Source organism: Engystomops pustulosus, chromosome 7 (genome assembly GCF_040894005.1).
Source record: "Engystomops pustulosus chromosome 7, aEngPut4.maternal, whole genome shotgun sequence".
Classification (NCBI taxonomy): Eukaryota; Metazoa; Chordata; class Amphibia; order Anura; family Leptodactylidae; genus Engystomops; species Engystomops pustulosus.
The window spans coordinates 19,875,110-19,947,198 of NC_092417.1; the positions used below are offsets into that span (position 1 = coordinate 19,875,110).

The 72,089-nt window shown below is 43.7% G+C and overlaps 3 protein-coding genes across 12 annotated transcripts; 2 read left to right on the plus strand and 1 right to left on the minus strand.

Annotated features, from left to right (window-relative positions):
• Positions 1–7,951: 7,951 nt before the first annotated feature.
• On the minus strand, positions 7,952–30,086 carry LOC140069372 (uncharacterized). 10 transcript variants are annotated; one of them, XM_072115006.1, is made up of 13 exons: positions 29,949–30,086; positions 22,296–22,583; positions 21,131–21,175; positions 18,588–18,719; positions 16,787–16,876; positions 15,012–15,044; positions 14,769–14,824; positions 14,599–14,679; positions 11,660–12,699; positions 11,526–11,564; positions 11,264–11,460; positions 10,517–10,622; positions 7,952–10,158 (listed from the first exon to the last, which is right to left on the minus strand). In XM_072115006.1, the coding sequence occupies exons 1-9, from the start codon at positions 29,992–29,994 to the stop codon at positions 12,634–12,636; spliced, it is 837 nt and encodes a 278-aa protein (XP_071971107.1). In that variant the 5' UTR covers positions 29,995–30,086; the 3' UTR covers positions 7,952–10,158; positions 10,517–10,622; positions 11,264–11,460; positions 11,526–11,564; positions 11,660–12,633. The 10 variants fall into 10 exon arrangements, with proteins under 10 accessions (XP_071971107.1, XP_071971106.1, XP_071971105.1 ...); XM_072115005.1 differs by having other exon boundaries at positions 11,264–11,480; XM_072115004.1 differs by lacking the exon at positions 11,264–11,460.
• A 5,894-nt stretch (positions 30,087–35,980) lies between these two features.
• On the plus strand, positions 35,981–45,511 carry LOC140068685 (SLAM family member 5-like). The gene is made up of 5 exons (XM_072114070.1): positions 35,981–36,053; positions 38,927–39,244; positions 41,119–41,433; positions 43,321–43,416; positions 45,205–45,511. Exons 1-4 carry the CDS (start codon positions 35,993–35,995, stop codon positions 43,407–43,409), a joined length of 783 nt encoding a protein of 260 aa, XP_071970171.1. The 5' UTR covers positions 35,981–35,992; the 3' UTR covers positions 43,410–43,416; positions 45,205–45,511.
• A 6,202-nt stretch (positions 45,512–51,713) lies between these two features.
• Positions 51,714–59,591, plus strand: LOC140068686 (uncharacterized). The gene is made up of 6 exons (XM_072114071.1): positions 51,714–51,771; positions 54,028–54,336; positions 55,163–55,465; positions 56,682–56,807; positions 57,645–57,679; positions 59,359–59,591. Exons 1-6 carry the CDS (start codon positions 51,738–51,740, stop codon positions 59,413–59,415), a joined length of 864 nt encoding a protein of 287 aa, XP_071970172.1. The 5' UTR covers positions 51,714–51,737; the 3' UTR covers positions 59,416–59,591.
• Positions 59,592–72,089: the final 12,498 nt, after the last annotated feature.

Sequence of the window (72,089 nt, forward strand, 5' to 3'; positions counted from 1 at the left end):
CTGGAATAAATTCTTTGAACGCGAGGGTCACGGGATAGGCAGCCTAGCATGAAATCTGCCATATGCGCCAGAGTACCAACGCGTAAGAATTCACTCCCCTCACTGGCCTGACTGTCCATTTCCTCCTCCTCCAACTCCTCCAACTCCTCTTCTTCTGCCCATACACGCTGAACAGTGAAGGACTCAACAATGGTCCCCTCTTGTGTCTCGCCAACATTCTCCTCCTCTTCCTCCTCATCCTCCTCCACCTCCACCTCCTCCGATATGCGCTGAGAAACAGACCTCAGGGTGCTTTGGCTATCAACAAGGGAATATTCTTCCCCCGTCTCTTGTGACGAGCGCAAAGCTTCCGACTTCATGCTGACCAGAGAGTTTTTCAACAGGCCAAGCAGCGGGATGGTGAGGCTGATGATGGCGGCATCGCCACTGACCATCTGTGTTGACTCCTCAAAGTTACTCAGCACCTGACAGATATCAGACATCCACGTCCACTCCTCATTGTAGACTTGAGGAAGCTGACTGACCTGACTACCAGTTCTGGTGGAAGTTGACATCTGGCAGTCTACAATCGCTCTGCGCTGCTGGTAAACTCTGGATAACATGGTCAGTGTTGAATTCCACCTCGTGGGCACGTCGCACAACAGTCGGTGAGCGGGCAGTTGGAGGCGGCGCTGCGCTGCCCTGAGAGTGGCAGCATCTGGGCTGGACTTCCTGAAATGCGCACAGATGCGGCGCACCTTCGTGAGCAAATCAGACAGATTGGGGTATGTCTTGAGGAAACGCTGCACTATCAGATTTAACACATGGGCCAGGCATGGCACATGTGTCAGTCTGCCGAGTTGCAGAGCCGCCACCAGGTTACGGCCGTTGTCACACACAACCATTCCCGGCTTGAGGTTCAGCGGTGCCAGCCACAGATCAGTCTGCGCCGTGATGCCCTGTAATAGCTCTTGGGCGGTGTGCCTTTTGTCGCCTAGGCTCAGCAGTTTGAGCACCGCCTGCTGTCGCTTAGCGACGGCACTGCTGCTGTGCCTAGAGCTACCGACTGATGGCGCCGTGCCCACGGATGGTAGTTCGGAGGAGGAGGTGGAGGAGGGGTGGGAGGAGGAGGAGGCATAGTAGGCCTGAAACACCTGGACCGAGGTAGGCCCCGCAATCCTCGGCGTCGGCAGTATATGAGCAGCCCCAGGGTCAGACTCGGTCCCAGCCTCCACCAAGTTAACCCAATGTGCCGTCAGCGATATATAGTGGCCCTGCCCGGCAGCACTCGTCCACGTGTCCGTGGTCAGGTGGACCTTGTCAGAAACGGCGTTGGTCAGGGCACGGATGATGTTGTCTGACACGTGCTGGTGCAGGGCTGGGACGGCACATCGGGAAAAGTAGTGGCGGCTGGGGACCGAATACCGAGGGGCGGCCGCCGCCATGAGGTTGCGAAAGGCCTCGGTCTCTACTAGCCTATAGGGCAGCATCTCCAGGCTAAGCAATCTGGAGATGTGCACATTAAGGGCTTGGGCGTGCGGGTGGGTTGCACTATATTTGCGTTTCCGCTCCAGCGTCTGGGGTATGGAGAGCTGAACGCTGGTGGATGCTGTGGAGGATCGTGGAGGCGACGATGGGGTTTTTGTGGCAGGGTCCTGGGCAGGGGGCTGACTAGCAGCTGACACAGGGGAAGGAGCAGTGGTGTGCACGGCCGGAGGTGAACGGGCTTGTTGCCACTGAGTGGGGTGCTTAGCATTCATATGCCTGCGCATACTGGTGGTAGTTAAGCTAGTAGTGGTGGAACCCCTGCTGAGCCTGGTTTGGCAAATGTTGCACACCACAGTCCGTCGGTCATCCGGTGTTTCCTTAAAGAACCTCCACACTTCTGAAGATCTAGCCCTCGCCGCAAGAGCCCTCACCACGGGAGCTTCACTAGTTGACAGTGGCGCTGATGCACCAGCTCTGGCCCTGCCTCTCCGTCTGGCCCCACCACTGCCTCTTCCAACCTGTTCAGGTCGAGGACTCTCCTCCGTCTCAGAAGCACTGTGTTCACCCGGCCTCTCAACCCAGCTTGGGTCTGTCACCTCATCATCCTCCGATCCCTCAGTCTGCTCCCCCCTCGGACTTCCTGCCCTGACAACAACTTCCCCACTGTCTGACAACCGTGTCTCCTCATCGTCGGACACCTCTTTACACACTTCCACTACGTCAAGAAGGTCATCATCACCCACAGACTGTGACTGGTGGAAAACCTGGGCATCGGAAAATTGCTCAGCAGCAACCGGACAAGTGGTTTGTGACTGTGGGAAGGGTCCAGAAAACAGTTCCTCAGAGTATGCCGGTTCAAATGCCAAATTTTCCTGGGAGGGGGCAGACTGGGGGGGAGGAGGCTGAGGTGCAGGAGCTGGAGGAGTGGCGATTTCGGTGACATGGGTGGACTGCGTGGAAGACTGACTGGTGGTGGACAAATTGCTCGAAGCATTGTCAGCAATCCACGACATCACCTGTTCGCACTGTTCTGGCCTCAACAGTGCTCTACCACGAGTCCCAGTAACTTCAGACATGAACCTAGGGAGTGTAGCTCTGCGGCGTTCCCCTGCTCCCTCATCAGCAGGTGGTGTCTCACCCCGCCCAGGACCACGGCCTCTGACCCCTGCAGTAGTTGGACGCCCACGTCCCCGCCCTCGTCCTCTACCCCTAGCCCTCGGGTTAAACATTTTTAAAATGAGAGTTATAACTTTATTTTTTTTTTTACATTTTTTTGTTTTTTTTTGTGTTTTTTGTTTTTTTTTGAGTTTTTAAAACCAAACAATGCTATCCTATTGCTATGGCTATTTTCTAGCCAAGTATCAAAGGAAGCACAGTACTATGCCAGATGAGATGACACTGAGTTATTGCCTAATAGAAATCCAACCCCTACTGAATTTTGCCACTTCGGCCTTTGCTATGGATATGTGCGCCACTAAGCGCAGAACACAGCGGTCGCAAGTCCCACTACAAATTGCTCAGAATTGGCAAGTACATGCACTGCAGAAACTACAGCCACCAGCAGATCAACCAGAAATCAAATATATAGAACGCTACTGTAGGCTTCAAGATCAAGAAGCTGTTTGTATTCTCCTATGGCTATTTTCTAGCCAAGTATCAAAGGAAGCACAGTACTATGCCGGATGAGATGACACTGAGTTATTGCCTAATAGAAATCCAACCCCTACTGAATTTTGCCACTTCGGCCTTTGCTATGGATATGTGCGCCACTAAGCGCAGAACACAGCGGTCGCAAGTCTCACTACAAATTGCTCAGAATTGGCAAGTACATGCACTGCAGAAACTACAGCCACCAGCAGATCAACCAGAAATCAAATATATAGAACGCTACTGTAGGCTTCAAGATCAAGAAGCTGTTTGTATTCTCCTATGGCTATTTTCTAGCCAAGTATCAAAGGAAGCACAGTACTATGCCGGATGAGATGACACTGAGTTATTGCCTAATAGAAATCCAACCCCTACTGAATTTTGCCACTTCGGCCTTTGCTATGGATATGTGCGCCACTAAGCGCAGAACACAGCGGTCGCAAGTCCCACTACAAATTGCTCAGAATTGGCAAGTACATGCACTGCAGAAACTACAGCCACCAGCAGATCAACCAGAAATCAAATATATAGAACGCTACTGTAGGCTTCAAGAAGCTGTTTGTATTCTCCTATGGCTATTTTCTAGCCAAGTATCAAAGGAAGCACAGTACTATGCCAGATGAGATGACACTGAGTTATTGCCTAATAGAAATCCAACCCCTACTGAATTTTGCCACTTCGGCCTTTGCTATGGATATGTGCGCCACTAAGCGCAGAACACAGCGGTCGCAAGTCTCACTACAAATTGCTCAGAATTGGCAAGTACATGCACTGCAGAAACTACAGCCACCAGCAGATCAACCAGAAATCAAATATATAGAACGCTACTGTAGGCTTCAAGAAGCTGTTTGTATTCTCCTATGGCTATTTTCTAGCCAAGTATCAAAGGAAGCACAGTACTATGCCAGATGAGATGACACTGAGTTATTGCCTAATAGAAATCCAACCCCTACTGAATTTTGCCACTTCAGCCTTTGCTATGGATATGTGCGCCACTAAGCGCAGAACACAGCGGTCGCAAGTCTCACTACAAATTGCTCAGAATTGGCAAGTACATGCACTGCAGAAACTACAGCCACCAGCAGATCAACCAGAAATCAAATATATAGAACGCTACTGTAGGCTTCAAGAAGCTGTTTGTATTCTCCTATGGCTATTTTCTAGCCAAGTATCAAAGGAAGCACAGTACTATGCCAGATGAGATGACACTGAGTTATTGCCTAATAGAAATCCAACCCCTACTTAATTTTGCCACTTCAGCCTTTGCTATGGATATGTGCGCCACTAAGCGCAGAACACAGCGGTCGCAAGTCTCACTACAAATTGCTCAGAATTGGCAAGTACATGCACTGCAGAAACTACAGCCACCAGCAGATCAACCAGAAATCAAATATATAGAACGCTACTGTAGGCTTCAAGATCAAGAAGCTGTTTGTATTCTCCTATGGCTATTTTCTAGCCAAGTATCAAAGGAAGCACAGTACTATGCCGGATGAGATGACACTGAGTTATTGCCTAATAGAAATCCAACCCCTACTGAATTTTGCCACTTCGGCCTTTGCTATGGATATGTGCGCCACTAAGCGCAGAACACAGCGGTCGCAAGTCCCACTACAAATTGCTCAGAATTGGCAAGTACATGCACTGCAGAAACTACAGCCACCAGCAGATCAACCAGAAATCAAATATATAGAACGCTACTGTAGGCTTCAAGAAGCTGTTTGTATTCTCCTATGGCTATTTTCTAGCCAAGTATCAAAGGAAGCACAGTACTATGCCGGATGAGATGACACTGAGTTATTGCCTAATAGAAATCCAACCCCTACTGAATTTTGCCACTTCGGCCTTTGCTATGGATATGTGCGCCACTAAGCGCAGAACACAGCGGTCGCAAGTCCCACTACAAATTGCTCAGAATTGGCAAGTACATGCACTGCAGAAACTACAGCCACCAGCAGATCAACCAGAAATCAAATATATAGAACGCTACTGTAGGCTTCAAGAAGCTGTTTGTATTCTCCTATGGCTATTTTCTAGCCAAGTATCAAAGGAAGCACAGTACTATGCCGGATGAGATGACACTGAGTTATTGCCTAATAGAAATCCAACCCCTACTGAATTTTGCCACTTCGGCCTTTGCTATGGATATGTGCGCCACTAAGCGCAGAACACAGCGGTCGCAAGTCTCACTACAAATTGCTCAGAATTGGCAAGTACATGCACTGCAGAAACTACAGCCACCAGCAGATCAACCAGAAATCAAATATATAGAACGCTACTGTAGGCTTCAAGAAGCTGTTTGTATTCTCCTATGGCTATTTTCTAGCCAAGTATCAAAGGAAGCACAGTACTATGCCAGATGAGATGACACTGAGTTATTGCCTAATAGAAATCCAACCCCTACTGAATTTTGCCACTTCAGCCTTTGCTATGGATATGTGCGCCACTAAGCGCAGAACACAGCGGTCGCAAGTCTCACTACAAATTGCTCAGAATTGGCAAGTACATGCACTGCAGAAACTACAGCCACCAGCAGATCAACCAGAAATCAAATATATAGAACGCTACTGTAGGCTTCAAGAAGCTGTTTGTATTCTCCTATGGCTATTTTCTAGCCAAGTATCAAAGGAAGCACACTACTATGCCAGATGAGATGACACTGAGTTATTGCCTAATAGAAATCCAACCCCTACTGAATTTTCCCACTTCGGTCTTTGCTATGGATATGTGTGCCACTAAGAGCTAAACACAACGGTAGCAAGTCCCCCTGCTAATTCCTCACAAAATGGTAAAAGATGCAAATTAAAATAAAAAAAGTAGAACGTTATTGTAGCCCTAAGAAGGGCTGTTGGGTTCTTTGAGAATCACTCCTGCCTAACAGTAAGCTAATAGAACACCCTAACGCTTTCCCTGAGCAGCAGCAGCTCTCTCCCTAGCGGCATCCAGAGACAGAATGATCCGAGCAGCGCGGCCAGCGGCTAGTCTATCCCAGGGTCACCTGATCTGGCCAGCCAACCACTGCTATCGACGTGTAAGGGTACCACGTCATGCTGGGTGGAGTGCAGAGTCTCCTGGCTTGTGATTGGCTCTGTTTCTGGCCGCCAAAAAGCAAAACGGCGGGAGCTGCCATTTTCTCGAGCGGGCGAAGTATTCGTCCGAGTAACGAGCAGTTTCGAGTACCCTAATGCTCGACCGAGCATCAAGCTCGGACGAGCATGTTCGCTCATCTCTAATGATTACATATACTACAATACAAAATAAATACAAATTAAAACATAATCAGAAGATAGAGTCCATGTATTTATAGGAATGGTGAAAAACTCAGTTTTTCATTCAGGCCAGAAGGGGACATAAAAAATAAATATCAATTGTCCAGGCAATTACATAAGAAACAAGGACTGCTACCAAGAAACTATATACCTATATACAGGCCTCGTATACACTATTCAAAAAACTGTAAACAGCAGTTTGTGCAAGATTCAATATATTTTATTCATGATACAAACAGATAACACATGTTTAATCACCACAATTAAAATCAACCCATAAAACAATCCTTGGTGGACAAAAAAGTGCATAGCCAATCCTGTAAACATAATGTCACATACAATAGTAGATGGATACAGAGTATAAGTAAACAGTACTACATATATATCCTGGGCGTATGAAATGGATCTTGGAATGAGGGCATATGGAAGTCAAAGACCATAGTATAAAGTGCATTGTGCAAAACAATTCATATCAATTCATATATACTGACCAGGTTGCATTGTAAACAGGAGATATGGCGATGGACCACTGAACCCCGACTCAATTAGGCACATTTACTTACCCGTCTCGTCGCAATCCCCGATCCGGAATGTCCGACGAGGATTCGGAGCTGCCACGATTCACTAAGATTGTCCGTGCAATTACCTGCATGTGTCGCTTCCCCCGCTGAGGTCCCTTCTTCTTCCCGGTGCATGTGTGTGCTGATCTTGCAACACAATTTCATTTTTAAATTCCGTGGTTTGTCTGAATCAGTTGGGTTGTCCGACGGCCACGCCCTCAATTTGTGTTGCATGTAAGCTGGCGCCGATGCGCCACAATCCGAACGTGTGCGCCAAAAACCCGGGGCAATTCAGCGCAAAATGGAAAAATTTGCGAAACCCGACGGAAATGCGTCCGACGGAAACGTGCCTCAATGCTGCAGTTACCAAGATCACCCCAGGTTCAATGGATAGACCATCAACTCTTTTCAAAATTTTGATTGTATCTTTTATATATGAGAAAGGGTTTAATTTAATGGTTTTAGGTAAAAATCTACAAACTTACAACTTGCATCACACATAGCAATGACATATATGTGCAAAAAAGCACAAAAAATACAGGCGTTTTTAATGGCCATACATCACCACCATCACCACTCTGTGCATCCGTCACAGTCCATTTTTCTCTGCTACGTGAAAAACGGGGCACGCGGGCTGGAAGTAACATGTGTGGCTTCTCCATGAAGCAGAGCAGTGTCATGCGTGTCATGTGACATTTCGGTGCATGGCCCCTATTTACATACCCACCACCATTATATATACAAACCTCCGAAATGTCACATGACACACCAAACCCAGACCCAAACGTCTAATGCAGTTCATGATTGGGGGACCTAAATTTGAAAAGTTCCGTAAGATGCCTTCTGATAATACTTGAAAAAATAAAGCAATGAATCAGTTGAAAAGTCACAACAAATAAATTCATGATAAAATATTACATCGCCGTTAATATATATAAAGTACATATAGAAACATTTTTCATTCTCTTAAGCAGAAAATTAAAAATGTAAGAAAATGATGCCGTGGAGTAAGAAACAATTTTTAATGAATGCTAAAAAACATAAAATTGTAAACATTACGTCCAAGACAATTGCATTAGAATAAAATATAAAACAAATATAAAAAAACAAAAGAGAAAAAATTTTAATGGTAAAGATGTAAAAACTAAAACTTTCTGCTGGGTCTACAGGTAAAGTCAAATAGGTATATCCCACCTTTATAATACAGATTACCTCTCCAAAGAGAAGGTCATTTATATCGGATCGAGGGATAAGTCATCAATAGCCAATCAACATCTTACACAAATTGCATATATTATAAATATGGGGCAGGAAAAAGAGAAATGTGGTCCCATGGCAAAGTACGACCCCTAGTGATCAGAGGTTTGTAAATTTTTTTTGGTTATAAAACCCATTTAAGAGCTCTCACAAACCTGCCAAAAATCCAAGCATGTTTCTGTAACCATGTTGCCTAAAAACGGGATAACTCTCTCTCTTCAACTAGGAAGTTCATCTACTGGTCACCAAGGTTGACATGACCAACCAGCAGCTTTTACCAGATGTTAGAAATCTATACATCTAGAATTATATCTGTATAATCCTTCAGCACTCAGGAGAGGAAAAACCTCCATAGGAGGAAACCTCTAGGGAACCATGGCTGAGGGATTGCCCTTCCCTAGGGCTTAGAAGAATAACACCTACATGAAAGTCATCATAACTCAACAGAATTTCATACAGGCGGTCCCCTACGTACGGACACCTAATTTACAGATGACCCCTACTTAAAGACGGAACCCTCTACCCACTGTGACATCTGGTGAAGCTCTCTGGATGTTACTACAGTCCCAGACTGCAATGATCAGCTGTAAGGTGTCTGTAATGAAGCCTTATTGATAATCATTGGTCCCATTAAAGCAATAAAATTTTGAAACTCCAATTGTCACTGGGGAAAAAAAAATTTTGGTCTGGATCTATAATTATAAAATATACAGTTTCGACTTAAATACAAATTCAACTTTAGAACAAACCTATGGACCCTATCTTATATATAACCCATATATAACCCGGGGACTGCCGGTATTGTGCCGGATAAGAAATAAAAATGTACAACAAACAAATAACATCTATAAAAACACATACATGACCAGACTACGACAACATTATGTACATGGAAATGTCACTTACTTTAGGAAAAGTGAGAAGGAAAAATGTGACAGGAAATGACATCACTTCCTAAAACCTTAGCAAGACACAATCCTTGCGCTGCTTCTTACTTTAAGGTCAGATATTTAAGGTCTATTGTTGCTGAGATTATATTTACTACTTTTTTTCTCATTCGGACTGAATGTGGACTGATGGCAGTGGATTATTACAACTAGACAAAATGATGGTTTCTTAAGATGCAGGAATCTTAAAAAAACTTAATGAAGTGATAGTTGTTATAGGACACATAGGAATAAGTGAATCCCCTTCCATGTGGTCGTATTAGTAATAGAGAGGACTGTAATTTAGTATTTCCTGGGTCACATGCCTGAAGGACTCCTTTTCAGCTGTGTAGGTTGCATATGGTCTGTCCTTCTCTAAAGTTTTTATTAAATATGGAACCAAAAGGTTGGATGTTACACGTGAATGTAAGAAATTGATCATAATAGAATAAATAACCACATAATAAATAAAGTAATAAATAAATACATTTGTAAATGTTTGCTCTAGTGACAGGTAGGACCATTAACCACCCCCCCCCCCCTCATTACTGAAATAGTAGTAATACCTCTATGAGAACCTAATGTTAACAAAATGAGCCTCAAAATTCTTGTAATGGAGCTTAATAGTTTAAAGATCAAACTAAAGTTAACGTGATTATAACAGGAGACTGGCCTGGTAGCACGGACCCCTAGATTTGGCTTGGGTAACCCCTAAGATATCACAGCATGGTTAAGAATGGTTGAGAAATTGTAACATCAGGGTGGGCTTATCGACAACAATTGTAGAACACTTCAAGAACAACATGGTGTCAAATCACTTCAGTATAAAAATGGCCAAAACTCAGGTACATGTTTGGTAGACATCTTGCTCTTGGACATCCTTCATGGTCTTGGTGCTCCAAACGAAACTTTAATTGGCTATGGATACAAAAAAAAAAAATTCTATTCACTGTCCAAAGTGTACCCTTCCTCATTGTTAAAGTAAAAAATGTTATTTCTTTAGTTGCCCAAGAAAAATTCTTGTTGGTCCACCTGGAGAAAAATGTGGAAGTCTCAGATTTATTTTGTTTTTCACTGCATGAACCAATTGTAGTTAATGGAAATCTACCACTATAATACACTAAAATTATCTAGACTTACCTAAAGTCCTCTTCATCTTGACAGATGGTGTGAATAATTGGCAGCCTGGAGCGTCGGACATCTCGTCCCTGTGCTCCAGTCTGCTTTTTATAAATCTATTGTTCAGGTGATCCAAGCTTGCCAAGCTTAAAGACCAGCGTTGGGATCAAGATGAAGTGGATGTTAGGTGAGTATGTTTAGCTTGATTTTAGTGTATTATGCTGGTATATTTTCTTTAAAAGTAGAAGTTAGCAAATTGTACTACATTTACCTGCAGTAAAGCAGCTGAGCAAGTGTACGGTCTGCCGGAAGTCGTCCATGGTAAGCATCCAGATGCAAAATGATTCTTGTTCTCCAGTAAAGTTCTCCAAATAAATCTGAAGATTTGAAACAAAAAGAAAAAAGTCAACAAAATCAAACACAAAGAATATTTAACCTTTTATTTAGCCCCTAGCAATAAAGAAAATGTACACTATGGTACAGATATGATACCAAAGGTAGAAATGGAAAGCAAGTAAATTTCAAATAAAAATTTTAAAAAGTTCAGGCTGAACTAATCCATGAGCATTTATTAGGTTTTTAGATACACCTTCTAATATAAATTTGGTGAAATTACGACTGTCTAGTCCCCCATGGATAGAAGTCAATCCAATGATCCTATGGCTGATATCTGGCTGTTTTCTCTCTCATTTATCTCATACACAGGTTTGATCGGTTCCAATTAAAGTGGATGTATAATAGAATGAATGGAAGAAAACTCTACAGAGCTGCGGAGAGTCGTGGACCCCATTCTGGTCAGTGGGATCCAACACGAGGTCCCGCGGCCACATTTCCGTCAGGTTTTTCGAAGTTTTCAGGGATCGCGCTGGGGATTGCATCGCACGCGATCGTTTTGTGTCGCAAACGCACCAGCTTTCACGCGACACAAATCGGGGGGTTGGGCCGTCGGACGATCCGACGGATTCGGACTATGTGCAGGATTTAACAATTCAAATTGTGTCGCAAGACATGCACTTACATACACCGGGAAGAAGATGGTGAACACTGGCGTGGGGGAAATGACACATGGAGGATCTCAGGCGCACGATCTTGATGAATGGCGGCAGACTTTATCCTCATCGGACAATGCACCTCGGCGATCAAGCAGGGCCCGGGTAAGTAAATGTGCCCCAATGTGCCGGATTAGGCCCATATTCGTTTGATGTGCTTGGTTTCCTTGAATTTACACAGGCTGACTTTAATATAATTTTAGTAAATCTGCTCCATTATCTGTCACTTACCTTTGTAAAATGATTCACTTGGTACATTTGCAGCAAAACCTGATTTTATTAAAATAGAAACACAAACAAATTATTTGTAGATGCTCGAATGATAACACAACCTCGAAGTACTGTACATTGCAAACCTCTGATACCTGCTGGATGTGACCTTATGGCAGGGAGTCTGGGTCCATTATCCTGCATATCGATGATACAGGTTTAAACAATTCAATCGACAGATCTAGTATCCAGGATTTGGATGCCCGGCTGCAACCAATATTTGAGTGTCCTGCAGCTCAAGTTACAGTGGGACACTACAGTATAAATAAGTAGTAAAAATTAAAGGTCCAACCAGCTCACACTTGAGCTTGGTACATGATTTCTGGATATCCTCAATTTCGAAATTCAGAAACATGAATTTGGCCTTATTTACTTATGGACCAGACAAAGTTCCACGCTGTTTGGTCCAACTAGAGGACCAACCAATTGTTGGCCTGACTGTAATGTTATCAGTTTTAGGTACATGGGCATCAGGTGTCACTTTCCAAGACTCATCATTTGCCCCGTCCTTTATTAAAGTAATAAAAGTTACAGCAATAAAAAAAAGATAAATAAACAGTTTAAATAGAATAAAATTATTAAATCAAAAAAGATAACTAAAGAAAAAACAAATAAATATATACATAAATGCATGCAATGTACCTCTGCAGACCTGTCTGTTTTAGTAAACTAGTGCTGTTCCCAAAAATACTAATTTGAGGAGCATTGCACTTCTCACAGTTTACGTACCAAATAGTAGCGCTGCCATCCAAGTGGTGCTGGCTAGACTGGGCTGTGTAGTCTGGTTTTCTCCCTTCAACCTTCATATGGAGATCTTCACCAAAGAGGATCCCCAAACTCACAGGCCCCAGAATTGCCTTGGATTGGCAGCAGTAGCACCATGAGTGGTTAGTGTGGTCGAGTCCAGTTTGTAAAGTGTGTGTACCAATTAATTTCTAGGATGAGCAGCACAAGAATATTACAGAAGGGTTTACTAAAACAGACTAGTCAGGAGAGCATGGGACTTTTGTGTCGTATTGGTGGTGGAGAACATAAACCGTAAATAATTCCACGTATCTTTCTACGGTTTTCACAAAACCTCCAAAGTCATTTCTTCTTCTTCTTCTTCTTGTATTTTTTGAGGCTCTTGCTCTGTCTGCAGAAAGTAACACATAATATTACAGTATGTCTTATTCCAACCATGAAGAAATAAATAACATAGGCTGGCTCAGAAAAAGAAGCGGGGACAACATGGGAGTCAGTGGGGCTCATTTACTAAGGGCTCTGCGGCTGCACTTTCGTCGGGTTTCCCAAATTTTTCCATTTTGGGCCAAATTCCGCTGGGATTTTGGCGCACGCAATCGTATTTTGGCGCAATCGCACCGGCTTTCACACGACAGAAATTGGGGGGCGTGGACTTCGGGCAATCCAACAGATTCGGAAAAAACGCGGAATTTAAAAAACGAAATGTGACGCAAGATCAAGCACTTACATGCACCTAGAAGAAGCAGGTGAACTCCAGCGGACCTCGGTGCAGCAGCGACACCTGCTGGATATCGGGCGCACGGACCTTAGTGAATACCGGCAGAACCCGAATCCACGTCGGACAATGTGATCGCGTCAGGACCGGGTAATTAAATGAGCCCCAATATGGTAGAAGGAGTATAAAGAAGCTTAGAGATGCAGCCGGAGAGACTGAGTAATCAATCCTCTAGATGACCTCGAAATGGATAACAAGGTCTTCATTAGAGCAGTACTTCCCAAATTAAACATTAAACATAATATTATACTGGTGGTTAAAAAATAGTAGCTAGAAATTCAGAAAGTGTTGGCAAAATTGGTAGAATGTGTCTCAAAGGCCAAAGAGTAGACTGTAATCACAAATCTGATAAGCGCTAGCCAAAAAGTTGATCAAAATTTTGACCAATGGTAGAAGGCAATTAATCTAAATCAATATTGATGGTAATCGAACCGTAGCTTGAAATTGAAACCAGTGATACCTGAGTTGTAAATAGCTGTATACAGCAATGGTGATTGTGATTGGCACCCAAATAGAAAGCAACATAAACCTGTTTTGCCAAATGGCATATTATTGTTCAGACTGATGGTGACCAAGAAATATATTGGGGCACATTTACTAAGTTTGTTGCAAACTGCACTAAATGCGGTTTGCCTGTGTATAATGCCCGGTGCGCCACATTCACGATGTCTGGCATCGGTTCTACATGAATCTGGTGCCCTCTTCACTGCTCCGACAGAGAGCACCACTGTGTTTCTGGTCTACCTTCAACATGGGGCGTGCAACACACTTCTGCCAGACTTTGCTTGATAACTCTGTTGCACGGTCCGACTGAGCACCGGAAAGCCCCCTCATTTGTGTTGCATGATAAATAGTGCACGTAGACACAGTTGTGGTGCAGACATATCTGTAACTTTTAGTTCCTGCATTTGCATCACAATGATACTTTTTTGTGCAAAAACAAAGCCCTGAACGTTCTATCACATTTGTTGAATATTGTTCCATTATTTGTCTCAAATGAGAACTACTTGGTAGGGTAAAAATTAGAGAAAATTTGGCGCAAAATTAGGCACTAATGGATCGGACATGCGACAATTCCAAAACGTATTGACTAAGGCAGAACTGGATCATTCATAGATCACAAGCCAAAAAAAAAAGAACAAACCAGGCACAAAAATAGGCGAACCTGAGACCCCCTATGATTAATGTCCCCCAATAGGTCATGATTTACACTACTGTTACGACCTGCAGATTTTTAATGAGATATCACCGGGATGTTCCTCTGTTGGTTTCAACTTAAAAATGAAAATGGTTACTCCTTGTTTCCATAACACATGGACCTGGATCTCAACTACCTGATTTAGTTTTTCTAACTCCCTAAAGTCTAAAGCGTAATGTATTACATTGTAGAGCAAAGAGCGGGGCTAAGTCGTGTATGAACACAAGTGTGAAAGCATTGTGGCTTTTCCCTTCCACTAGAAGTGATTGTCTTTGGTCCTTCAGGAGATAACTTAATATTCAGTAGTCAAAACTTACTTCTTCATCTTCCTTGCCAGCAGGAACATCACATGGTAATGTGTCCGAAGAAACCTGCTCATAGTCACACCTTGGGAATTCCTAGTACACATTGAAAGCCAAACATTACATTTTACCATCAACAATGACAAATCTGCATAATTAAGGCTTAATCATAAAATATTCCTTACTAAAATCTGGTCGGAGGGACCAGGATGAGTTGTCCGGAATAGACACTGTCGAGTTTCTAAGATGAATACATAAAAACAACGTCATCTCAGTTACGTAGAGCCACCAAACCATCTCTTTGAAATTGGTGTCGTTGTTGAGTAAATTTGGCCCCAGAGCCCACATACACTGCCAGCCAAAGACCACCCCCTCAACACTCCCAGCCATACAGCTGGGTACACCGAATTCTGTACAGTACTGCTTACCATCGATCATCTCAAGTGAAGTCGGAGTGGGCTCTGTGAAGAAAAGACTGAATATTATGAACAGAATAAGGCTTCATTGATTCCCTAAGTTACAGAGCTAACGTTTGGAAGGATTAAACAATGTATATAACTCCACAGTTTCAGGTCCCAAAAAAGTTCAAAAGTATAATAGAAGATTAAAAACATCAAAAAGCATCACATGTGGAATGGCAGCCTCCCTACCTACAAGCTTCTGACAACAGTATCATTAGTCATGGCTAGAAACAGAGAGTCCCTGGATGCTGATAGACACATGGCCTTCATATACTGCCAACAACAGTGCCCCATATGCTGCCAGTCAAAAAGTAAACACATGCTGCCAGTCATAGAGCCCCAATAAACTGGCAACCGTAGAGCCCCAAAACATTGCCAGCCATAGATCCCCCACACGCTGGCAGACAAAGAAGCCCCACACATTTCCATTTGCATTGTGAATCAAACATACCTTGAGAATGCTGTAGCTACACTGATGCAGAATTATATCTTGTTTAATCCCTAAACTGAGCGGTTTTGCTGAAAAAACAATTATAAAATTCAGGACTTTGGGAAAGCTGGATGCATGCTGGCTGCCGTTCATAAACACATTACACACGGAGCTTCCTGAACTGTCCAGACAGGACTAATCAACCTGAGCTGGATGACTCATATACAGCAGCTGGGGGATGGTGCAGCAATTGATTACTTCTGCCTGTCAGGGACAATACAGTAATGACATATTGGGGCTCATTTACTTACCCGGTCCATTCGCGTTCCAGCGGCGGCTTCTCCGACGAGCGTTCGGGTCTTCCGGCGATTCACTTAGGTCCTGCGCCCGATGTCCACCAGGTGTCGCTGCTGCGCCGAGGTCCGCCGAGGTGCGCCGGAGTTTACCGATCTCTTCCTGGTGCATGTGAGTATGGCTCGTGCAACAGCCACGCCCCCGATTTCCGTCACATTCAACCCGGCGTGATTGCGCCGAAATCCGATCGTGTGCACCAAAATCATTGCAGAATTCGGCGCAAAACGGAAAAAACCCGTAAACCCGACCAAAAAACCCAAATCGGCCCCTTAATAAATGTGCCCCATTCTCGCTTATGCAGGACAGGAAAACTCTGGAGCAGTGCATAATTAGGGTAAGAGGAGAAGTGCCGAGCCCCAGCACAGGAGCAACAGAACCTCATTATCATAATTTTATAATTGTTTTTTCAGCAAAACTTCTCAGTTCAGGGATTAAACAAGATATGTTTCTGCATCAAGGTATGTTTGGTTCACAATGCACAAAAGCAAATGGTAGATTTCCTTAAAGTGAAGTCATCGTGGGCTCGGTAACAAGACAGAAAAACATTATTGATGAGCAGTATAAGGTTTTTTTTGTTTTCCCCTACTGGATAGCATCCACAATCCTATATTCAATCCTAATACCCTTCTTCTATGACTTCTCTGACCTCTCTGACATGCACAACCCTGGACTAACTTCAACTGCCTATTATTAACCTCTTCCTTAATATGCTTCCAAATTGCTGGACGACCCTTTACCTTGTGGCAAGCCAAGTTTTGAAGGACATGATGATTGCCTTTTAGTGCACGGATATGGTATCTTTGTAGATGCCCGCTATGACAATTTTTACTAAAGCAATTACTTTTGCCCTTGATAATTGTGCCCTAGGCAGCTGCCTGCTCCTTGCCATGGGTCTGTCGTAGACCTATGCATCTAGATTCATGGTTCAAGTGAAGAGCTGCAGTGACTATTGACCTACCTTGTCCACTTGAGTTTGATGACCTCCTACAACAATTCCCCAGAATCTCTCCAGGTATATTTATGATGGTTTGGAGTTTATCATTTACCTCTACCGGAAAGAACAAAATTATTAAAAAAACATATCATATAGGATGAAGCAAAAGTAGGTCATATGGCAGAAGTAGTTGATTGAACCTTAACATCTAGACATTGGGGGTCATTTACTAAGGGCCCGATTCGCGTTTTCCCGACGTGTTACCCGAATATTTCCGATTTGCGCCGCTTGTACATGAATTGCCCCGGGTTTTTGGCGCACGCGATCAGTTTGTGGCGCATCGGGGCCGGCATGCGCGCGACAGAAATCGGGGGGGCGTGGCCGAACGAAAACCCGACGTATTCGGAAAAACCGCCGCATTTAAAAACCGAAAATGTGTCGCTTGGGGAGCGCTCACCTTCACCTTCTATGGGATGGTGCATTCCGGGGCGTTAAGATTATTTTCGGCGCTGCAGCGCCACCTGGTGGACGGCGGAGGAACTACCATCTTAAATCCCAGCCGGACCCGAATCCTGTGCAGAGAACGCGCCGCTGGATCGCGAATGGGCCGGGTAAGTAAATGTGCCCCATTGTATTATACAAAATGTTCACAAAATTTCAGAAATTGTAATGCTGCCCTGCCTTCAGGATAGGTCTCCAATATCTGATTGTTGGGGAGACAACAACAATGAAAACAATGGGGTAAACTTACTTACCCAATCCTGTAGTGATCCCCGATCTGGACGGTCCGATGAAGATGAAGTCTGGCGCGATTCACGTAGCTCGTGCGCCTGATTTCCTGCATCCGTCGCTTCCCATCGAGGTCCTCCGGAGTCCCCCCCCCCAAGCCGGCGCCGATGTGCCAAAATCCGATCGCGGGCGCCAAAATCCCCTGTTAAATGCGTTGCAACTCGGAAATCATCAGAAAACGTAAATGCGGACCATGGACCCTTAGTAATTGAGCCCCAATGGGGCAGATTTACTTACCCGGCCCATTCGCGATCCAGCGGCGCTTTCTCTGCGCTGGATTCGGGTCTTCCGGCAATTCACTAAGGTAGTTCCTCCGCCGTCCACCAGGTGTCGTTCGCCGAGGCCCGCTGGAATGCCCTGAAATTCACCGGCCTATTCCGAGTCAAGGTAAGTGCAAGTTTCGCAACACATTTTTTTTTAAATGCGGCGTTTTTTTCGAATCCATCGAGTTTTCGTTCGGCCACGCCCCCCGATTTCCTTCACGTGCATGCCGGCGGCGATGCGCCAAAATCTGATCGCGTGAGCCAAAATCCTGGGGCAATTCAGGAAAATCAGTGCAAATCGGAAATATTCGGGTAACACGTCGGGAAAACGTGAATCGGGCCCTTAGTAAAGGACCCCCAATGTCTCTTACTCCTCCACTTATTACATAGTGGATGGAGCCTGAAGATATCCCCTTCCACTAAGTAGAGCCTGAGTTACCATTGTCACACATACATATAGGAGCCATGTGTTGACCCCTCCAACTGATCTGACATTGATGACCTACCCTATGGATAGACCATCAACAAAGTTTGGATGGAAAACCCTTTTATCATTGCTTCTCATTCTACTCATTAACGTGGTCTTAGCTATAGATCGTAGTGAGTTTAGTAGTTGTCTGTATTACCCCCATTCGCCAGTTACCCTTCTAATTGTGCCCTTGGCATTTGCCTACTGTGTCCACTGCATCTATAGTCCCAGGTCCATAGTCAGGACTGATTCTTCTGTAACCACAATCCGCCACCCCCCTTATATTATCTAGTTATTGACATACCTTGGTTACTGTATGCATTTGATGATCTCTTATAACATATATAACACATCCCCAAAGCCAACACCAAAGCCAACGCCAAAACGGTCAAAATAGGGATTAAGCGAACATTGTCACTTGTTTTGTTCTCGTCTTCTGTAATAAGAAAAATAAGCGATCGGAAATCATGTCACACCATGTATGGGAGTAATATGACTAGAAGAAAAATGGAAATCTTATGTGATTTTATTAGGTCATTTAGGGGACAAAAGTTTTAATGCCATAATTCCTGTAATGGATATAAGAAACGTATAGAAATTCCCAAGCAGATCACTATATAGAAGTGTTACATTGACAATTAAAGGTTTGTAACTAATCTGACATTCACAGATACATTTCTTTAAAACATTACCTGTATGAATATAATTTTTCATAAATGTAGTTATATGTGTAAGTCCCACAAGACAGGTCATCACTACATTCAGTGTACATCTCCTTTAAGGCTGTGATTTCTTCATGGGGGGTTCATGTACTTCATACTATAACTCTCAAATAATTATCCTTTACAGACATCTACTGCCTATAAGCAGTGATTACATTTATATTACATTATGCCCACCACTAAGAAGTTGTTCTTACTCTGTCTAGACAGTTCTGGAATTTTCGGAGCCTTCGAACCAATCACAGCCTTGCCTACTTCATAAAAGTTACAATAACATTAAAGGGGTTTTCCACTTTCAGCATTGATAGGGTTTGTGTTGGAAAGCTCAGAAAATTCCAGAACTTCATCCAGATTGCTGCCCATGCAGCAGAGCCAACCTGGCTACTATTTCCAGGCTTCTGACCACTGGAACAAGGCTGAGGTACTACTTTGATCCACAACTGAACCATTGCCACAGCCAACAATCCACCACCGTGTGCCTACAGCCTATTACCTGCTGATACAGAAACTGTAAGATATTTCAAGATTCCCATTTCAAAATGTGATCCCTGGCAAGCCACTAACATCATGGGCCTCCCCTGCACCATTTGCCCTGGAATCCAGTACCACACACACATGAAAAAGTTCATGTTTCCATCACTCACTCTTCTTATATCTCCCTGCTGGCCCTGACGGGAGTGGACGAACACTGTTCCTGTGGACCAAGCCATTGTGACACCATTCAGGTGCTAGGACACACTTCAGCCAGCCACTTCAGTCCCTGGATGTCAGGACTTGAACCGGCGGACTCCGCTGTCCCAGGCTGCAGCTCTACCAACTGAGCTAAGCAACAAGCTGGACAGCTCCAGTGCTGATCCTTGGCCTAGTTTGTGACTTTCCAGTTCCTAGTTCCTGTTTCCCTGGCCTTGCTCCACCCCTTCCTAGATTGGACTTCCTATTTAAACCCAGCCTTGCCTATACATCCTTGCAAGATTATTGTGCTTCCAGCCTGTAGTCTAGCTTGTCTCCTACTCTCCTGCGATTGACTCCTCTATTGTGCAACGACCACTGGCTTCCACCTGACTACGATACCTGCTTGTTCCCTCAATACTGACGCTGATCTCCTGTGCTACGACCTCCGGCTTCCTCCTGACTACGATACCTGCCTGCTCCTCTGTACTGCTAAGCCTCTCCTGTGTTCCGACCTCTGGCCTTCCTGACTACGATTCCTGCCTGCAATAACTCAAGTAAGTCACAACACTTAGACTCCAAAACCAGACCCAGATCGTTACACTGGAAGTCCAGTTACCCCCACACTGTGGTCAGGCCTCGATGAGGGTATCTTTGCATATGGTCCCGTAGAAATGGAGCACATCTGTCCTTGGATACAACCGATGCTGTTCGAGTAATTACATATGAAATGTGTGGGAGTTATGTCCCATTGTCCTCCTGTGCAAATGAACACTGAATTCAGTTTGCCTCAATATTGCATATGTGACCACCGCTGCCAGAGTATGGGGATGGTTGCATCCAAGGACAACTTTCTCATTTCTAAGGGACAACATGGGCTTCCAGCCTCTAACCCCCCCACCCTGGCTATAGAGCTAATGCATAGTACCAAGGCATTGCCAGCCATCAAATCCTTTACTGTCCTTCTTACCAGTGTTCAGTGCAGGTGAAATGGGAACAGACTATGTAACTAAGAACAGAAAAACATTATTAATCAACATTATGAACTTTAGTGTACCTAGTTTTTAGGTTGTATACAACCCAGGAAATGTGAGTTGATGCTCCCCCTCAGACACTAGGCAGCTCTTTTCAGCCCACTTCCACACAATTTTGAATGTGATTTGTAAAATGTAAAGATTTCATATAAAAGAGGAAATTTTACAAAAGAAATTTCATACCGTACCTGAGGGGGGTAGTAATTCAGTGGGATAAAAGCTGGAGAAAGTGTCCATTTAAGCTGCCAACCATTTATTACCAGCTATAAAGTATCCATTTGCTACATGCCACAGAGCACCCATAGTGTATGTTGTCACCCATTCATTACCAGCCATAAAACTCCCATAGAACGTCAGCCCACACCCTACCTTAGAACCCCCCATACACTGCCAGGCACTGAGTTCTTTACTGTCCGACTTACCAGTTCTCAGGTCAGTAGGAGTGGGAGTCGGAGTGGGAGTGGGCTCTGTAACAAATAAGAAAAAAGTCATTGATTTACAGTATGAAGGTTTATGGATTTCCACAACCACAGGACCACCATACACTGACATCTGCAGAACTTCATAGTCTGCCAGCCATGGAGAACCCATACACATCCACATCGCTCCCATGGACTGATAGCTATAAAATACCTATATACTACCAGCCACAGAGCACCCATAAACTGCCAGCCATAGCAAATCCGATCATTAACAGTCACAAAGTCCCATACACTGTCCCATATACATACATTGTATACAAGGTAGCGGGGTATGTAGCGGGAAACAAAAGTTCCTTGTACAGTGCAGTGGCCTACTAAAATATTACAGTTCAGCTCCAATTCAAGTGACTGCATCTTATAGATACAGGTATTATTAAGGTACCTTCTCCAATGGAAAGGTGCCTGAGCTAAGGGTTCCTTACATTCCTACATAGTTGGGTTACGTTTAATAGTTTCTTGACCTCTGCTGAATTATCCATATATAAATCTGATCTCTTTCCCCGACCTATGCTTGTTCTAGCACCAAAAAAACTCAATGTGGCACATTTACTCGAATTGCATTGTCTGACGACGATGCCCTGTGCCGCGGTTCCTTAAGATTATGCGCCCGATATCCTGCATGTGTCGCTTACCCGCTGAGGTCCGCCGGAGTTCACCTCCTTCTTCCCGGTGCATGTAAGTGTATTGTCTTGCGAGACAATTAGAATATTAAATGCCGCACTCAGTCCAAATCAGTCGGATTGTCCGACGGCACGACCCCCGATTTGTCGCATGAAAGCCGGCGCAAATCCCGCAAATTTGACGAAAGTGTGTTCTGCGGACCCTTAGTAAATCAGCCCCAATCTGTCCTTACCTTGCCCTGTGACTACCTCAGACAAGGGGATTTTTTCACAGTTTCAGGGGTGACACATTGTGGGAACTTAAGACTGGAAAAGGGTATGTAGCTGTAATTTCGCCCTCCTCATTTCAACACTTTTGGCCCATGACGTTAACAGACGGAATAGACATCCGCAAAGGTGGAGCCAAAATAGGTTAAGTAATCCATAATAGGCACAGCACAGTAAAGGTAACTTGAGTGTGGAATCTGTGGAAGATGGATACATACCATCATAGGTCAAGTTAAATGGGACTTCTTTCAAAGTATTATTCCAGAGAGTAACTTCGAGGATGACTTGATCCTGGCTATTTTTAGGCACATCACGAATGGTCAGATCCGTTCCCATGTTTTCCAGGTTATATCTTGGATCCAGATCACCTTCCAAGGAGCCATTTCTGACTTTTGCGATTAGAGTGTCAACTCCATTGCTTCTATATTTCCAGGTGTTATCTAGCACATTTGGCCCAAAAGGAGATCTCATAGTCCGGGACGAAGTTGAACCCTTCACCATTTCCCCTACAAACAGAAGACATGAAACCGAGTCATTTTTATTTAGGATTCTTTAATGGTGTTGTCAATTTTTCACTTTTAGGATAAGACATCAGTATTTGATGGTGTGGGCGCACCTGGCCAGCGCACCAACTAGCTACTGAGAGTGCACAGAGGTGCGCAGAAGCTTGTTGCTCTGTGTAGTGGTGGGTCATTGTAACTGCAGCCTCATCTATCACCGAAATGGGATCCTGGCCTGCAGATCTACTGTTATGAGAAAACACCACTAGTGAATCACACAATCCTTGGCTTAGACTGGGGCACAGGGAGGACCCTGGCAGGCCAAGAGGTCCCGGCCCCCAACATCCTGCATGAGTGTTGCATTACACAGTATAAACACTACACAGCATCATACACATAGAGGCAGTGCGCACCAACACAACTAGATTGTGCATCTATATAATAAAATGGGGTGATTAGTATCAAACAGCTCCATGTAGGATTCCTATGTATATTACCATCTTCACATGAAGTCCAATTGGTGTCTTAAAGGACATCTACCATCAGGATCAAGGATTGCAAACCAAGCACACTAACATACTGGTGCCCTCAGGCAGGATCTGCTCTTTTTTAGGCTTCTTGTAAATAGTTTCTATAAATATTTTTAAATGTACGCAAATGAACTGCATAGTTGAGCCAGAGCACCTCTAGCTCATTTCCATCATTTTTTGAGCCTTTTTTTGTGAAAACAAGGGCATAAGGAGGTAAAAGAGGAACAGATCCTGCCAGAGTATGTAAGTGTGTTTGGTTTACAATCCTTGATTCTGGTGGTAGATTTACTTAAAAGAGAACCTACCATATAGACAGTATATACAGGCAGGAACCCCCCTCCCCCAATAGAGTGCATATATTTTTAACTGTGAGGTAGGTGGCAGCAGTGGATAGGACTCATGAGCAGTCTGTTGATACGGCAAGTGGAAATCCAGCAAATGGATAGGCAGGCAGATGAGCGAGCAGGCAGGTGGATGGGCAGATAGGCCGGCAGGCGGGTGGATTAGAGGGTGGGGGGATGAGTGGAGGAGGCGAGGAGCGGACAGATGAGCGGATAGGTAGATGATTGGTCAAGCAAGGGGACGGATGAACAGACAGAGGAGCGGGCAGGAGGGCGAATTAGTGGATGCGCGAAGAGGAGGAGCGATCGGGCAGGCCGATGAGTGGGCGAGCAGGCGGGCAGAGGAAAGGACAGACAGAGAAGCAGGCAGGTTGTTGGAAAGGCAGATCAGCAGGCAGGCGGATGGGGCGAGGGGTGAGCAGAGAGATGGAGGAACATGCAGGTAGTAAGATGGGCAGATAGAGTGGACAGGTGGAGGATTTTTGAGCACACACAACTTCACTTCCTTCTGCAGCTGACAGGAAGTCAGCTGGGGATGATGTTTATGGCAGGAGCAGTACCTGCGTACTATTAGAGAATGCAGGGCAACACAGTAGGCCATTTCCTGGGTTATGTTGCCGTCCGCCCTGCATTCTTTGATATTATGGGGCACGGTAAGTTGAAAAGTGATTCACCTATTTGCCGCTCCCCCTAAGGCCTCTGACATCTGCCGCCTGAGGCGAGATTTTCATATTGCCTCAAGGCAAATGTGACCCTGAGCTCACTCCACCAATGTTCAATAGAAATGACTGCCCGCTCCACAAACACGAAAAATAATAGGACCTGCCCTATCTTTCGCAGTGCGGGCAGTTGGCTCACTCAGTAGTGTGGACCTCTACAGTTATTAGCGACAGACAATGATCCACCAACTATTCCCTATGTACCTAATATTCCTCCAAAAATAAAGTGCTGGAATGTTGGAGTACATTTCTCAGTTACTGATTGAACCATTTATTTTGATTTTAGCAGTGAAAAATAGTAAAGTTTTAGTGGTGTGACACTAAAGGTTCAGGCTTTTCCTCAATTTAGAGTTTCAGGTCAAAAAGGTACTAATTCTATTACCTATTACGCTGTTTGAATCCATATAATTTTTGTTTAAGGTATCACTGGAACATAGATCTAAAAGAGCTGTAATTCAAAGAAGGAGAGCATGGAGGCACAGTCATAGTGAAGGGCTTGGCAGAACGTCACTAATAGGACCCCATAGCAGTAAGAGAGAAGGGCTTGACAGCAGGCTACTGACAGGACCCCCATACCAGTAAGAGAGAAGGGCTTGGCAGCAGGCTACTGACAGGACCTCCTAACAGAAAGAGAGAAGGGCTTGGCAGCAGGCTACTGACAGGACCCCCATAACAGTAATAGAGAAGGGCTTGGCAGCAGGCTACTGACAGGACCCCCATAACAGTAAGAGAAATGGGCTTGTCACCAGGCTACTTACAGGACAGCATAGCAGTAATAGAGAACATCTTGGCAGCAGGCTACTGACAGGACCCCTATAACAGTAATAGAGAAGGGCTTGGCAGCAGGCTACTGACAGGACCCCCATAGCAGTAAGAAAGAAGGTCTTGTCACCAGGCTACTGACAGGACCCCCATAACAGTAAGAAAGAAGGTCTTGTCACCAGGCTACTGACAGGACAGCATAGCAGTAAGAGTAAAGGGCTTGGCAGCAGGCTACTGACAGGACCCCCATAACAGTAAGAGAGAAGGGCTTGGCAGCAGGCTACTGACAGGACCCCCATAGCAGTAAGAAAGAAGGTCTTGTCACCAGGCTACTGATAGGACAGCATAGCAGTAAGAGTAAAGGGCTTGGCAGCAGGCTACTGACAGGACCCCCATAACAGTAAGAGAAGGGCTTGACAGCAGGCTACTGACAGGACCCCCATAACAGTAAGAGAAGGGCTTGACAGCAGGCTACTGACAGGACCCCCATAACAGTAAGAGAAGGGCTTGACAGCAGGCTACTGACAGGACCCCCATAACAGTAATAAAGAAGGGCTTGGCAGAAGGCTACTGACAGGACCCCCATAACTGTAAGAGAGAAGGGCTTCTCACTAGGCTACTGAGAGGATGCCATAGCAGTAAGAGTAAATGGCTTGTCAGCATGCTACTGACAGGACCCCCATAAAAGTAAAAAAGAAGGGCTGGACAGCAGGCTACTGACAGGGCCTCCATAAAAGTAAGAAAGAAGGGCTGGGCAGCAGGCTACTGACAGGACCCGCTTAACAGCAAGAGAGAAGGGCTTGGCAGCAGGCTACTGACAGGACCCCCTAATAGTAATATAGAAGAGCTTGGCAGCAGGCTACTGACAGGACAGTTACTGTTTTTCCTGACATGAGCCAAAATTGTGAAAGGGATTTCTTCTTAAAACAGCACCACCATTTTCTACCACCTGCATGGTATAGCATCTCAGTTCCTTTCTCTGAAATAGAGCCAACTTGCGAAAACACACATAACCTGCATACACATACACTGGAGGGTAACATAGAGAACAACGTATAATTTCCTAAATCTGCAGGTCATTGTGTGTCCTATGTGACTATATCCTAACATTAGTAAAATAGCAGAATTTTGTGCTTGTTTCATAAATTTTATATATTCTAAAATGTAATTGAGATACTTGTAAAAGTCACTGATCAAAATTAGAGAACACTTTCACATACCTGCAAGTTATTTGGTGTTAATTTCCTTCATTATCTGAGAATAATTTTGTGCAGTTCCAAAGTGACTAAAACCCTACGGCAGCAGATGAAGGCCAAAGTGGTGACCCTATCAGCCATAGCAAGCGGAGTTGTTCCTAGTCTGGGATTTCTAGAATATTACATTTTTGCATCAAAAACTCATTCAAGTCCCCCAAGAAGGCTGGGAGAAAAGAGACAAATGCAGGAGAGGACAGGATAATGCGGAGAATCTCCATGGGTAATTGTTTCATCACTACAGCTGGAATTGCACAGCAGTTCAGCTCTGAAAAGGGTAAGGGTGCGTCCACCCATTCAGTTTTTCAGATGCAGTTTTTGATACCCAAACCAGGAGTGGATGAATAGTGATGCACACCTGCTTTTGGCTTCAAAAAAACTGCATCTGAAAAAGGCTGGTTGCACCCTTAGGATCTGTCTTATCAATCAGTGTCTCAATATTTAAGAGCATTTGAACTGAAAGCTCACTATACAGTGGACAAACCTCTCATTAGCAGAAAGAATCAAAAGGTTAGACTCACCTCTGCCGAGGAGCATGTTGTGTGGACAGAGGAGAAGTGTCCACCGATCATTTTAGTGATGAAAGCAAGTTTAATTTATTTGGGTCTGAGAGGAAACATTTAGGCACATGGATTTACCTGTCTGTTTTTTTGGAACTTTTCTTGGCTTTTTTGCTGGTCAAGATGTATCTTAGGGGGTTTTCCTTATTGATACAAGTGGTGTTTGGTCTTAAAACAAAAAAGTCGCAAAAAGTCGCAATCAGTTTCAAGCTAATTTCTACAACTGGTCAAGGGTAGCCATAGATTTGTGCGAAGGTTTGCGACTTTTTTAAAAATCCAACTTTCACATGTGGATTCAGGTAATAACTCAGGGAACACTGGAGAAAACTAGACAATGGCCATCTTTGAAGGGAGACTGTCGCAAATGACCACATGCACCATGAAAAGTCTCAAAAATTCACGTTTTTTGCAAATAAAGCTTTTATGATACTGTGGTAGTTGTAAAACCCTGTTCTAGTGGCTTGGTGATCCCTTTACAAAAAAATCCATCAAATGTTCATGAATGGATGAACCACATTATTTTTAAAAAAAATCAAGTCATCATACATTGGGGCATATTTACTTACCCGGCCCATTCGCGATCCAGCGGCGCGTTCTCTGCGCTGGATTCGGGTCCGGCCGGGATTTATGAAGGTAGTTCCTCCGCCGTCCACCAGGTGGCGCTGCTGCGCTGAAGTTCCCGGAGGCGCACCGAAATGCCCGGAAATTCACCGGCCTATCCTGGATGAAGGTAAGCGCAATTTTCACGACACATTTTTTTTGTTAAATGCAGCGGTTTTTCCGAATCCGTCGGGTTTTCGTTCGGCCACGCCCCCCGATTTCCGTCGCGCGCATGCCGGCGCCGATGCGCCACAATCCGATCGCGTGCACCAAAATCCCGGGGCAATACAGGTACAATTGGCGCAAATCGGAAATATTCGGGTAACACCTCAGGAAAACGCGAATCGGGCCCTTAGTAAATGACCCCTATTGTTATCAAATTTTGGATCTCTTAAAGATGCAATATTCTAGAAATCATAGACTTGGAACAACCAACTTTTCATTTCAGGATATAGTCACATATACATACATATGTTTTAATAATAATTATATATTATATGGTGTCAGGCTGAAAATCAACATAAAAATAGCATGAGATGCATAAAGAACATCTACCACCTGGATTGTAAACCCAGCACACTGACATACTGGTGTGTAACTGCTTTATCACGATCTGTTCTTCTCTTAACTTCTTACGCCCTGGTTTTTACAAAATTGCTTTTAGAATTATGCAAATGAGCATGAGGGCTCCATAGATGTCAATGAACCCCTCAGGTTCATTTGAATAATTTTAAAGCCTTTAAAATCTTAAATGGAACCTGTCATCGGGAGTCCTTTTTCTGGCGCCCCCATGTTCCAACAGAGAATAGGATACACATTACCAATGAGTTTTTATAGTAAAACTAGCTTTTTCTGATTAAAAGATAAAGATCACAGTTTACCTTTCTGTATGCAGAGCGGTGTCCTAAGTCCCATGGGAGTGGCCGGAGAGAAGTGCGGCAGAGATGTATGACGTCCTGAGGGGGGAGGAGACATGGGGTGGAGCCGTTTCCCAAGGGTGGGGGGGAAACCACTCCTCACTGACCACACCCATGGGACTAAAGACACAGCTCTGCATACAGAAAGGTAAACTTTGATCTAACTAATCTTTTTTTCAGAAAAAGCCAGGTTTATCATAAAAACTCTTTGGCAATGTGTACACTGTTCTCTATGGGGACATGGGGGAGCCAGAAAAGGGGCTAAAGGCTAAAAGTAGAGCAGATCCTGTCGGAGGGGGCACACACTAGTACTTCAGTGTGCTTGGTTTACAATTCTTGATCCTGGTGGTAGATGTCCTTTGACTAATACCGTCATGGCAGACCGTCATATAGGCGGTATCGGCAGGCGCCCAAGGCCTTTGGCTTCCCAGTGACCCAAGCCCTAGCCCTATATGTAGATCGGCAGGTTAAAAAAAATGCTATACTCGCCTCCGGCTTATTCTCCCCATGGCTCCATCTTCTCCTCTCCCTGCCTGCGCACATACACTATGAAGCGTCGGGGTCGCGGCCGTGTGATGTCATAGAGTTGTGTGCGGGCCAGAAGAGAAGAAGTTGGAGGTGAGTATGTGTTTTTTCTTTCAAGGGGGCTCAACGTGGACATTTCTGCAAAGGAAGGGGCCCGCTGTAGCCATTTCATTAAAGGAGGGCTCTACTGTGGCAATTTCATTGAAGGGGCCTCTGCTGTGGCCATTTCAATAAAGAGGGGCTCTGATGTAACCATTTCATTTATGGGGGGGTCTCTGCTGTGGCCATTTCATTAAAGGGGCTTCTTCTGTATTTATTTATTCAAAGGGGGGCTCTGCAGTGGCCATTTCTTTAAAGGGGGGCCCTGCAGTGGACATTTCATTAAAGAGGGTCTTTACTGTGGACATTTCATCAAAAGGGGCCTTTACTGTGGACATTTTATTAAAGGGGGCTCTGCTGTGGACATTTCTGTAGAGGGGGGTCAGTAAGGCTCGGCAGAGGAGATTAGGCCTTGGGGGACGAGGTTGGTTTGGATGATGGGGGGGCCCTAATCATGTGAACGGCCCAGGGCCCATGGGACACTTAATCCACCACTACATATAACTCTACCTGGAAGATACCTTATAATATTGCAGTTTAATCCAAAAATTGGAAAATAACAGTGCCCTGTGCTGCCCTTCTCTTTTCTACCTCTATAATATACACCTGCAGATGTGTAATATGTACAGAAAGTTCCGGAACTACCTGTCAACTCAGTCACAATCTCTGCAATCATATAGCCTCAGGACTAACCGTAGTGAGCGGAGGGGAAAGGGATTTCTAGAACATAGTAATAGAAAGTCTATGAACTTTGATCATGTTTTCGCCTGTAAGAGACGCGCGTCTTAAGTTAACCCCTGTTGCTCAGGTGAGACCTCTTGCTTGCTGATGGAAAACCAGTGTGACAGCGGAACCATCATCGGTGTCCGGGGCTGATGTTCTGCCCGACAAGTAGGGGATCCGGCCTTTACATGGCCCGGAGCCACCGGCCTAAAGTGCTGAGTCATGTGGTTGTACACAGGGCCCAGGTAAATATAATGATGATACAATACATACTCCAGACTACACACACGTGTAACATGTAACTCACCCGCCTCAGACACACACGTGTAACATGTAACTCACCCGCCTCAGATAACACCAGTAGTGTCTGTAATATGAAGGCCCGCATGTTTTTTGTATGGAAGACCAGAAGGAGCCGGCTTGCACCGGGCTGTGCTGTTCAGACTGTCCCCTCCCTCCACTAGAAAAACTTTTTTCTCCAAGGAAAGGGGAAGTTTTCTCTGAAAGGAAGCCGACGTCTTATCAAATTAACCTCTTTACTACTGGGCCAGTATTATGTCTGGGATGTGTAGTAGAATACAGGCAGTCCCCGGGTTATGTACAATACAGGGTCTTTAGGTTTGTTCTTAAATTGAATTTGTATGTAAGTCGGAACTGTATATTTTTTTTGTAACTTCAGCCAAATTGGTTTTGGTCTTTTGATTGTAAAAATGTTGGGTTTTCTTAAGAACCAGGATTAACAATAAATCTTAACTAAAGACACATTTAATAACAGTTATAGCTGATTATTGTAGCATAAGGCTAAAGTACAGTAAATGATCAATATCCAGAGGTCCGTTTGTAACTAGGGGTCGTCTGTAAGTCGGGTAGGGGACCGACTGTATTTTCAGTTGTACTGTACATTGAAAAAATATATATATATCATTATATTCCCCAACTGTTTCCTAAGGATCTATCAATTTGGAGAAACTTCTGTTTTGAAATGTATGTAAATGAACTTTTCAGTGCACTGAGGGCGGGGGCACTCGCAGTGCACCTATTTTCTTCTTTGTCCAGGGAATTTCAATTTATGAAGGTATAATAGTGTATCGTGCAGCACCAAAGATCCTCTATCGGCAATGTATACATTTATTTATTTGTAAAAAATCTATAAAATCTACAATAAAAAATAATACAAAAGTATCAGAATCTGTAGTGGGGCTCACGCATGGTTATAGTAATCTAATACTATCTAATACTAATCTAATAGATGGGTTATAGCAAATGTACATCCAAATGTATTATAGTCTATGTTCATCCAAATATCACTATTCGATCAGGGGGGCTGATGGATTTTAGGGGGGCTGATGGATTTTAGGGGGGCTGATAGATTTCAGGGGGGCTGATAGATCTTAGGGGGGCTGATAGATTTTGATTTTAATTTCAATGTAGTGTGGAACAGTAGAACAAAATACTAGCAAAATACAGGCAGCTCTGGACTGCAGACGGAGCTAGCCAATATTAGGCACGTAGTGCCAAAAAATAATAGTGGCCGTTACACTATAACAGTGATGGCGAACCTTTTGGAGCCCCAAACTTCCACCAAAAGCCACTTATTTATTGCAAAGTGCCAGGGCAGCAATTTAAGCAGTAATTTATTTCTACTTGTTCTTTGACAACTTTCAATCGTTCAGCCTCCTAAAGACACCAACACAGTTGAAAGGAGGAGGGCAGATTTGCCTATCATTGTAGGAAGATTCTTTCAGTCCTGTCTGGTGAACTTCATGCTGGGGTGATGGCCTGGGTGCCCACAGAGAGGGCTCTGAGTGCTGCCTCTGGCACCCGTGCCATAGGTTCCCCACCACTGCACTATAGGCTGCTAATGTGAGGACCTGAGAAGTTGAAGACATTTCAATAAGTCCTAGTTTAGGAATATACAGGTCCAGCACGTGGGAAAAAAAATCAACACTGACATCTAATAGACAGTAATAGACATCTATGCTACAATGTATCTAACAGCTCGATCAGCGGAACTTAGCAGCGCATGCGTAGAATTATGCTACAATAAATTGAATGCATAACAATTTAATGACAAGCTACTACTTACCGGATTGGCCACATTAAAGGGAACCTGTCACCAGGAGACCCATTTTTAGCACTCCCCCAGCCCCCACATAGCATAGTACATACACTGCCAAAGTGTTTTTGTATAAAAAATTGGTTTTACAGAAAAAAAGTTATGCTATATTGTACCTTTAATTAGCATCTGCTGTGTGTCTAGGCAGTTGCCAATTGGGAGGGGCTGGAAAGGAGCAGTCCCCCCCACCCTTGGGAAACATGTGACCTTTTCAAATATATGAATAACTCCCCACACTCAGGATTGGCTGTAGAGGAGCAGGGGGCGTTGCTAAGCCCAGTGATGGGTGTTTTCATATATTTGAAAAGGTCACATGGAGAAGCTGTTTCCCAAGGGTGGGGGGGGACTGCTCCTTTCCAGCCCCTCCCAATAAGCAACTGCCTAGTCACACAGCAGATGCTAATGAAAGGTACAATATAACATATCTTTTTTTCTGTAAAACCTATTTTTAATACAAAAACACTTTGGCAGTGTATGTACTATGCTCTGTGGGGACTGGGGGAGTGCTAAAAATGGGTCTCCTGGTGACAGGTTCCCTTTAACACTGTCCACACATCATTGGGTTTTGAAATGAGTTTATTTGCTGCAAACAATTTAGGTTTTACCTTTTATCTTGATAGAAATAAAAGTTACATTCTAATGACACTCGGACATGGGTAAAAAACCTTTGCCTTAGGCAATGTTCTGTTAAAAAAAATTAATCCAATGGACGGTTGTGTTTTAAACACCCACTGTTAACACCCAGAGCATGCGGTAGCACTGATACGGGTGTTAACCCTTTGAAGACCTCTTGATCCATTGGGGCAGATTTACTTACCCGGTCCATTCGCGATCCAGCGGCGCGTACTCTGCGCAGGATTTGGGTCCGGCCGGGATTCATTAAGGTAATTCCTCCGCCGTCCACCAGGTGGCGCTGCGCTGAAAATCAAGAGTGAAGGTAAGCGCAAGCTCCGCGACAGATTTTTTTTTTTTTAAATGCGGCGATTTTTCCGAATCCGTCGGGTTTTCGTTCGGCCACGCCCCCCGATTTCCATCGCTTGCATGCTGGCACCGATGCAATCGGGGCAAATCCCGGGGCAATTCAGGGGAAATTGGCGCAAATCGGAAATATTCGGGCAACAAGTCGGGAAAATGCAAATCGGGCCCTTAGTAAATGACCCCCAATGAATCCCTTACAGAGCAGTTCACCGGAGTTCACCAACCTATACCCGGTGCATGTAAGCGTGTGTCAAGTGACACATTTTTGTTTTTTAAATAGCACGATTTTTCCGAATCAGTCGGGTTTTCCAATGGCCACGCCCCCCAATTTCCGTCTCATGCATGCCAGCCCCTATGCGCCACAATCCGATTGCGTGCGCCAAAGACTTGGGGCAATTGGGCGCAAACCGGTAAACCCGACGAAGAAGAGCGATTCGGACCTTTAGTAAATGAGCCGCTATATCTTAGGTATTTGCTGATATTTTACTGACATGCCTTTCATGCTTCTATTTAACCCTTGGGAGTCTAATCCATCTTACCATATACTGGCATGTCACAGTATAGCAGTATATGGTGGATTCACTGATGATCCATTACAATGTGCCACTGACACATATTTCATGTCCGGATCTATTTTTAGGAAGGGGGTCTGATTTGGGGGTCCATATTCATTGAGGAGATTTCAGCTGGAGATAATTATGTCACAAATTAACGAGAACCTGTCACAAGGTTACGCCATTATACTACCAGACCCTTTAGGTAGGGGATGAAATGTCCATTCTAGAATATTCTTTTTTTTATGTGAAGTCTTTTTTACCTTTTATGAAAATCTCTTCCATGTCATGTGCCAATGAGCAAAGAAGAGTCAAGTTTGTCTGAAATGAGTCAAGCTTCAAGACAGATACTTCAGATACCCCTATCTTTGGTTCTGTAGGACCTAGGAATATGCTCTTGGTGTCACATTAAAGATAAGAATCTCATCTTTTAGACTGCATCAGGCCTGTTTGTTTTTCTCACAACAGTAACAGAAAATTAGTGCATGATTTATTGCCCCCATTGAGCATCAACATCATAGATAGATAGATATGAGATAGATAGATAGATAGATAGATAGATATGAGATAGATAGAAGCGTATGCTTGAAAAAGGTGGACACACCGAAACGTTGCACCCTTGAAATAAGGATCACCCAGCTTTGATTCACTATCGGAGTGCTGCTGCTTCTTCTTTAATATATCAAGAATCCTTGCCACGGATTGCGGATTTTGCACCCGACTGTAAAGGCTGTGCTGCCTTGGATCTCCTGCTATTAGATAGATAGATATGAGATAGATAGATAGATAGATAGATAGGAGATAGATAGATAGATAGATAGATGATAGATATGAGATAGATAGATAGATAGATAGATATGAGATAGATAGGTAGATAGATAGGAGAAAGATAGATAGATATGAGATAGATAGATATGAGATAGATAGATAGATAGATAGATAGATAGATAGATATGAGATAGATAGATGATAGATAGAGTTTGGCTAAATCTTTATGGGAAGCAAAGGTTTTGTTTCTTGCTTATTGTCCACCTGTGTATATGTAGGAAGTTGTGCTCTGGTCTAATACTGTGTAAAACCACAGGAAGCTGCAGCCCCCGTCCTGTCTCCTGCCACCCACAGACACTGCCGGGTGCTTATGTCACTAGTGACTGATATCACAGCCTCTCCCTCTCTCATACCTGGTCAGTAGGAAACCTGTGAAATACATGTCAGTAACAAACTCAGGGGGCAACTATGGAGGCTGCTCCCCCAATATAGGTGTAGTAGATGCATAGTTGTGCATTATGAGTGTGAGACTATAAGGGTCACATTATGAGGGGCACACTATGAGGTGGTCATACCATGAGGGTCACATTGTCAAGGTCAGACTATGAGGGTCAGATTGTGAAGGTTACACTGTCACAAACAATAAGGGTCATTATGATGTTCACACCATGAGCCTTGAAGTCCTTATTCAGTGCACCGCACTATGGATTCTTAGGAATTCTGATATTGAAGTACAGGAAGTTATATCAGGAAAAAAAGTATTTTTTTTAATAATAAGATGCTTTTTTTATAATTGTTTCTTTAAATGTGTTTATAAGGGGCCAGTAAGAATATTTTTTGATACATAGCTCCAAATACTCAGCATATTGTATACACAAATATAAATAACCGCCTGCAGCCACCACTGGAGGGAGCCTAATGTATACTGAGTTATCATTGTGTTCAATGTATACAATGTATACGGTAAGCTCCTAAAGGGATCATCTTGTGAAAGACACTTGAAACCTATTAAGATTGAGGTTAAGTGTTTTATCACTGGGGTCCAATTGTTGAGACTTCAAGTGATTAATTTAATAGAGTCTTCCATATGGATAGAATAATTGAGCTCCTGTACGGTGGCCACTTTGTAAACTTTGAACGTTATTGCAAAGCCCCATAGCAGTGAATGGAACAAAGATCATTCATGAAGATTGGGGCTCCAGAAGGGGCTAAGGACTCTCAGTCCACCATTCGACCAATCGCTGGAGAGACCCATAGGTTGACTCCAAGTGATCAAAATTTATTCTCTATACTGCAGATAAGGGATATTTGTCTTTCATGGAACAACCCCTTTAAGCTCCATAACTATTTTCCGTAACTTTAAGCAGGACACTGTCTTGGAGAGAACTCTCAATGATCATGGCACCCTCTTGTGGGTCTGATATTTGCTGTGAGGTGACCTGAAATAAGATGCTAGTCCCACCAATGCCTCGTTAGTGCCAGGAACAGGTCTATTCCCCTACGGGAGTACTTTCAGAATTACTCGGATATTTGCATGCGTCTTACAGTCTCTGATATTCAAGAACAGAAAAACCTTGTTTGAAACAGCACCACACTTATCTATGGACTGTGCAGGTAATTGCATCTCAATCCCTTTAAAAACACACAGTCCAGGGGCAAGGGATTATCATTTTATGTTCCTCGGGGGAGGAGCCTGCAGAGGGCTAAACCATCAGTTACTGCTCAGGAGACTAAATCGTTGGATAATAATTCCAGAGTATGGGGCACAGAATTGGTTAGGACACAGGTTTTACAGGAAATGACTCATTTGTAAATGCAGAATTGATATTATACTTTTATGTAGGTGAATAAACCACAAAGTGGATAGAATGTACCATGTGACTGAGCAGGGGGGGGGGGTTGTTGTGTAATGTTTAGGTCACGGTGGGGAAGTACGCTTTCATTTATTGTGTTTGTACAGCAGTGAGAGGATGATGCACGCCACCTCTGAACTACTCGCTGTGCTGGTGCCTCTCCTGCTCCTGGCTTCAGGTAAGTGGCCATGCGGGAATTTCTAATACATCATGTAGCAGATATGGCAAAAAATGTGGGTAAAATCCATAAAAATGGAAAGGTTTTTTTGTATCTTTATATATATTTTTCCTTTTTTTACTGAGATGTTCGTCGTCTGGGTCTCAGGAAACTGAATTTAATGCCAATTTCATCTGTTCTATATACTGTGTATATATATATATATATACAAAGGACAATTAATACAGGAATATAATGACACATTTAAAGGCTATTTTTTTGCCGTAGCTCCAACGTCCTGGCCCCAGTGATTTGTAGTGGACCTGCCCTTTTCTTACAGTATGGCCGCTCCGTCCTGTAAGGGCATTAATAGGGGGACTTGCGCTCGCCCATTAAAACATCCCTTTAACAAGGTCATATATAAGGTCATATATAAGGTCATATATATTGTGTATTCCATATATATGTATGTATGATTCAAAAATGTAAAAAAATCACTCAATATTTTTTAAATTTTTTTGACTAAATCACCCATGGACCTGCCCTTTATGGTAAATTCATACAAAATAAAATTGTTGTGGATATTACCTTCAGATATGTTTTTACCTTCACATTTATTATTCATTTCCGACATCCTTCGGACAGATTTTTTTCTTTGTTCCTGCGCCTTGTGCTTTTTTTTTTACAACACTCACGCTTTTTTTTTGTCATTCAATTTGGGGCATAGCTTTTGAATCTCAACACTTTTCTTGCGCCTCTAGTATCCAGTCACTTTTTTGGAGTCTAATTAGACAAACAAATAGCAAGACCCGGCGACACATATAATAAATGACCCCCAATATGTCGTCCATGATTTTGTGCATAGAACTGGACCTTATAGACTCTATGGGGGAGATTTATCATCAAGTTCCTAAAGGTAAAACTTTCTAGTTTCCCAGGGAAACCAATCACGTCTCAGCTTTAATTTTACAAACAGCTGTGGGGAAATGAAAGCTGAGCTCTGATTGGTTGCCCTGGACAACTAGAGCAGTTCTGCTATAAAAGACTTATGATAAATCTCCCCCGATGGTACATCCCACTAACGTTCCGGTAACCTAATCATATTTTCATTTTGTGAAAGTTGGTGTCTGACACAACTGGGATCCTTAATAGTTTTAAGAACAGGTTTTTTTTATTGTAATGTAAGGTCCACATAAAAAGCACAGAGCAGAGCCAAACGATCAACGCGTTTCAGCGCGTTCTGACGCAATTCGTCTTAGTCATGATTGGATTATGACTTCATGCACCTATTCAGATGCAAGGTGTGAACAGGACTTAGAATTACCGGTTGAGTTGAAAAGTCTTTCCTTATGAGGGACTTGCTCAGTGTTTTTATTACGGTACAGTAGTCCTTCGTAGGATTTGTATCATTAATGACAGCAAACATACAGTCCGTAATCACAGAATTAACATAGTCAAGTAAAAGTTGACTTAAAGGGCACCTACCACCCCGATTCTACCTATAAAGGTAGAAGCGGTGGTAGGTGGATGGATGGGACGTAAGGATAGCCCTTTTTTGGGTTAATCCTCACGTCCCGGCTATCTTTTAGAAAACTTTAATGCAGGCATATGTAATTTTTTTTATGCGGCTCTTTACTCCGCCTACCATTTAATCTTCGGCGAGCAGCTCCTCGCAGCTGTGCGCCCTCGTCCGAGTCCCCCGGCATCTGCGGCCTTCTGCGCATGCGCAGTAGCTCTGGCCCCGGAGCCGTGGCCGCGCAGCCGAGGGCCTGCGTTCTGCGCATGCGCAGAACGCCGGGGACTAGGTCGAGGGCCGAAGATTAAATGGTAGGCGGAGTAACGTGGCTACTGGGGCGTGGAGTAGCCGCGACTAGTAGCCTCATGTCCGGCTACTCCGCTCCCCAGTAGCCGCATAAAAAAATTTACATATGCCTGCATAAAGGTTTTCTAAAAGACAACCGAGACGTGAGGATTAGCCCAAAAAAGGGCTATCCTCACGTCCCATTCATCCACCTACCACCCCTTCTACCTTTATAGGTAGAATCGGGTTGGTAGGTGCCCTTTAAAGGGACTCTGGGTTCAAAATCCCCCACAAGTAAAGACCAGAATTTTTTGGACTCATTTTACGGTTTCCAAACATACTTTTCCTCATCCCAAGAGATCTGTAGTTGCAGAGAAAATTCCATGTTTATCTTTATGCAAATTATAATCCCAGTGAACTGGGGGCGAGGCTATACACAGCACTCCCCCAAGTCTCAATCATTGACATCTCTCATAGAAACAAGTGAGGAGAATTATCAGTGTGAGCAGAGCAGTTGGCAACCAATCGGAGCTCTGCTCTATGTTTCCCGCAGCTGTTTATAAAATGAAAGCTGAGTTCTGATTGGTTTCCATGGGAAACTTGAACAGTTCTGCTCTCAGACACTACTGATAAATCTCCCGCAGGGTGTGGCAGTGGAAAATCAATGTACTGTCAGACAAGACTCCGCCCCTGGTGCGCCAGAAACCTAATTTGCATTAAGATGAAAACAAAAGTTTATCAAAAAGAACAGATAAGGTATAGCTTATAAAACCATGAATTCTACACCATGAATAAGTCGTGACTGCCGAAACGCGTAGGTCTGGATGTTGGTCTTTTTGGAAACGTGTTTTTTTCTGTTTTTTGATCCAATAAAAGAAGATTTTTACAATTTATGCCGTTCAAGTCTGTGGAGTAGTGCCGGGATAGCTTTTCTTTTAATGATTCAAGGTTATTCCGGATCATGGTAACATGGTGTTACCTTTTTGTTACTGTTGGCCATAGACGTTGTCAGACAACTCTCCAAGACAGACAAGTGAAAGGTCAGTTAAATTAAGGCCATAAATGTTATTTACTACTCATTTCTTTCCTACAGCCAATCAAGAGCCTACGCTGGTTTTGGGCGTGGTGAACCGCTCTGTAGAACTGTCCGCCCACCTGCACCTCCCACATCCTGTACAAGAAACCGTCTGGAAATTTAAGTCTGGAAACGTGATGGTTAAGATGGCAGAAGTTGGGAATATGAAACTTTTGTTCTACAGTAACCAATTCAATAACCGTATTAAAACGGTCAAAAATGGAACAGCTATAGTCATAGAACCTCTGAGCCTGAGGGATACTGGGGAATACCAAGCCGAAATTATACTCACCAACAAGCAGATCCACAGGGTGTCATTCAAGCTCACTGTGTATGGTAAGTCTGTGTGGATAGCGGTGTAGCCCAAAACCAAAACCAAGATATATGCTAGAGAATAGCACCTCTTGAGTATTTAAAGGGAACCTGTCATCAGAAATTGGCCTAATAAACCACTACCAGTATGTTGTCAAGTAGTTGAACACCTTCCAGATCATGTTTCTTTCATGACCCATGGTAGTGGTCTCATCCAGAAAATCAACTTTCAAGTTAGATGTATAAAGCCAAGAGAGAGTTTTACACTGAAGTCAAGCTCTCCCTGTCTCTGAACAACTCCTACCATGGGATTGACATCATGCACAGACTACAGGAGATCTGACCAATGATGTCCCTGGAAGTAGGACTATCAATTCCAGTGAAGGGGGAATTTTAAAGGCAGGGAAATATTGACTTCAATGTTTAACTCTCCGCCTCCTTGACTTCATAAAACCAATTTACATCCCAACCAAAGTTGGTTTTCTGCATGATGCCACCACACCAGGCCATGAAAGAAACATCATCTAGAAGCTGCTCAGCTGCTTGACAACATACTGCTGGTGGTTTATTTGGCTGATTTCTGGACTGATGGACTTGTGTAAAGTTGCAGTTAAGTTATCAAAGATCCACCTTGTCTTTAAAAATGTGGATTTCTTCTTGGAACGGTGTCACATGTCCCCACAACTTGTGTCTGGTATCACAGGACAGCCTGATGCACTTAACAAGGCTGTAACAACCATATCAATCAATGGCCGGAATATACTGACTTATGAGGTGCTTGTCTCCTGGGATCCCCCAAAAATTAAAAGAACTGGGTTTCCATTCCCCTTGTCATGAATTTAAAGGATGTTTTTGAATAAAAACATCCTTTAAATTCATGTGAAATTCATGTGAAATTTTTATTTAAGATGTAATAGGCTGTGAATATACAGGCAGTCCCCGGGTTACATACAAGATAGGGTCCGGAGGTTTGTTCTTAAGTTGTATTTGTATGTAAGTCGAAACTGTATATTTTATAATGGAAGTTCTAGACATTTTTTTTTCTTTTGCCCCAGTTACAATTGGAGTTTCAAAATTTTTGGTGTAATTGGACCAAGAATTATCAATAAAGCTTCACTACAGACACCTAACAGCTGATCATTGCAGTCTGGGACTATAGTAAAGCATCCAGAGAGCTTCACCATAGATCACAGTGGGCAGAGGGGGTCCGTCTGTAACTATGGGTTGTCTGTAAGTCGGGTGTCCTTAAGTAGGGGACCGCCTGTACTCTTACATCGTAACCAAATAAATTGTAAATGTAATACTTCAGTTCTCCAGTAGTGGCCACTGTGGCAAAACTATGTAGCTGGCTATATCATTCCATAAGAATCAGGGTCAATCAAATGATCCCAAGGATTTCATTTTATAAAGGAGTTGTCTTGTAGAGTCTCCCTTAAAGGACATCTACCACCAGGATATAGGAGTGTAAACTAAGCACACTTTCTTCATCCTTTCTCCTTTTAACTTCATATGCCCTTGTTTTTCTGAAATAAAAAGTTAAAAAAATTAGGCAAATGAGCCTGAGGAGCTCCAAACTCAATGGAGCCTGGAGCCCCTCAGGCTTATTTGCATACATTTCTAAAACGTTTTTGTTTTTAAATACCAACAAGAACTTAATAAGCTAAAAGAAGAGCAGATCCTGCCAGAGGGGGCACACACCAGTATGTAAGTGTGCTTGGTGTACAATCCTTCATCCTTTAAAGTTTAGAAAGTTTTTGCAAATTTTTTCTTATACAATTTTTTCTTACACGTTGTGCTTTACTCTTCTCACTTATAGCACAACATTGAGTCTCACTTAGTCTTGCAAGTACAAAAGTTACTTAGATCCTTCATTTTCTTTGTCTCTTTTTATATTACAGAAGCGATTCCCTCCCCGACTATAAGGACTGAATGGAAGGAAAACACCACAGATTACTGTAATATTACTCTCGATTGTTCAGCCCCACCAATCACACCAGATTTTACTTATACTTGGAAATCTAGACGCAAGAATTCTGAGTATCGGCCATATAATACTGGAAGTACTATCCATGTATTGTTACCACCGGAGCACCAGGACATGGAATTCCTGTGTACAGCCCAGAACCCAGTCTACCAGGAGAGTGCCTCTGTCTATATAGAGCAGTTCTGTGCCGTAACTAATAATGCTGGTATGAATATGACACAAGTAAGAGGTAACATATATGTGATGGAGAATACTATAAGTCATGCAGGGACATTCTTTACCTCAGCCTCCCTTACTTGTCTGCCACTTTTGTCATGATAAAATAATGGCTTCTTGAGATGGGAGGGGAACATGTCATAAATATCAGTGCAGAGAGTAAGGGAGAATTTATGATGTATAGCCTGCCATACAATGAAAGAGATGGAAGTCTTGTTAGATGGACCACTGAGAGTCCTATATCTATTCCACTAACAGGAAGTAGACAACTTTTAAGTGAAAAGGGTTAAATACTTTAGTGTATTCCAAGTTTTTTTCTTAAAGAGAACCTGTCACCACATTTTGACATATACAGCTACTGACAGATTCCTATAGAACCCTATTAACTAACTGACACCCTTCTAACAGCTTAACATTGTTTCCCTTACATCCACCAATTGTATGTTATACTAGCCACAGATCCCAGTGCTCCCCTGTTATCTGCCCTTAGCTACAACAAAATAGAATAGGTTAAAAAAATGTTTTATATGAATCTATAAACTGTGTCGGACTGTCACTGACCGTCCCTTTTTTATAAACTGTTTTGACAGTCTCTTCCAGCGACTGTCTGTCTTTGTCACTCTCATTCCAGCGACTGTCTGTCTCTGACACTCTCATTCCGGCGACTGTCTGTCTCTGACACTCTCATTCCGGCGACTGTCTGTCTCTGACACTCTCATTCCGGCGACTGTCTGTCTCTGACACTCTCATTCCGGCGACTGTCTGTCTCTGACACTCTCATTCCGGCGACTGTCTGTCTCTGACACTCTCATTCCGGCGACTGTCTGTCTCTGACACTCTCATTCCAGCGACTGTCTGTCTCTGACACTCTCATTCCAGTGACTGTCTGTCTCTGACATTAGCCTCCTGACATTAGCAAACTGAACACAATGCAAACAGTCTGATTGTGGAGCAGCGCAGCGAGTATAATGGATCAAGTCCAATGGTGGCTGCACGCCTCCAACAAATCAGATCCACCAGTTTGTAAGGTCAGATATCCAAAAAAAATGCAATGAGGCAGCACTCCAGTAAGTATAAAGGTGATCTTTAATCACCCATGGCAAAATAAGGTGCAACGTTTCAGCTTATCCATGCTTGATAATGGCTCTATGGATGAGCTGAAACGTTGCACCTTATTTTGCCATGGGTGAATAAAGATCACCTTTATACTTACCGGAGTGCCGCCTCATTGCATTTTTTTGGGATATCTGTACACCATGCCTATATCTAAATACATAAAATCACAGCTGGCTTCATGGACTTCCAATCTGCCCCATCTTCCATGGAGGCTGCTGTGATTTTATGTGATCAGATACATACATAGGGTTAGACATTGCAGATGTAACAGGACCTTAGATGGCATCATGCTGGTTATATGACTTTAAGTGACCAATTAGATTTCTCTTTCAATGCTCCCTACAGCAGAATATCATAGCCCTGTCAATCAGGAACAAGGAGGCAGGACAGGGCAAGTAAATATTAATATGCAGGACTCAATCAGTGTGATTGGACTCACATTAGGTGATGTTGTAACATCCATGGAAAGGAACCATTCTGGGATAAGGGCAATGATTTTTAGCCATAGTTATTAAGTACCATATATACTCGAGTATAAGCCTTGTTTTTCAGCACAAAAAAATGTGCTGAAAACCCAAACTCGGCTTATACTCGAGTAAAAAAAAATATCGGTTTTACCAGGTTTTGTGGTAAAATTAGGGGCCTCGGCTTATACTTGGGTTGGCTTATACTCGAGTATATATGGTAAGTCTTTATTTTGGGTTTGGTTCTCTTTCATTTATAATGCATTCGTTTCTATAATACATTGACTATTATAAGTCTGTAATCTTCCTCTTGCCTATAGGATGTCATCTGCCTCTGAGGTTCAGCCTGGCAGCAGCTTTCCTGTGCATATCCCTGGTCTGTATCCACCTGTCACATCGTTATCATTAATGAACAGGTAACATATTTCACAAAGATTTGTCCATTATTACTGTGATAATATTGCACATTTGTTTGTGTTTCATTTTTTTCTATTAAATTTATGACTGGCTAGAGGAACAAATGTTGATTACTGTTACAGCTGGACTAGCTGGAGCCAACACCACAGGATACTCCTCTCTGACCACAGAGAAAGTGCAGAAATTCACACCTCTTACTAAGGGCCTGAATCACATTTTTCCGACGGGTTACACGAATATTTCCAATTTGCGCCGATTTTCCCTGAATTGCCCGGGATTTTGGCACATGCGATCGGATTGTGTAGCATCGGCGCCGGGTTGCACGCGTCGGAAATCGGGGGCGTGGCCGTAAGAAAACCAAAAGGATTTGGTAAACAGCCGCATTTTTTTTAAAAAAGTATTGCTTGACACACACTTACCTGCACCCAAGATAGGACGGTGAACTTCAATGCAATCCGACGGACTTCAGCGCAGCAGCACCACCTGGTGGACATCGGGTACACTGCCTTAGTGAATCGCCGGAAGACCCAAATCCTCCACTGAGAACGCGCTGCTGGATCGTGACAGGACCAGGTAAGTAAATGACCCCAAAAGAGATCAAAGGAACAGGGGACCTGTGTGTTGCCTTCCCTCCAAAACTCAGACAATGGGAAATATCATAGCTGTCCATAACTGGGCATAATTCATAAATATGGGTTCCAAGTTACATGTGACAGTTATAGGATCTAGATACACTCCTAGACCAAGTATTGGAAGCCTAGCAGCAGGGGAACCCAGCCAATTTCAGAACACCCCTAATGTTAGGCTTAGACACCCCGAGTTTGGTATGGGGTAAATGGTAATAAGGTGCCCGGTTGATTGGAAGCAATGTTCCGTTCTGAGGATTCTATTCATTAGAAGACTGGATCGCTCTCCATGTCCTGTCTTTGGGCCAAGGAACTTCTACCTATTTCCATAGCAAGAGTTTTTTTATTTCCGCTTTCTCTAACTGTTTGTAAGTATTGTATGTGTATTGTTTTTAACTTTTTTTAAATTTTTGTCTGACAATTGTGTTTTTGAGTGTACTGTATTTTTATGTATATTAAAGTGTTACCTTTAATAAGCCTCTGCTTGTAGCCTTAAAGAATCTGAGTTTCCGAAGGAAATTACTTTACTTATTGTAAGAAGTGAGGGTATGTGCTGTGTAAATCATTAGGTTGCATTGTCTGTTTGTGTTTGAGGTGCCTACGGCCTTCTTTGCGTAAGTAACTCATGGGTGGGGGCAGCTTATACTTGGTGCCGAGATTGCGTGGAGTAAATTTAGCATTAGGACACCATTTTGTGGAAGTGGTCGGAGCTTAAGGCCTAAATTCTGGGACTCCATAGAGTAGGTACCCCGTGTTTGTGACAATTACTGTTCAGCAAATTTAGTTTATTGATGAACAAATGTTTGCTAAAAACCAGGGACACTTACTCATAGATCCAGACACTGTGACAGTGGTAACATTATATTTGTTATCCATGGCCTCCTTCCTTCTAAAACCAACTTTTAAAATAATTCTATTGAACCAGAAGGGCTCTTTTAGGAGGAAGGAGGCCATTGATATAAATAATAATAATAATAACAAATATAAGAAGATTATCACAGTCACTGTGCCTATATCTCTGAGTAAGTGTCCCTTGTTAATCATGTTGGATTTGGGTGATGCATTTCTTTTAAGGTACATTTTTAGATATTTTAAGACTTTTTTTTTATTTCTTAGATATAATTTTTAGATATTTTAAGCATCTCCTTTTTTCTTCATCAGAAATATATCTTGCACAGTCCAATCGATTTTGTTGAGGACACTGAAGTATCTTAGAGACTCAAAGGAATGTGTTGACCTTGAAAATTCTGAACAATGACCCACCCTCCTACGGAATCTACAACATTTTGGAACTTTTCCTCTCAATAGGATCAAACCCCCCATCCTCTCTTGGCCACAAAAAGTAAGCTCTTGCTGCTCTTCTTCCCTCTCTGTGCACTTTACTAAACCAAAAACTGCCAAACAAAACTAAATGGACTCATTGGGGCAGATTTACTTACCCGGCCCATTCGCGATCCAGCTGCGCGTTCTCTGCGCTCGATTCGGATTCACTAAGGTAGTTCCTCCGCCGTCCGCCAGATGTCACTGCTGCGCTAAAAAGCATCGGAACGCACTGGAATACACCGAGCCGGGCTGAGTGAAGGTAAGTGCAAGCTCCGTAACAGATTTTTTTTTTTAAATGTGGCGTTTTTTCCAAATCCGTCGGGTTTTCGTTCGGCCACGCCCCCCGATTTCCGGCGCGTGCATGCCAGCGCCGATGCGCCACAATCCGATCGCGTGCGCCAAAATCCCGGGGCAATTCAGGGGAAATCGGCGCAAATCGGAAATATTCGGGTAACACGTCGAGAAAACGTGAATCGGGCCCTTAGTAGATGACCCCCATTGAGTTCAGTTCGGAGATTCTAGGTGGTTTGGTCCAGTAAATCCTGAAAGGGCACGGAATAACTCTGTTGGACCACAGGCAACGGGCTTAAGACCAAATACATCTTCATTGATACAGCCAAATTTTTTATTGTTTGTTACATTTTTAAAGTAAATTTGCTAAAAGTAATTATTTCTAGGTTTTTTATGCCACAACCTAAATCAATGTAAGATCTGTCTCTCGATGAGTGATTGCTGCGAGAGGGAAAGAAGAGCAGCACGTTGGAGAAATCTATATCAAGTGATCTATGGAATATGATGACAATACCGGTCACTAGAAGAGACAATTTCACACCCACAATTAATTTATTTGTATTTAATAGAGATTTTTTGGTACCTTTTTATATATTTTTGTATGGTTTTGAGATGGTGTAATGATCATTTGAAAAAACTCTTTGTCAGATTATTTTTGTTATTAATTATGTTTGGTTGTAATAAATACCCCTGCTTTGTGTATGAACTATATACTGTATGTGTGGTTCATATATTGTGAGAGTACAATTTTTCTAATAAAAGAAAGAGGACATTTCACTGCCTCCATCGAATCTGAATTTCACTTTAGGTGCCCTTCCACTGATTCTGGCATAGTTGGACAGAACGAGTCTGCCCTAAGCACATGCCTAATAGGCTCTGACAGTAAGTCAAGTCCCCATGTTGGATTTGTAAAAAAATAAAATAAAGGAAAATGTTATAGAGATCAAAAAATATTATTAAATGTAAAAAAGAAATATGTTGGGTATTATCATGTACATTTTTCCTGACCGGAGCTAGAAGTGCAGCACAATATTTAGCCAACTTCAGAAAGAAACAAACCTCAAAATGGAACCAATGAAAGCTACAAATGGTCAAGCAAAAAACAAGCCCAGTCAGAGTCCCATTAGTAGAAAATAAATTGTTATGGATCTTAAAATCTTAAACGAAAACTTATGCTATTTATACTGCGTGGTAAACACAATAAAGAAAGGTTAATAAAAGTATCCAATGCTGCTATTCAGAATTTCATCTCAACCTGCAAAAAGTAAGCCTCATACACCTATTATGATTTCTTTTTAAAGTTATAGCTTTTGGGAGGTAAGAGTGAAGAAATTACAAAAAGTTCATGCACATTGTAGCCTAAAATGAATAAAGTTAAAGAATAAAAGAATTTTTTTTGACTGATCGCATAATGACATACAATAGCAATTGGTTGGCAGTAGTGTTCAGCGGACCTGAATCGAAAAGTTTCGGTTCATACCGAACTTTGAAGGTTCAGGTCCTGGAGACCAGAACCTTTCCCCCTTCCCAATTTTATTAGCCGTGTGATCAAGATTAGCATAACACATTCCCGCTCCTCTGCTCCAGCTCCTCTTCAGCACTCTTTGACCTGATTGGGTCTCCTCAGTCCAGCATAGGGAACTGGATTGGCTGTGTGAGAGGCTCAAGCAGGAAGGACCATGGTGCTAGAACGTTGAGCAGGAGCAGAATACAAATCTATTAGAAGCCAAGACAGAAGACAGGAAATCCCCAGTAACTTCCTTAATCTTCAAACTCAACGTGAAAGACTGACCTTAAACTGTTTCTTTTATATTACATGATGAAATTGTGTCAATACCTTGTAATGGGTCAGTAGAAGAAAATGGACTTCTTACACTTCTCTAGAGCACGCCAACTGTACATATAAAAATAATCACAATCATTTAGAAGACCATGGCCACCATTATCTGTTCTCAGGGATTTTTTCATGATCCTAAAATATAGCCTACAAGGATATGGTTAGCCAGCCCACGCAAACGAACTCCTTCCAAGACTGCAGATCTAAAGTCCTGTCCACCAAAGTTTAAGGCGGTTCAAGAATGATCCTGCTCACCACGGAAGAGTCAGGTTTGTACTACTTACCTAATTGATGAGTCTTCTGTGGTGAGCTGGACCATTCTTGAAATACATTACACTAATATACAACGTACCTGATTCCTCATCCTCGAGTCTAAACCATATCCAGGATAATTTCACAAGGTGGTAGACTACTGTGTAAGTAGATGACTGACTCAGATAACTATTTGTTGCATAGTTTTCAGGTAACTTTGCCAGGTTCTTTACAACAAACTGCCTCCATCAGATACTTAAAGGACTCCTGTCATCAGGTCTCTGCCACTAGTCCTGTCACCACTACCTGTTGGAGCAGCTCACAAGGATCCCATCCCAGCCTTTATCTAGTCAATTCATACATTAATCATTGTAAAATCATCTTTTCTTTATTAGGTAAATGAGGCTGGTCACATGGTCAGAGGCAGTGATGTCACCCCTGCTCCCCCTTCTCATGTCTGTGTGTAATGTATAGTAAAGCATTGCCAGTGTCTGTGCTTTATCTGCTGACATGTTCTCTCTATACACATGTTAGAGACACAGACATCAGCAACACAAGTACCTGACATGTTCTGCTATAACATGGCTGCAGGGGCATCAGCACCAGGAAGCACATGGAGGAGCCATTACACCATTATACCTCACACCATTATACGGGCTGTCAGTCATGTGTATAGTATTATCTCATACACACAGGCTGCAGGGGGCACCAGCACCAGGAAGCACATGGAGGAGTCATTACATCATTATACAGGCTGTCAGTCAAGCTCTGGGGGTGTGACTCATTGGACATCTCACAGGTAATGTACATACAGCCTTAGGACCTCATTGCTTAAGTTTACAGGCATGTAGAGGGACAATGAAGGGATAGAGGCAATGCTCTCTAATGGCAGTTTATGTATATATATTTAGTTTACGGGGTTAATTTTCCTGACAGGTTCTCTTTAAGGTAATAGAAGGTGGATTCTTCTATTAATAGAACCACAATTTTTTCATTCTTTATTAAGGCACATTGGGGCTTATTTACTAAGGGTCCCATGGCCACATTTTGTCACACGCGATTGGATTTTGGCGCATTGGTGCCGGCTTTCATGCGACATCATGCGATCCAATGGATTTGGACAAACAGCGGGATTTAACTTTGAATTGTGTCGCAAGATCAAGCACTTACATGCAAGCGCTGCTGGCGTCATGCTCCTGGCTTCTACTACGCGCGCACAGCGGGACAATTGGAGCCCGGGGGAGTGGCGGCCTGTGGAGAAGAGGAGTGCCTGGACGGCCTCCTAATGAATAAGCTGGACTACTTGTCCGTCAATCGGACATCAAGTATGTTATGTGTCATATGCTATAGCGCCAATTACTGAAGTTTGATTAATGCCAGGACTTTGAAATGGGCAGCATTAGAAAGGGGCCGGGAAGTAGATTCAGTAGGTATGTTTGGATGGGGGCACTAATTTGGGATGACGGGTCCTCTTTAAGCATAACCTAGAAAAAAAAATTATAATTAGCCACCCAGAGTGTGGGGACAAGATGTCCAGCACTCTGGACTGCTAATTATGCACACCCCCGAACCTCCCTCACCCATGCTGAATTCATACCTCCTGCGTGATAGATGCCTCCCTCACCCATGCTGAATTCATACCTCCTGCGTGATAGATGCCTCCTTCACCCATGCTGAATTCATACCTCCTGCGTGATAGATGCCTCCCTCACCCATGCTGAATTCATACCTCCTGGGTGATAGATGCCTCCCTCACCCATGCTGAATTCATACCTCCTGCGTGATAGATGCCTCCCTCACCCATACTGAATTCATACCTCCTGCGTGATAGATGCCTCCCTCTCCCATGCTGAATTCATACCTCCTGCGTGATAGATGCCTCCCTCACCCATGCTGAATTCATACCTCCTGCGTGATAGATGCCTCCCTCTCCCACGTGACGTCTTGAACGACACATGCATAATTAGCAGCTCGGAGCACATTTTATCCCTGTGCTCTGGGCTGGTAATTATAAGTTTCTTTTCTAGGTGATCCTGGCGTGTCAATCTTAGAGAAGGATACCGCCATGATCAACATCAAGAGGAGCGGAGGTGAGTATCTTTACACATTTTTTACTTTTTTATAGATTTCCTTGAAAAATGATGTTAAAAAAAAGTGCATAACAATTTAGGATTACAATCCTCCATCCTGGTGGTAGATGTCCTTTAATATCTGTAGCCCTTCTTTCTTCTTTTCTAAAGTCTTTGCGCTGTAGGTCCTACAGGCCTCATCCAGCTGCTTCAGTGAACAGTGTGACTCATCTGGTGGGTACATGGTTTATAGTGCTACGTGGTTGCCTGTGGTGAATTTCTGCTGCTGCAGCTACAGCTGCTATGTGGCCTACTGTCATTTAAAGAGCACCAAACACTGAGCACAGGCCTTAGAATTGGTCTCCTTAATAACCTTAGTCCTACCACATCCTATGCTAGGAGTCTCATGTATAGGTTCTCCCTGTCACTCTAGCAGGGATTGAACCTTAAAGTGTCAATTTATTCTGCAAAAAAAGTTAATACAACACAAGCTTTGATCAGAGGCCAGATCAGAGAAGACTATTTTTAAAGGACTATGTTTGTCAAGAGTTTGAAGGCCCCAACAACAGATAAGCCTTCGTCAAAGCCTCGCCATTGTCCTTTGCTTGGAATGGAGACTAGGAACCTAGGACAGCTCTTACATCCATGAGGACTACGCTGAGAGGGATCCTGTTGTGGCAAAACCCAGATCCCTGGGCTTGAATGTTAAAAACCGACATGGTCACTTGGATAATGGGGGTCATTTACTAAGGGCCCTATTCGCGTTTTCCCGACGTGTTACCCAAATATTTCTGATTTGCGCCGTTTTTCCCTGTATTGCCCTGGGTTTTTGGCGCACGCAATCGGATTGTGGCGCATCGGCGCCGGCATGCACGCGACGGAAATCAGGGGGTGTGGCTAATCGAAAACCCGACGGATTCCGAAAAACCGCAGCCTTTAAGAAAAAAAAAAAGTGTCGAGGGACATGCGCTTACCTTCACCAGGTATAGGATGGTGCATTCTGGCTGACCTCGGGGAACTTTAGCGCAGCAGCGACACCTGGTGGACGTCGGAGGAACTGCCTTAGTAAATCCCCGGAAGACCCGAATCCACCGCAGAGAGCGCACCGCTGGATCGCGAATGGACCGCGAATCTGCCCCAATGTCTTTTGGATTAGCCCTAAGCTAAAGTGGTCTGGTACAATTACGACTCCATGAAGACTGTAGTAAAACACATGCTCCTTGGAATCTCATCGAAGGAACAAATTAGCTAAGGGTGTTGTCTGCAATGAGAAAATGGTTTAGACTTGTAAGTTCATAGGAGATTATACTGGTAAGAAGTTCCAGACTACGTGCTTCAAAACTACACCAACCGATTCGTGTACGTGTTACCCCACGTGGTGGTATGTGTAGATGAAAGAACATTTGCAAGGAAGTGTCCAGACCTCTTATTAGCAAAGCACTCTAGTAATAAGTATTCTGGAGCCGGGTAGCACATCTGTATGCCTTCCACATCAGCCCCGGTAGACCTTGCTTTCAACAACACATGCCACGTGTTTGCCCGGTCAGAAACACCGTCATCACAGGGCAACCCAACACCCATCTCTGATTACGGCAAATGATTGAGCCTTTGTATGAGTCCAGCATTCCTGGAACACCCTCACAAAACTCGGGAAAAACTAATCTCCCTAACATTGTTATATTGAAAAATTGTATTTCTCTATTTTCAGATTTTTCAGTGGAGCAAAAAACAGAAGTAGATTTTTTTTCTTTAAGAATTTAGTATCTTAAAACCTTGGCTATTTATAGATATATATTCAACACTTTCTCTAACACCTCACAAAGGAGCGGAAGGAGGAGGGCTCAGTATATTTCCGGAAGGTTCTATATTTTTACCAAATCATATTCCGTCCTGAGTACATCTCTTACTGCCCAACGCTCACTATGCCGGCTCTTCTACTGCTCGTTATAGTCCAAGGTGAGAAGTTACTCATTTATTTTATTTCTATCATTTACAGGCGGTCCCCTACTTAAGAACACCTGACTTACAGACGACCCCTAGTTACAAACGGACCTCTGGATTTTGGTAATTTATTGTACTTTAGTCCTAGGCTACAATAATCAGCTGTAACAGTTATCACAGGTGTCTGTAATGAAGCTTTATAGGTAATCCTGGTTCTTATGACAACCCAACATTTTTAAAATCCAATTGTCACAGAGACCAAAAAATTTTGACTGGGATTACAATGATAAAGTATACAGTTCCGACTTACATACAAACTCAACTTAGGAACAAACCTACAGAACTGATCTTGTACGTAACCCGGGGACTGCCTGTATTTATTATCATCTTAAGAATTATTTTTAGGAACACTGACGAGATATAAAAAGAATAAATTAAGAATACTTAATCAACTACTTAATATGAAATATTATTATTATAATTATATTTATATTATTATTATAATAATATTATTATTATAATTATTATTATATTATAAATACTTTTTTTAAATAAATAATTTCTAATACTTCTCCTAGAATTTTTTTAGGAGATTAAAAAAAAAAACCCTCTTAAAGACAAAGTTGACATTTTAAACTTTTGCTTTAACAATGTTTTAGAAAAGATTGCAATTCGAATGTTTTATTGTGTGATTAAAATTTAAAAATTACATTTAAAAAAGATAATAAGTGCCTGCTTTTTTGCAATATTTTTGCTTTGTGCAATTTTTTTTACTACACTTCTGCTGCAAATTGGATAACATTTTTTTTTAATTGGACAAACATATTTATTAATTTTCATCACATTCTGTAATTTTACTTTCAGACCAGGCAAACAAATTTGTAAATTTACTATTTTGTTATTTTTGGTTTTATATTTTTTTTACTTGTTTGGATTTTGTTGCCACAAAATTATGTTCATTTCTGATTTAAGGGGTGTTTTTACCTTGCCATTTGTGTTTAATTTAATTCAGCTGCCATATACAGGCAGTCTCTAGGTTATGTAGAAGATAGATTCTGGAGGTTTGTTCTTAAGTTGAATTTGTATGTAAGTCAAAACTGTATATTTTATAATTGTAGATACAGACAAAAAACTTTTTTGCCCCTGTGACAATTGGAGTTTAAACATTTTTTTGCTGTAATGGGACCAAGGATTATCAATAAAGCTTCATTACAGACACCTTACAGCTGATCATTGCAGCTTGAGACTATAGAAAAGCATTCAGAAAGCTTCACCAGAGGTCAGAGGGGTCCGTCTGTAACTATGGGTCGCGTGTAAGTCGGGTGTCCTTAAGTAGGGGACCGCCTGTATATAAATTTCTTTAATTGCTTGTTATTACAAAATATGTGAAGATAATTTTCCATAAAAGTAGTCATGTTAGCCCTTAGAAACTAGATAGCTGTCCATGGATACAACCACCCCGCACCTTGGCAGCTGTGGCCTGTGGCATGTGTCTTCCTGACCACCCAGATTCAGCATTTACTACCACAGGACGGCTGTGGGACATGCAATTACTCCTGTCAATTTCAAATGTAAAAACAATTTGGTTCTTTGAACAATCACTCCGGCAGAGGTCGTATCCAAGGACAAGAATTTTCTTTCTAAGCGACCACATAACTATATTTTTCGGAAAATATCTTTACACGCTTTATTAATATCTTCACTTTTTTAAGGACATCCAATTGAGGAAAAGTATCTATATGGCAGATGGATTAAACTAAATTCAAACTGAATGTCCAGACGAGAATAACCCTTTAAATGTAGCAATTCCAAAATCTCTCTCTCTCTATATATATATATTTTTTTTTTTTTTTTTTAAATATGAAAGCTTCTATAAAAATCTTTCCTTCTAAACAATACTATGTTACAATTTACATTTACATTTTTTTTTCAATCTTTTTTTTTTTCTAACCCGGTTTAATATTTTTGAGAAAAATCATATTGTTACAAATGCGACTTCTTATTAAATATTTATCAAATATTACAAAAAATCTTTGCAGAAATTTGCATTTAACAAATTTGTAGATCATTTCTATCCTTGTTGACCACCTTGCTTACATGTTCGGATTTTGAAAATTCTTTAATTCAGAAATTCTGTTTTTTTAACCCTTTGTTAAACGAGGTAAAATTCCAAATCATGGATATCTTCAAATTTATGGACAATATTGTAATGACAGGCATCAAAATGTGAAAAAGTTGTACCATTTTTTCTAATATAATTGTATTTTTCAGTCTTCTTCACTAGACTATTGACTTATCATCCTGAAGATGTTGTATTTGTTGATCGCGGCAACTCATTAAATCTCACATGTGTCTCTAATGCCACAAATGGAACAAGACTGGTAACCTGGTACCGCAGAACAGAACATCACAAATGGACTGAAGTAAAAAATCACTCGCAAAAATCTTCTCGGCCAAAGGCAAATATCTCTTATCTGGTCGTGGACAATTTCACAGCTGAGAATTCTGGGAGATATTTCTGCTCAGTATTTGAAACACAATTTCAAGTCTTTAATAATGCAACAACAGTAATCTCGGCAGGTGAGGCTCAATTAGGGGGTTACACCTTTATAATTATTATTTTTTTTAATTGTTTTTATTAAATTTTTAGCCATATTGTATCATTTAGTGTAAATAATGGAGAAAATATGGAGAATTTTCCAATGGAAAGGTTATTTATAACAGCGAACCATGAAAATTACCGTATTTTTTTTTCGGACTATAAGGCGCACTAAAAATCCTTTGATTTTCTCAGAAATCAAAGGTGTGCTTTATAGTCCAGTGCGCCTTATATATGAACCGTACTTACAGACAACAGCTGCCTTGAACTGTGCACAGGTCTGCCACCTGCTGGTCATTCATCCTTATAATCAGGCGCGCCTTATAATCCGGTGCGCCTTATATATGAACCTAGACGTTTTAGCAGGCATTTAATGATGGTATGCCTTATAATCCGGTGCGCCTTATATATGAACCTAGATGTTTTAGCAGACATTTATTGATGGTGCGCCTTGTACATCGGTGCACCTTATAGTCCAGTGCGCCTTATATATGAACCGCACTTACAGACAACAGCTGCCTTGAACTGTGCACAGGTCTGCCACCTGCTGGTCATTCATCCTTATAATCAGGTGCGCCTTATAATCCGGTGCACCTTATATATGAACCTAGATGTTTTAGCAGGCATTTATTGATGGTGCACCTTATACACCGGTGCGCCTTATAGTCCGAAAAATACTGTAATGTCCCCAGTTTAAGGATCCTGTCTAATAACTCCTCGGATTTTAGTTTCAAAGTTTTTTGGGCTCGTAAGTGCATATTAACTTCTTTTATTTAGTTTTTTTGTTATTTCTACTCATATTTTTAGATATTTTGGTCTCCAATGCCACCATCCATCTTCTTACTCCTCTGGAGCGCACCACTCATTCATTTCCTATGCCCTTGGCTTGTGTAGTACACACAGCGTCCCAACATGTCTATGTAAACTGGAATATATCTGGGATACATATCAAGGGGAGGACCATCTCTTTGAAGACCCCCAATGGAACCTGGACCATCATCAATTCCATCTTACTTCCTGGGAATACCTGGCAAAAAGGAGAGAGAGTGATCTGTGAAGCCTGGTTTAACTCCACCCCAATCAGTGCTTATTGGGAGATACCACAGAAGGGTAATTAAATTAACATAAAGAGATAATATTGTAAATCTATATTTAAAATGCACATTATTTTGAATGTGTTTTTTCTAATAAAATAGGTTTTGTGGCAGAGTTGACATTCTGGCTCTGTGGTTGAGATGTCTGGCCTGGTGGGGTCTGATCGGGAAATACCACCAATTAATTTAAATTCAGGGTTGATTGTTGATTTTTTCCATATGGTCTGGAACTGTAAACATGTGATCACATTTTTTGGAATTGGTCCATACTGAGATATGTAAGACCGTGAGTTTGGCTATCCCTAATACGCCAGAGGTATTGGTTTTAGGTAATATGGAGGATCTGATAGGCCCTGGTTACAAAAAACACTGGATTTCTACCACATTATCTGTGGCCAGATACCTATTGATATTAGGGTGGAAATCCCATAGAGCTCCATCGATAAATTATTGGGTACCGTATATACTCGAGTATAAGCCGACCCAAGTATAAGCCGAGACCCCTTATTTTACCACAAAAATCTGGTAAAACCTATATTTTTTTACTCGAGTATAAGCCGAGTTTGGGCTTTCAGCACATTTTTTGTGCTGAAAAACTAGGCTTATACTCGAGTATAGTAATAGTAATTCAACTGGAAAAATTTTAAAAAATTGAAAAAATTAAATTGTGTGAGAGGAGGAAAGGGGATTTATGGCTTAAGAAATGGTTGGTAAACAAGTGAAAGGGGGAAAAGGGTAAACTGGAAAAAAGGGGAAAAGAAAAGGAAAAGTTATGGGATTTTTTTTTTGCTTTTTATTTTTTTTGTTTGTTTTTTCTCTCTCTCTCTGACCGGGGAGGGGCGGGATACTGGTAGGAGGAAGGGTGGTCTAAGGATATATATTGGTTGATGTAGAATGTCATCCTATTTAATATTTACAATGTGTAGTGTATAAAAAATGTATAAAAAAATCTCAAAAAAAAAAATCTGGGTTTTTTTTTGTCTGAATCCATGTGCTGCTTCTACAGTATAGATAATCTGAAGCTGTGGGGTCCCAATGTAAAATTTGAACCTGGTCCTACTCAACTCAATGATGTATCCTTTATCCTGGTCTTGATGTACATGGAAAAATATGGTTTATTGGCACTCAAAGGCTCCTAGGCCTGGATGTGACCGCCCCCTGTGCACCTCTATAAGTTACACCCCTGCCGATCATGCAGTGTTCACTGAATAAATCCTTTTCATTGGTTGTAGTTGGGACGTTGTCCTCATGTCCGGCCTGGGTGAAGATGTCCCTCCTGTGCGGAGTCATCCTTATGTTAGCCAGTTTTGCATATGTCATCTACAAACATCTAGAACAAATAAGAACACAGAAGATCCGTGAGTATTTTTTATATCTTATGGAATGAAGGAAACAAGGAATACATGTTTTATGCTCTGTATACTAGAGTAAATAAAATTATTTTTGCATTATTTGTTTACACATGAATACACTGTCAATGCGCAACCAGGGGTGGCCGAAGATGCTAGTAAAAGGTGTAGGATTATGGGTTGTAGACCAAGCACACTGACATACTGGTATGTGCTCCCTCTTGCACGATCTGCTCTTCCTTTAGCTTCTTGTGCCCCGGGTTTTACAAAAAAAAAGGCTTTTAAAATTATGCAAATGAGTCTAAGCGGCTCCAGGCTACATAGCTTTTAATTGAGACTGGAGCCCCTCGGGCGCATTTGCATAGTTATTAAAGACTTTATTTTTCTTAAAAACAAGAACATAAGAAGTTCAAATGAGAGCAGACCCTGCCAGAGGGGGCACACACCAGTGTGCTCAGTTTACAATCCTTCATCCTGGCGGTAGATGTCCTTTAACTTATTCCTCTGGTAGGCAGACACATTAGATTTAGGTTAGCCAAATAATTTGCAGGGGGGGCGACTATCTAGTGTAAATCAGAAAATGATTGCTTCCTACTTTAGTCCTGTCAACGGGGGAACTCTACATTATAGAATGAGGACATTGAGCAAAGTTTTGTAGAAAAAATGATCAATATGTTCCAATGATTGTAAGAATAGAGGGCACTCCACCTATTTTGGTGATGCTTGGGACAGTCGGAGGCTTCTTGGAGTGGACATATAAGTGTATAATTTTCAACATCAGTACAAATGTTCTATTGATAACATATATTATTTGTTTGAATTTATTAGATGTATTATTTATTTCAGATAACAAGTCACATGAATCCGGTAGAGAAGAAATAGTAAGTGAAAATTTTTTTTTTTCTAAAGTGGTTCTAGGTCATAAACTTGATAAAAAGTTATATTGAGTGACAGAAAGAGCCCCAGACCAAATGGACAGCTTTCTACATTTTATATTTTAGTTTCATGCTTTTTTGATGCACAGATACCTTTGCCAGTGTCACACACTGGGGTGCGGGAAGAGTCTCTGGGGCTAAAGTCTGTGGACTCCCTGGACCACCGCGGGGGATAACTATGCTAGCTGCAACCCAGGAGCAGGGTCTAAGTGGACTCCTGGCCTTTGCAAGAGCCCGCCGCTAAGCGTCGGAGAGCCACCAGGTCGCTCCACGGGTGCTACTAGGCAGCCAAGGTAGGGACACAGGGCAGGCAGGGACACAGGGCAGGCAGGACCATGGGAAGGCAGGACCATAGTATGGCAGGACCATGGGATGGCAGGACCTCGGGATGGCAGGACCTCAGAAGGACAGCTGGCAGGACCTCAGAAGGACGGCTGGCCCTTTATATTCTTGTATGCGCGCGGGCCCTAGCAACAGGAGCGCGGAGCCTAGTCAAGAGACAGACCTGCGGCCTGGACGGGACCGTGATGGAGCCATCAGGAGCCGGGAGAGGTAAGTAGTGACCTGGGGGAGCGGGGGCAGCGGCAGCAGACAGCGGAGCACGGGTGCACCCACAACCCGCAACATGGATCGCGGGGGTACCCGTGCCATGACTACGGACCGGGGCCGGGCAGCACACGCTATCCGAGACATGGATTGCGGGGTCACCCGTGACAGCCAGTGGCTCATCTTCATGTGCAACTATGGATTTGTCAAGATGAGGTTTATCATACCTGACCCTTCATTCCGTAATTATTGATGTGGAAGGGCAGATGGTTCAAACATACATAAAATAGTCATTTAGACCCAAAATTGTCGCAAATTTTCCTCTCTTGTGTATAGGGGCCCCTCATATGTGGTGGAAACTTTTCAAGTATCCATTCTCTTTCCATGTCCCTTAAATTGCCAACAAGAAATGATGACAAGGACAAACAAACACTTAGCCCTTCATTGTTAGGGAATGTAATTTTTATTCCGTAAGGTCATTGTTACCTCTATTTATGTTTTTGAAGGTGTTATCCAGTTTGCACAGTACTTTTATATTTTTGGGGTTCTCTGTAAAGGTGATCCCCCACTGATCATCTGCTTTAATTATCTGCTGTTTTATCCCAATGGAATCCAGTTGTTCCTCATAATAGTTGCAACTCTCAACCCTCGGTAGAAGACCACGCTTCTGTCCATTGTAGTATACAAACCCTATGAAGCAAAAGGCTTCCTTCAGAATTCTTCGGGAATTTCATCTGAGGGTTTGCAATTCAGATCCATAATTTTGTTGAAAAGTTCAACCAGATCTGTGCTGTACTAGAGCAAAGCTTTATATGAGCTTTCAAACTAAAATATGTTCCCCTTTAATTCAAATATTATTCTAGCCTAAAAGTAAAGCCAACATCCTCCATCTTATAGACCCAGTTTGTTAGGTATCAAATAGACTATAACCTCAACATCCAGGTCAATAGTAAACCTTCCATCCTTCTAAGACGGTGGAGACATCGGGGTTGGGTGGGGGTGGGAGGGTTCGTTCAAGTTGGTTTGTCTTGAAACAACATTTTTTGTGATACCCATCAGTGTCTTACTTTTCTCCGTAGGATAATCTAATTTACACAGAATTGAGGATCAATTCTCAGGCCCTCAGCAGAAGATAAATGAATTATTCCTGACTCTACGACAACATCTAATGAAGTATGGAAATAATGGGGCACATTAACTTACCCGGTCCTGTCGCGATCCCTGAGGTGCGTTGTCCGACGAGGATGAAGTCCGGCGGGATTCACTAAGATTGTGCGCCCGATCCTGCATGTGTTGCTTCCCCGCTCAGGTCCCCCGGAGTTCACCTTCTTCTTCCCGGTGCATGTAAGTGCATTGTCTTACGAAAAAATTTTAATTTTAAATCCCACGTTTAGTCTGAATCAGTCGGGTTGTCCCACGGCCATGCCCCCCAATTTGTGTCGCAAGAAAGTCCTCGCGATTGCACCAAAATCCGATCGCGTGCGCCAAAAACCCCTGTTAAATGCAATGCAAAACGGAAATAGTCGAGAAAACCCGACGGAAATGCGGTCCACGGACCCTTAGTAAATGTGCCCCATTGTGTCCTTTGAATGGCAGAGCTTCATGGTGGAAGATTTTGGCAATCCTTGACAACACCCAATCCACTTCCAAAGTGTTTCACTTTATCATTATCATGAACTTTATTCAAGGGAAGTAATTTTGCAGTTATGGACACTATAGTGAACCACAAGGAGTGACATTAGTGAGTTCAAGATAGTCCATAAACTTAGGTAGATGCTGTTCCCCCAAGCTAAATATTTTTGTTCAGTTTAAAATTTAGGGTCGACTCGAGAATTAACTGTTTAAATGCGAAAATTTTAGGCATCAATTAGCATAATACCCAAAGAAGAACCAAGACGGTTTGGCAAGGGTATGAGCACAAAGGAGCGAATTGAAGTTTTAATTTTATAGAAATACTTTGCCTACAAAGAATATGCAAATTATGAAATAAAAGGTCATACATAAAGAAAAAGAGTGATTAACACATAAACCGATATTGAACCTCTTTCTAATTTGATTGGCAAGAAAGTGATAATCGGAATTTAGGGCAGCTCTGTGTTGTGGCTGCTCTGTGTTCGACAAGATAGAAAAGTGTGCACCTAAAGGGGCTTGTTTGGTCGGCAGTGCATCCTTTTAAGTGCATCTATAAGTGCACAACAGACTTATACCAGTATTAAACCAGAGGTGAACAAAAAGACTCAAATGACTTTATCAGTCATCTCAGACTTGAAAAAAGTAGCGTCACACCATTACCTCTGTCCTCCTCCAACGAATAACCTAATCTAAATCTGTTAGACTTGCAGTCGCACTTCATAGAATGTACTGTCAAAAATGGCGCAGCTGTAGGTACCCAGCCGGTCATCAGAAGGAAGGGCTGCATGTGGACAGAGCACGGGAACTGGACCTTGCAGCCAAGGGAATCAGTAATATCGTAATCGGAGCTCCTGAAATGCAAGTGATCACAACTAGTGCCTTATTGCTAGTCAAAAGGAACACTGTTCCAGGACTCCAGCCAGTAGTATCCAGCAACCAGGCAACTTATGCGCCGGTACATAAAAATTATGGAGCTATGGGCAGCATCTCTTCTGCCAAACCAACAGCAGTACACCACTGTGCCACCCCAATCATGGTTAGCACCGCACCGGTACCCCTTCTGTAGTATCCCCTATGTATGTCTGTCTAGCTTGTGTCTATTTGCTATTCTCACTATTGTATTTCCTACTATATTTCTTTCACCTTATATAATATAATTTGTTCTTGTTAACCTTTACAGTCCTGCAACTGTTTGCAACTAAGGAACTAGCAACATGTAGGAATGCGCCTCTCGTAGTGTATGTATGTAACTGTAACTTTAACCCTCTCTCAGTGCGTAACATCTGGCGGAAAACTATGTACAAAACAATTTCCCCCCAGGGGATCAATAAAGTATCGTATTGTTAGTGCTTAGTCAGAGTTCGCTCAACATTTATTTCTGACGCGTGTCACAATTCTGCACCAAAAAGTGCAGGGAGAGCCAGATTCATGAAGAACGGGCGCCAGTTTTGATGAATCTAGTGACCTCTCCACACTACACAGGCAAACTCCACATAGTACAGACTGGGCTTAGTGTAGACATCGATCGTGAACAATAAGGTCATAATTAATACTTAAGACGCCTCACTAAGTATATATATATCTCCCATTCATTAGTTTCCATAATGGGGCAATTTACGAGTCTCGCTATTATTTAGGCCTCTCACAGTCAATTGAAAGTTGAGCAGGTCCATCTAAAATACAGGTTTTGGCAATTCTCCTAAAAACGTAAAAAATGGCCCCTAAATTCTGAGCCTCATAACATTCAAGTAAAATATTTGGAATCTTAAAAAACCATGGCAATATTAAGCAGACATTTGGGAAATGTAAGTTATGAATTTATTTGGGTGCTATGACTATCTGCATCAAAAGTAGAGAATTTAGAACTTTGAAAATAAAGAATTTTTCAAAATTTTTGCCAAATTTCATTTTATTTTTCATAACTAAACACAAAAGAATTCTTAAAAAAAAAAAAAATTTAACTAATTTGAAGTACAATGGGGGTCATTTACTAAGGGCCCGATTCGCGTTTTCCTGACGTGTTACCCGAATATTTCCGATTTGCGCCGTTTTTCCCTGAATTGCCCCGGGATTTTGGCGCACGCGATCGGATTGTGGCGCATCGGTGCTGGCATGCATGCGACGGAAATCGGGGGCGTGGCTGAACGAAAACCCGACGGATTCGGAAAAACTACACTTACCTTCACCAGGTATAGGCCGGTGAATTTCAGGGCATTCCAGCGCACCTCCGGAGAACTTCAGCGCAGCAGCGCCACCTGGTGGACGGCGGAGGAACTGCCTTAGTAAATCCCGGCCGGACCCGAATCCACCGCAGAGAACGCGCCGCTGGATCGCGAACGGACCGGGTAAGTAAATCTGCCCCAATGTGTCACGAGAAAACACTCTGAAAATCCTGTGGATATCTCATAGCGTTCCAAAGTTATAACCACATTGAAAAATGGGGCTGTGTCCTAAAGGCCAAAATAAGCCGAGTCCCGTAGGGGTTAATTGACAGTGTAAAATATTGTTTAATTGTAGATTTACTGACCTGAAAACAAGGAGAGGAAAAGTACCAAAAAATCATCTCAAGTCTCTACTAGAAGCAAATCTGTTCTCTTAACCACTGCAATGATATATTCTCTCCTTTGTCACTGCCACTTCCTTTACCTCCCACAGTCACCAAGTGACTTCTTAAAACTTTTTCAGATAAATACTTACAAGTAAACATACAAGGTAATACTGTAGCTACAGTGATGCAGGATCATATCTCGGTTAATCCCTGTACTGAGTGGTTTTGCTGATAAAACAATTATACCATTCAGGACCTTGGGAAAGCTGGATTGCATGATTGCACAATTTACACAAGCTTGTATTACACACGGGGCTTAGCCCAGACAGGACTAATCAAACTGAGCTGGATCACTCATACACAGCAGCTGGGGGATGGTGCAGCAATTGATTATTCTGCCTTCAGGCACAACCCAGTGATTACATCATCCTCTAGTGCAGTGAATAACTACCGTATTTTTCGGACTATAAGACGCACTGGACCATAAGACGCACTTAGGTTTTAGAGGTGGAAAAATAAGAAAATTTTTTTTTTCCCCAAATAGTATGCTAAAATATTTAATAAATTAACAGTAAAGTAGCGGCGCCTTACGGGGCGGTGCAGCCATGTTTCTCTTTGGAGAGGGGTAGGGGGCGAGCAGCCCTCACCCCCTCCTCCTATCCCAGGCATCAACATGTGCCCTCTGTGATACATATGGCGGGCACACGTTCATGTGAATGTAGCCTAAGAGGACTGTGTAGGGGATACTTTAATTAGGGGTCATTGTGTGACATTTGGTGAAGTTTTAATAGTGTACTGTGTTTGGGGAGAATTAATAGGGAGACTTTATTAGGGGACATTTTATGGGACACTGTTACCTGATGCTGAAGGATGGCTCCCGTGCCGACACTACAAGTGTTCTATCAGATACAGCTCTATACAGAACACTTGGTGGTCGGGGGGAGTGATAGAATTATGCTGACATCTAGTCAGTTGGTCTCAAGAGTTACCAGGGCTGTATAGGTATGAGTATATGTGACAATGGTAACAAGAGCTTACAACCTATGAGGAGGGGAGGACAGGAGGTGACAGTGCTTGTACAATGGTCACAAGAGCTTACAATCTATGAGGAGGAGGGGACACGGGAGGTGACAGTGCTTGTACAATGGTCACAAGAGCTTACAATCTATAAGGAGAAGGGGCACTGGCGGTGACAATGTTTGGAAAATGGCCACAAGAGTTTACGATCTATGAGGAAGAAGGGGATAGGAGGTGACAGTGCTTGTGCAATGGCAACACAAGCGCACAATCTATGAGGAGGAGGGGACACAAGAGGTGACAATGCTTGTACAATGGCCACAAGAGCTTACAATCTATGAGGAGGAGAACACAGGATGTGACAGTGCTTGTACAATGGTCACAAGAGCTTACAATCTATGAGGAGGAGAAGGGGACACAGGAGGTGACAGTGCTTGTACAATGGTCAAGGGAGCTTACAATCTATGAGGAGGAGGGGACACAAGAGCTGACAATGCTTGTACAATGGCCACAAGAGCTTACAATCTATGAGGAAGAAGGGGATAGGAGGTGACAGTGCTTGTACAATGGCCACAAGAGCTTACAATCTATGAGGAAGAGGGGACACAAGAGGTGACAGTGCTTGTACAATGGTCACAAGAGCTTACAATTTATGAGGAGGAGGACACAGGATGTGACAGTGCTTGTACAATGGTCACAAGAGCTTACAATCTATGAGGAGGAGAAGGGGACACAGGAGGTGACAGTGCTTGTACAATGGTCACGGGAGCTAACAATCTATGAGGAGGAGGAGACACAAGAGGTGACAATGCTTGTACAATAGCCACAAGAGCTTACAATCTATGAGGAGGAGGACACAGGATGTGACAGTGTTTGTACAATGGTCACAGGAGCTTACAATCTATGAGGAGGAGAAGGGGACACAGGAGGTGACAGTGCTTGTACAATGGTCACAAGAGCTTACAATCTATGAGGAGGAGAGGGCACAGGAGGTGACAGTGCTTGTACAATGGTCACAAGAGCTTACAATCTATGAGGAGGAGAAGGGGACACAGGAGGTGACAGTGCTTGTACAATGGTCACAAGAGCTTACAATCTATGAGGAGGAGAGGACACAGGAGATGACAGTGCTTGTACAATGGTCACAAGAGCTTACAATCTATGAGGAGGAGAAGGGGACACAGGAGGTGACAGTGCTTGTACAATGGTCACAAGAGCTTACAATCTATGAGGAGGAGGACACAGGAGGTGACAGTGCTTGTACAATGGCCACAAGAGCTTACAATCTATGAGGAGGAGGACACAGGATGTGACAGTGCTTGTACAATGGTCACAAGAGCTTACAATCTATGAGGAGGAGAAGGGGACACAGGAGGTGACAGTGCTTGTACAATGGTCACAAGAGCTTACAATCTATGAGGAGGAGGGGACACAGGAGGTGACAGTGCTTGTACAATGGTCACAAGAGCTTACAATCTATGAGGAGGAGGGGACACAGGAGGTGACAGTGCTTGTACAATGGCCACAAGAGCTTACAATCTATGAGGAGGGAGGGGGCACAGGAGGTGACAGTGCTTGTACAATGGTCACGGGAGCTTACAATCTATGAGGAGGAGGGGACACAGGAGGTGACAGTGCTTGTACAATGCTCACAAGAGCTTACAATCTATAAGGAGGAGGAGGACACAGGAGGTGACAGTGCTTGTACAATGGTCACAAGAGTTTAAATCTATGAGGAGGAGGACACAGGATGTGATAGTGCTTGTACAATGGTCACAAGAGCTTACAATCTATGAGAAGGAGGGGACACAGGAGGTGACAGTGCTTGTACAATGGCCACAAGAGCTTACAATCTATGAGGAGGAGGACACAGGATGTGACAGTGCTTGTACAATGGTCACAAGAGCTTACAATCTATGAGGAGGAGAAGGGGACACAGGAGGTGACAGTGCTTGTACAATGGTCACGGGAGCTTACAATCTATGAGGAGGAGGGGACACAAGAGCTGACAATGCTTGTACAATGGCCACAAGAGCTTACAATCTATGAGGAAGAAGGGGATAGGAGGTGACAGTGCTTGTACAATGGCCACAAGAGCTTACAATCTATGAGGAGGAGGGGACACAAGAGGTGACAGTGCTTGTACAATGGCCACAAGAGCTTACAATTTATGAGGAGGAGGACACAGGATGTGACAGTGCTTGTACAATGGTCACAAGAGCTTACAATCTATGAGGAGGAGAAGGGGACACAGGAGGTGACAGTGCTTGTACAATGGTCACGGGAGCTTACAATCTATGAGGAGGAGGAGACACAAGAGGTGACAATGCTTGTACAATAGCCACAAGAGCTTACAATCTATGAGGAGGAGGACACAGGATGTGACAGTGCTTGTACAATGGTCACAGGAGCTTACAATCTATGAGGAGGAGAAGGGGACACAGGAGGTGACAGTGCTTGTACAATGGTCACAAGAGCTTACAATCTATGAGGAGGAGAAGGGGACACAGGAGGTGACAGTGCTTGTACAATGGTCACAAGAGCTTACAATCTATGAGGAGGAGAGGACACAGGAGATGACAGTGCTTGTACAATGGTCACAAGAGCTTACAATCTATGAGGAGGAGAAGGGGACACAGGAGGTGACAGTGCTTGTACAATGGTCACAAGAGCTTACAATCTATGAGGAGGAGGACACAGGAGGTGACAGTGCTTGTACAATGGCCACAAGAGCTTACAATCTATGAGGAGGAGGACACAGGATGTGACAGTGCTTGTACAATGGTCACAAGAGCTTACAATCTATGAGGAGGAGAAGGGGACACAGGAGGTGACAGTGCTTGTACAATGGTCACAAGAGCTTACAATCTATGAGGAGGAGGGGACACAGGAGGTGACAGTGCTTGTACAATGGCCACAAGAGCTTACAATCTATGAGGAGGGAGGGGGCACAGGAGGTGACAGTGGTTGTACAATGGTCACGGGAGCTTACAATCTATGAGGAGGAGGGGACACAGGAGGTGACAGTGCTTGTACAATGCTCACAAGAGCTTACAATCTATGAGGAGGAGGAGGACACAGGAGGTGACAGTGCTTGTACAATGGTCACAAGAGTTTAAATCTATGAGGAGGAGGACACAGGATGTGATAGTGCTTGTACAATGGTCACAAGAGCTTACAATCTATGAGAAGGAGGGGACACAGGAGGTGACAGTGCTTGTACAATGGTCACAAGAGCTTACAATCTATGAGAAGGAGGATGGGACACAGGAGATGACAGTGCTTGTACAATGGCCACAAGAGCTTACAATCTATGAGGAGGAGGACACAGGATGTGACAGTGCTTGTACAATGGTCACAAGAGCTTACAATCTATGAGGAGGAGAAGGGGACACAGGAGGTGACAGTGCTTGTACAATGGTCACAAGAGCTTACAATCTATGAGGAGGAGGGGACACAGGAGGTGACAGTGCTTGTACAATGGTCACAAGAGCTTACAATCTATGAGGAGGAGGAGGAGGACACAGGAGGTGACATAGACTGTAAGCTCCTGTGACCTTGTACAAGCACTGTTTGGGAATTGTTCAGTTTCACACCCCTGTGAGCATAGCACAGCAGGCACAGGAGCAGAGACTCCAGTACTGTGCAGGTCCTGTCCCCTCTTTAGTGTTATCTGCAGCACGAGCAGCTGGGACAATGGGAGAAGCCAGTGACCTGTCCGGCATCAGTCACAGTGAGTGCTCCGTGCTGAGGGGGCGTGGCTTCTGCTTCCCTTCATCAGATAACCTGGAAGTGCTGTCACACTCTGTGTGCCCTGCACGAGATGACTGAACTCCGCTCACAGATACTAGCAGGCGGCAGCTGTGTGTGGAGCTGAGCTGAGCACTGGCGCTGCGCTTACTGCCATGTGCCGTCCTCCATTCCCTCCTGCAGTGGAGGGCTGAGGCACCGGCACACATCTACATTCGGACTATAAGACGCACCACTGTTTTTTCCCCATCTTCTGGGTAAAAAAAATGTGCGTCTTATAGTCCAAAAAATACGGTAATGTTCTAGGAGAAGCGCTGAGCCAGGCAAAAGAGTGAGACAGCTTCATTATCATAATGTTATATCTGTTTTATCAGCAAAACCACTCAGCACAGGGATGCACCAAGATATGTTTCTGCATCAGTGTTTTTTCTTTGGGTAGTAGAGAGCTCTGCGCTCCAATTTTGTTATTTATGGTGCTCCATTTATATTGTAATTGGTGTTTCTTAATATTTTTTTCATCTCTTAGGTCTGTGGATATGGTGGGTTTCTCCATGCATTTCCATGCTGGGTGGATGTTGTGAGGTACCCTCGCCTGTCCTGCCCCCGTTCACTGTGATTTTTTCGTTTAGCGTTTCATTTATGTCACCATATGAAATCATCCACTGTTACCAACCATATCTTTAAAGTTATCTATAACTTTGTCTCTTTTGTCATATCAGTGTCATTTATCAAAACTTACCCTTATTCCTTCTTTTTAAATATTTTTATACATTTCTGGTCACTCTTTCTTACATACTTGCACTTTACCCGACTTGGTCCCCTATACATTAGCACTTATGGCACGTTACATTGTATCCCGATTGGTCAGATTTAGTCCCAGTTGCTGTAACAATCCCTCACATCTAGTTGCGGTGGTCACATCGACGTTCTAAGTTAGCGCGCATGCGCGGATTCAGCTGATTAGTCCTTCCCGGAATTGACATATCGCGACTTCCACACACTAACATCCATGCCGCCATCTTGAATATGGGGACCGTCTCAGCTGCTGTGCAGCTTCAATTAGCACACATAGGTACTTATATGTGCACACGGCACAGGTCCGGCACCCCTGAGAAAGCTTTTTCCGGTCTTGTTTCGTTTCACTGTCCAGGCTTCATGGTAACTATCATTTTCTTTATCATTTGCAGCAGGTTCACCATTACTATCGGTTCCCTCATCTGGGGAGTATAGTGGATTTCACTACTTCTACATTATTCAGGCGCTTCGCGAACTGTGTGCAACATCCCCCGCCGGGGCCTAGCCTTCTCGTGGGTCCTGGAGACAGCCGGGGCCCAGAATACCAGAGTGGCTGGCGGTTGCGGCCTAGGGCACGCTAGTGTCACGGTGCTTGGTATGGGGACCGGAGGACTATCCTACAGCCTGGCAGGTCTCCAGCAGGTGGTGTGTGCAAAGAATATGGAGGGAGAGGCTGATGTACTGGTTCTCCCTGAGGCAACCCCTAAGTGTCAGTAATATATGTCCCTGGGTGATGGATGGGGAAGCTGTGGTGGTAACAGCCGTATCCAGGGATCAGACGGAGGCAACATTGTGCAAAAATAATTTTTATTTTTGCACAACGTTTTATTCGAACAACAGCAGGCAACGAGCCAAATGATTCTGTACAGATATCGGATTACTGAACAGTCCGGATTACTGGAGTGATCATGAAGAGGGAACCTCAGGAGTTGGGTCACCAGCCTGGTTGCAGATACAGGCTGGGATGTAGCTGTGTCCAATGCTGGAAGCTGCAGCTTTAATCCTAGGAGGTAGCTCTGTGTGAGACACTGAAGGTGTATCTCACACTGTCTCTGGTCACTCAGTGTTGTAGAAGAGATGCTCCTGTGTCAGGAGCTGGGGCCTAAGAGGTCTGTGGTCAGAGCGTGTGCTCTAAGGTCTCTGGTAAGAGAGCTTGCTGGAAACAGATGCTCCTCAGTCAGGAGCTGGGCCACAAGAGCACTTGTCACTTCCTGTCCAGGGGTTTTGTTACACTCTGGTCAGGTGGTCTCACTCTCCAATCACACTCCAGTTACAAAGGTGGAACATCATTGGATAATAACTAGAGATGAGCGAGTATACTCGTCCGAGCTTGATGCTCTTTCGAGTATTAAGGTACTCGAAACGGCTCGTTGCTCGGACGAGTATTTCCCCTGCTCGAGATCGAGCATTTAATTAAAAATACACAGTGAAGAACAATGAAGAATAGAATAAAAACAGTGAACACAGTGACCACAGGATCATTTAAGTGAAAAACACAGTAAAGAACACAGTGAAGAATAGATTACAGATGTTCGGCACATCTGCTTACTTGTCGGAAGATACCCGCGGAACAAAATAGTATGTGAAGAACAATATATATGTGTGAAGAACACATTGAAGAACACGGGGAGCAGCACAGAGACACCGGGGAGCAGCACAGAGACACCGGGGAGCAGCACAGAGACACCGGGGGAGCAGCACAGAGACACCGGGGGAGCAGCACAGAGACACCGGGGGAGCAGCACAGAGACACCGGGGGAGCAGCACATGGAGACATCGGGGAGCAGCACAGAGACACCGGGGGAGCAGCACAGAGACACCGGGGGAGCAGCACAGAGACACCGGGGGAGCAGCACAGAGACACCGGGGGAGCAGCACAGAGACACGGGGGAGCATCGAGGCTGGGGCAGCACGGATACGTCGGGGCTGGGGCAGCACGGATACATTGTGGGAACGGGCAGAACGGAGACATCGGGGGAACGGGCAGAACGGAGACATCGGGGGAATGGGCAGAATGGAGACATCGGGGGAATGGGCAGAACGGAGACATCGGGGGAATGGGCAGAATGGAGACATCGGGGGAATGGGCAGAATGGAGACATCGGGGGAATGGGCAGAACGGAGACATCGGGGGAATGGGCAGAATGGAGACATCGGGGGAATGGGCAGAACGGAGACATCGGGGGAATGTGCAGAATGGAGACATCGGGGGAATGGGCAGAACGGAGACATCGGGGGAATGTGCAGAATGGAGAAATTGGGGGAATGGGCAGAACGGAGACATCGGGGGAATGGGCAGAATGGAGACATCGGGGGAACGGGCAGAACGGAGACATCGGGGGAATGGGCAGAATGGAGACATTGGGGGAATGGGCAGAATGGAGACATCGGGGGAACGGGCAGAATGGAGACATTGGGGGAATGGGCAGAACGGAGACATCGGGGGAATGGGCAGAATGGAGACATCGGGGGAATGGGCAGAACGGAGACATCGGGGGAATGTGCAGAATGGAGACATCGGGGGAATGGGCAGAACGGAGACATCGGGGGAATGTGCAGAATGGAGACATTGGGGGAATGGGCAGAACGGAGACATCGGGGGAATGGGCAGAATGGAGACATCGGGGGAACGGGCAGAACGGAGACATCGGGGGAATGGGCAGAATGGAGACATTGGGGGAATGGGCAGAATGGAGACATCGGGGGAACGGGCAGAATGGAGACATTGGGGGAATGGGCAGAACTGAGACATCGGGGGAATGGGCAGAATGGAGACATCGGGGGAATGTGCAGAACGGAGACATCGGGGGAATGTGCAGAATGGAGACATTGGGGGAATGGGCAGAATGGAGACATCGGGGGAACGGGCAGAACGGAGACATCGGGGGAATGGGCAGAATGGAGACACCGGGGGAACGGGCAGAACGGAGACATCGGGGGAACGGGCAGAACGGAGACATCGGGGGAATGGGCAGAATGGAGACATCGGGGGAATGGGCAGAACGGAGACATCGGGGGAACGGGCAGAACGGAGACATCGGGGGAACGAGCAGAACGGAGACATCGGGGAAATGGGCAGAACGGAGACACCGGGGGAACGGGCAGAACGGAGACATCGGGGGAATGGGCAGAATGGAGACATCGGGAAAATGGGCAGAACGGAGACATCGGGGAAATGGGCAGAATGGAGACATCGGGGGAATGGGCAGAACGGAGACATCGGGGGAATGTGCAGAACGGAGACATCGGGGGAATGGGCAGAATGGAGACATCGGGGGAATGTGCAGAACGGAGACATTGGGGGAATGGGCAGAATGGAGACATCGGGGGAATGTGCAGAATGGAGACATTGGGGGAATGTGCAGAACGGAGACATCGGGGGAATGTGCAGAACGGAGACATCGGGGGAATGTGCAGAATGGAGACATCGGGGGAATGTGCAGAATGGAGACATCGGGGGAATGGGCAGAACGGAGACATCGGGGGAATGTGCAGAACGGAGACATCGGGGGAATGTGCAGAATGGAGACATCGGGGGAATGTGCAGAACGGAGACATCGGGGGAATGTGCAGAATGGAGACATTGGGGGAATGGGCAGAATGGAGACATCGGGGGAACGGGCAGATCGGAGACATCGGGGGAATGGGCAGAATGGAGACATCGGGAAAATGGGCAGAACGGAGACATCGGGGGAATGGGCAGAATGGAGACATTGGGGGAATGGGCAGAATGGAGACATCGGGGGAATGTGCAGAATGGAGACATCGGGGGAATGGGCAGAATGGAGACATCGGGGGAACGGGCAGAACGGAGACATCGGGGGAACGGGCAGAACGGAGACATCGGGGGAACGGGCAGAACGGAAACATCGGGGGAACGGGCAGAACGGAGACATCGGGGGAACGGGCAGAACGGAGACATCGGGGGAATGGGCAGAATGGAGACATCGGGGGAATGGGCAGAATGGAGACATCGGGGCTGGGGCAGAACGGAGACATCGGGGGAACGGGCAGAACGGAGACATCGGGGGAACGGGCAGAACGGAGACATCGGGGCTGATACATCAG

What these genes read in the sequence shown, in the direction of transcription:
- LOC140069372 (XM_072115004.1), bottom strand. Translation starts at nt 29,994, where the DNA reads ATGCGGGCCTTCATATTACAGACACTACTGGTGTTATCTGAGGCGG. An exon ending in ATCAAACTCAAGTGGACAAG is followed by an intron (nt 15,045 to 16,786) that starts GTAGGTCAATAG and finishes TTTTCTTCACAG; the next exon opens with AGCCCACTCCGACTTCACTT. An exon ending in GTCCCTCCGACCAGATTTTA is followed by an intron (nt 14,680 to 14,768) that starts GTAAGGAATATT and finishes AATGTGTACTAG; the next exon opens with GAATTCCCAAGGTGTGACTA.
- LOC140068685 (XM_072114070.1), top strand. Translation starts at nt 35,993, where the DNA reads ATGATGCACGCCACCTCTGAACTACTCGCTGTGCTGGTGCCTCTCCTG. An exon ending in TCTCCTGCTCCTGGCTTCAG is followed by an intron (nt 36,054 to 38,926) that starts GTAAGTGGCCAT and finishes TCTTTCCTACAG; the next exon opens with CCAATCAAGAGCCTACGCTG. An exon ending in ATTCAAGCTCACTGTGTATG is followed by an intron (nt 39,245 to 41,118) that starts GTAAGTCTGTGT and finishes TTTATATTACAG; the next exon opens with AAGCGATTCCCTCCCCGACT.
- LOC140068686 (XM_072114071.1), top strand. Translation starts at nt 51,738, where the DNA reads ATGCCGGCTCTTCTACTGCTCGTTATAGTCCAAG. An exon ending in AACAACAGTAATCTCGGCAG is followed by an intron (nt 54,337 to 55,162) that starts GTGAGGCTCAAT and finishes TCATATTTTTAG; the next exon opens with ATATTTTGGTCTCCAATGCC. An exon ending in TTGGGAGATACCACAGAAGG is followed by an intron (nt 55,466 to 56,681) that starts GTAATTAAATTA and finishes CATTGGTTGTAG; the next exon opens with TTGGGACGTTGTCCTCATGT.